The sequence below is a fragment of the Taudactylus pleione genome, unplaced genomic scaffold (genome assembly GCF_031769625.1).
Source record: "Taudactylus pleione unplaced genomic scaffold, aTauple2 ptg000518l, whole genome shotgun sequence".
Classification (NCBI taxonomy): Eukaryota; Metazoa; Chordata; class Amphibia; order Anura; family Myobatrachidae; genus Taudactylus; species Taudactylus pleione.
This window is the reverse complement of record NW_028284920.1, coordinates 10,944,425-11,016,513: the sequence shown is the minus strand read 5'-3', so window position 1 is coordinate 11,016,513 and position 72,089 is coordinate 10,944,425. Positions and strand designations below refer to the sequence as shown.

General features: G+C 42.4%; 2 protein-coding genes across 2 annotated transcripts in view; both read left to right on the top strand.

Annotated features, from left to right (window-relative positions):
* The window catches only part of LOC148501485 (olfactory receptor 5AR1-like), a 16,906-nt gene extending 7,598 nt beyond the window's left edge, over positions 1–9,308 (top strand). Inside the window, exons 2-3 of the mRNA XM_088450422.1 lie at positions 6,330–6,381; positions 8,306–9,308. Of these exons, the coding sequence (XP_088306548.1) occupies positions 6,330–6,381; positions 8,306–9,308 (1,055 nt within the window). The remainder of the gene's footprint in view (positions 1–6,329; positions 6,382–8,305) is intronic.
* A 17,814-nt stretch (positions 9,309–27,122) lies between these two features.
* Positions 27,123–44,994, top strand: LOC148501484 (olfactory receptor 5AR1-like). Its single transcript, XM_088450421.1, has 3 exons — positions 27,123–27,185; positions 40,113–40,290; positions 44,030–44,994. Exons 1-3 carry the CDS (start codon positions 27,123–27,125, stop codon positions 44,992–44,994), a joined length of 1,206 nt encoding a protein of 401 aa, XP_088306547.1.
* The last annotated feature ends 27,095 nt before the right edge of the window (positions 44,995–72,089 follow it).

The window sequence follows — 72,089 nt, the reverse complement described above, 5'->3', positions numbered from 1 at the left end:
GTATTACTGCATTTTAAACATGAAAAACAACAAACGCCAATTATAGACAAATAAATGTAGTGTCAAAAGGAGGTTTCAGACTTTTGGTTCAACAATAATAGAAACATAATGTAAAAGTACATCAACAATTGATAATGTCAAGTTGAAATGATTTAAAATGTATGAATACAATCAGCTACATTTCAATATATTTTTTCAACTAAGAGCAAGTAAAACACGATTCACAGTCATAAATTGTATTAATTAGATGCAGATCTGGGGAGTACTAAAGTGATTACTGTATTACTCAAAAAAATAACAGCTATGGTTATTGTAATGAATGATGTGAGACAGCTTACATTGTCATACTCAGGAGGAAAATATCTTATTTCTTCATTTTTGGCACATTATTTTACTTAAAACAGATTTTAGTTTTATTGTTATGTTATTAGGATTTAATTATTGGACACTGTGGGAGTAAATATCGTTTAATAGGGTAGGAGTTAATAAAAGTGCAGATTTTTTGGCAATTTTCCAATGAGATTGAAATCAGAAATTATTTTAAAAGGCAAATCCAACATTCTTTTGCCTTTAGAAATGTTGTTGCTTTTAAATCCAGCAGAAAATTGTCATAACATCTGTACATTTATAAACTCTTAGGGGGTTATGTAATAAGTGCCATGATGAAGGAACTGGCATCATTTCAGTGAGTTCACCACTAATTTTAAAGCAATCTCTAGCCTGTCCCTAATCATTGATGCTGCTCCTCAGCAACTTCTTTTGTCAATGTGACACTTCCGGCGCACCCCTCACCCACAATTCTCTGTCTCACTCCTCCATGGCATGCCTATATTCTGTCTGCAACTGCGGGTGTATCTGCGTGCAAAATGCTACATTATAGTGTCAGCGGCTGTGATGGGGGAACAAAGTTATAACTTGCCTCCGGGCACCTGGAATGAATTTACGCCACTGATTTCCCTTATAACTGATTCCCACTTTGAATTTAGCAGTGGATACTCCGAAATCACTCTGGTTACTTCCTCTCGAAACCTATTACAAGACCCCCTTACTCTATTACATTCCCCTTTGTATGTTACTCATGTCACAAGTATAAATTAGAGGCATAGAGCCGTATTCAATTTGAGCCGAGCCGCGATACTTTTCGCGTCCCGGACTTTTCGCCTACTTCGCCTGTTTTGTAGGCAGAAAAGTATCGCGCGCGTGCCCGCTGTACAACGTATTCAATTTGAAAGTACGCGAAAACAGGACACAGCAAAACTTAAACAGGCGGAAAGTACTGTCAGATTTGGGGAAGTCAGCCTGACACCCCCCAAATGATGCTCTGACATGGAGGTTAGCTATGGTTACCCCCAATTTGGCTTGCTGAAGGTATTTGGTGTTTTTAAACGGGCTCAATAGCTGCTAAATAGCGTTTTTCTATACGTGGTGCAGAATAGTATTCAGGAGTATTTTTTCCAGAAAATAAGTTATCCCAGCAAATTTGGGGTACTTGGAAATGGGGGTCAGCATATTTAAAAGTTGCTAAAGTGAAGTTGAAAATATCATGAAAAATCCACCTGTCACTACTTGGGGACCCCTCCAGAGTCAAGTTCGCTAGTTTTTAACATTGTTCCCCAACATTTTTTTCTTTTTCGCCCCCAAAATCAAGGTCATTTTTTGGGTGATCTTAAGTGTTTTTTTATTTTTTTTTTACACAGTTTACATTTGGGGGACGGTTTGAAGGCTGAGCGGGTGTTCCCGCAATGTTGCACCCGAAAACCCCAATTCTGCACTTTTTTCTGCCTCCCATTCATAGGCAAAACTTTTCCACCTATTACATTGCATTGACTTTCTGCCAAGGCGGAAGGTCTTTCAAATTGAATTCGGAGTAAAATCAAAACAGGCGAAAATTATGTCATTGGTGAAAAGTTTCCGCCAAAAACACGCGGAAATGGCTTTTCGCCTCAAATTGAATATGGCCCATAGCTTTTAATAGCAGATAAGAAGAACCACTAAGACTATTTACTTGTTTTCCATAAAGACTTAGGGCTGGATTCAATTAGAGGCGAAAAGCTACAATCGGCGAAAAGCATTCGCCGATGCAATGTTTTTGACACATTCCACATATCGCCCTATTCAATTCCAGGATGTTTTCACATGTAAAAAAAGTCCATAGGCTAAAACTGGCGTAAAAGTTTCTCCACTCAGAGGCAAATGAAAATTTGTGTAAAATCTCTATTTTGGGCTAAAAATGTGGGGTCTTGGTTCAGAACCCTTTGGACACCCCCCCCCCCCTCCCTAATGACTAATTGTGCAAAAACTTAATTCCACCTAGAAAAGGCATGTCATTTTAGGATTGCAGGAGGCTGCAGCAGGTGTTTTTTTGTTAAAGTTTTTTCAAAAGGCACTTTACAGCCCCTAATATTTACTAGTACTTATTTAAATGTGCCATCAATTAACTACAACAACTCTTTTTCACAAAAGGAATTGCTTTAGGTAATTTTTCCACACTTATGCAAATATGCATATAACAGCTCTTTGACTCAATTTAAACACCCCAAATACTTTTATTAGGGCTATTAATACACTTCTATAATGATTTATTGGGTAAGTTAGGCTTTTAATGTGGTACAGACTGATTTACCCAAAATGACCTGTCCTTTTCGCTAGTTTCGCCATTCATTGCATTTTTCACATCTGCGTTTTCGCCTGTTTTGGAATTGAATAGGGCGAAAAGTGGGAGCGCACATAGGGCCTGATTCAGACCCACTCGCGAGCGGCTGTCCGCTCGCAAGTGGGTCGATGTTATGGACTGAGCATGCGCACGACGGAGGGAGCTCCGTCGTGCGCATGTGCCAGACGCGACGAGCGAAGGAAAGTCCTTCGCTCGTTGTGTCTGATCAAAGGGGGCGTGCTGTCGATGTTGATTGACAGCACGCCCCCTTTGGTAGGCGTGCCGGGGGCGTGCCTCCCTGACGGGGGCGTTCCCACGGGAACGCCTCCCGTCAGAAGCCGGCCCACTGACATCACTAGTGATGTCAGTGGGAGTGATTTTGGCTCTGATAGAGCCAAAATCACTCCGGAGCTTGCGGTTGAAAACCTCAACCGCAGGCTCCGGCTCGCAATTTCGATGGTCGCGATGGTCTCGACCATCACGGCCATCAAAATGCACGCTCGTATAGCCTGTGGGTGGTGACCCACAGCTATACGAGCGTCCAGAAGGACGCTCCATTTTCATGGAGGCCGGCCCTCATTCAGAGCGTGCGCTCTGTTCAGAGCGTACGGCTCTGAATGAGGGCCTTAGTGAAAGTACGCAATAACTTCACCACCAATAGGTGAATTAGGCGAAAAGATTGCAGTGGCGAATTCTTTTGTCGGCCGCGACTTTTCGCCTCTAATTGAATTAGGCCCTTAGAATTTATCTGATACTTAGCTTGTGCAGAGATTTAATGTAAACTTGTTTCTATCTCAAGCAGGTTTAAATTGCCCCATCTGTTTGAAAATTTTTCAACCTATTTACTTTTCTTTCAGTAAAGTAATTTCTCCTCAACCTTCCCCTAAACCCGTTTCCTACAGTAAGTATAATACATCTGTTGCTCTTCAGAATGCTTTCCTTTTGTACCTTGTTAACACAATTCATATATTTGGAAACTTCTATCATATACTGTGAATCTGTACTTTTCACCTGTCATCCTTGCATGAATTGCACATATTGTATTGCCGGTTTTGCAATAGGATTGCACGATAAATGATAGCGCGCATACATGTGATAAGCGGCAAATTTGTGCGATATGTCAGAAAAGTTTTTTCCGGAGAAAATGTATCATTATCGAGGCTAATTGGATACCCTCGTTAGCTTTAAGCAATAATTTAGATGGCAAAACTAAATACACGTTACTAGAGCCTGGCTGTGGACAAAGCAAGTGAAACATTTATTTTTCTTTTTTTTTTCTTTTTTATACCACATAAAGGATTGTATAATTACTGTGGCCTTGACAGTTAATAGAATACAATTATTTGGTAAGTTAGCCTTACCAGTCTCCTGCATAACATGGAACCTATTAATATTTTAAAAGTCCAGCTGTATAGGGAAAAATGCATCCTTTAAAATATTTTAGCACAAGATTTTGCCCATTTATGGAGACTTTAGGTGGTATATTTACTAAAGTGCGGGTTTATAGAAGTAGAGTTTTTGCCAATGGCAACCAATCAGATTCTACTTATCATTTATCTAGCACCTTCTAGAAAATAATAGCTAGAATCTGATTGGTTGCTATGGGCAAGACCAAACCCACACTTTAGTAAATATACCCCATAACCTTTGTTTGATGATATTACTAGTGGGATATTTAAGTAGTGTTTTGGATATTTACTTGCCTAGAACCTTTTATAGTAACAATAGTTTATCTTGCAGGCCATGAACTTGTACAGATATGCTCAGCTGTATTGTTGCCACTGGCGTGGTGAATCGTGTCACGCATAGCGCGAGATGCGTGCACGTGAGTGGATACGCACAGTGCGTACGCGACCGTTCCTTCTTAGGAATGCATAGTGCGAACACAGTGCACACCATAGTATAGCGTATGTAGGGGTGGATAATTGCATGGCGCGATGCATGCGCACATTTGTGGCGCGATCAGTCACAATGTAACTGGGCGCATCTGTATGTCAAGGACAACAGGATTGAACTTGCTAAGCATGGAGATATACTGTTTGTTTTAACCTCTGTGTGTCGGCACTATAACTTTAAACATCATGTTAAAGCATCATGGGCCTGTCAGACCCGGACCCTAAGTTGCGCGCGTGCGCTCTGAGCGATGGTCGGCTGTCTGCGCATGCGTATAAGTCACAGTGCGCGTGCGTAAACTAGTACAAGCAATCAGTGAAAACACTGCCCAGTGGAATGAGTGACAGATAGCGCCGTTTGTGGGTGGTAATAGGGGAAGGTGCTTGTGAACGGGGGAGTGGTGCTGCGAATGCAGGCATGTCTGACCGTCAGAACGGAGTTTGATGGGTGTGCATAATTAGCTAAGATACGTCATTGTACACGTCGCTTGGTTGTTTTTTACCCTGAACTGCTCGCAGTGCTTGCGGGAGGGTAAGATCTACCTCAAGCGCTGCGAGCAGCTCCGATGGCTCTTGATGTTACGGATTAATCCTTTAAATACCGGAGATGATGTGTGTTGCGAGTGGCAAGGGAACGTCTTTATACATTTGCGAGCGCTTATTGCCGGGGCTCGCTAAGACATAGAGGGCGTCCTTACGAGATGCAGTGCAAGCGCTTAATTTAAATATCCGGCCCCTTTTTGCCAGCGAGCGGCCGCAATTTGCGAGTGGGTCTGAATCAGGCCCCATGTTTAAACTAAAGTTATAATGCTGACCCGGTTACACTACTTTAACTTAATTTGCACAGTGTCGGCATACTGTGCTCAAAATCATGCTGTCAACAAAGTGGTTGTCGACATTGTGAATGTTAAATTAATAACTACCTCCATGGTAGATAAGAGAACACTAAGGGCCTGATTCAGAGACGTACGTTCATCCAATGATGAACGTACATCTCCTATGTTCCCGGGTCTGTGTCTGCGCATGTGCAGAACGGGTCCTGCGATTATGCTCTCATAACCCACCCACCCCCAAGCAGCGGCATGATTGGAGCAGTGCCGTGGATAGTCACCATTACCAGAAACGCGGGTGCATTGCCCCATTTTCTGGGAGGGATGTGGGTAGTGTCTGCGTGGGCGAATGCAGATTCCTGGCCTTTCCACTGACCAGCACCCGGTCAGTCTGCGAAAGCTTCAGCTTCAGTCATGATGGTTGCGATGGTGCTTGCAAATGCTGCAAGGATGTGTCTGACACCTTCTTCTGCATTTGCATTACAATGGATGGAATTGCAAAGCTGCTTGTGTGCATCTGTGCAATTCTATCCATCTCGGAATTAGGACCTATGTGTATTACATCCTGGTTTTGTAAGATCAGTGTTTTCTTTTATTTTTCACATCAGAGAAAATAGTATACAGTATACCTTGCACTTGGGATTTTACTAATGTAAATGGGTGGACATACGAGAACATGGATCTGACAAGCTGCCAAAATATAAACCAGGAGAAAAGGAAAAAAGGACTCTTTGTGGGGGAGCACATATGAAATATGAAATTCTTTACATCTCAGATCACAAATGTTCTTTCTTTGTGATAACTGTCATATCCCATGCTTGTATAGTCACTCACTTACCCTCCTCTCTCTCCATGAGTCTCATATATACTGAATGTGTCACTGTTAGTACTCTGGAGTCACCATTTAAAAAACATTCCTCTTTTTGAACATACTAATGTTCTCTGATTCCACAGATAAAGGGTTTTTCAAACCACAAAACGGCCAGGTTGAATCTTGTGCTGCTGGGTAACAAAAATGTCCCCAGTTCATATTATGCCACATTGCACTGCCTCCAGTTCACATTATGCCACATTGAACTGCCTCCAGTTCATATTATGCCACATTGTACTGCCTCCAGTTCATATTATGCCACATTGCACTGCCTCCCATTCATATTATGCCACATTGTACTGCCTCCAGTTCATATTATGCCACATTGTACTGCCTCCAGTTCATATTATGCCACATTGCACTGCCTCCAGTTCATATTATGCCACATTGTACTGCCTCCAGTTCATATTATGCCACATTGTACTGCCTCCAGTTCATATTATGCCACATTGTTCACTACATCCCCAGCTCACTTTAATGGGCTATAATCAAGGAGAAGCCTATTGTCTGACAGTTGCGAGCTCACTGATTAGCTCAGCTGTGCCTGTGAGAGGTGAAGCGAGAGCTTGAGAGAAGGATCATATCTGTGTGGAGTTTTACTAAGAGTGAGAGAGAGACAGAGACTGCCACCTATATAAGCACTGGCGAGTCCCCCTTTTCAGGCTGTGCAATGGACCAGACATAATTGCTTAGTAGGCATTTTCGGGAACTTGGTAAACAACTATATGACCTGGGTCTGCGGCCCTCAAAGCCTCTGGGTCCCATAGCAATAGCACCCATTGCACACACTATAGCTATGCCCATGTCTATGGCTCTTAATACCTGCCTCTTGGACAACTACATCTCTGGATCCTTAGATATTCACTGTAAGTTTTCTTATTTGAGACCTCACGCTCTTCTTATATATTTAAAGGTAAATGTAAAGGCATTTATCACCTTCATAATGTTAGGAATACACTGTTTTCTATTGACATGACTCTTAAATATGAAATTGGACTAATACTATCTACACACACTAGCAGCACCTTAATGGTCCTTTGTCTATCTCCAGTCCACTGTGGAATTTATGCAAGAATTAAATATCAGTAATTAATAATTCCAGAATTGTGCTGTTACCTTGTTTTTTTATTTTTCATTTGATAACAATTCCATTTCTGATATGTATCTCTATAAACAGGCACCTTATCAAGAGCAGTAATTCATTCTGGTAGCAAATATATTAATTCCAGGGTTTATGGCAACATGTACTGTATATATCATGGCACATGTACAGATGTGTCCCCATACAATAAGCCTCAATAAGCCATGCTGCACGAGATAACTGGCCTGAGTGAGCCGCCAGGTGCTGTGTGGCTTGTGCAGAGCATCTTTTCCCATCCTTTTCACCCAAAAATGCATCTTAGTCACAACTGATGTCATAAACCGCTTTATGAGACTGCAGAGTCGCACATGACCAGGTGCATGGAGATGGGCAGTTTGGCGTGATTGCAGCAACAGTGTATGATGACATATCTGTATTTATAAATCACAGATGACAAAGAAGAATGTTTATTACTACTATAAAGAGCATTCAGTACATAAACCAGTCACTGTTGATTAGCAAAACATTCTAGTACTCTAGAATTTCTCTCGCTCCGGGTCTCACTACAAAAGGGGCGGCAGTTGATGGTGATCGACAGCTCGCCACGTTTTGTAGGTGTGGTGGGGGGGCTTTCACAAATGGAGGCGTTCCCATGCGAACACCTGCCATTTGTGGGCTCTCTGGGGCTTGTGGTAGAGGAGACCCTACCGCAAGGGTCTCCTCGCAAGCCCCGATGGTCGCGATGGTCTTCACCATCGCGACCATAAACCTGACCGCTCGCTAAAGCTGTGGGTGGTAACCCACAGCCTAGCGAGCGGCCAGGAGGCCGGCACTCAAAATGGATGCGGCCACCCTCACTCAGAGCAAGCGTTCGCATTTTGCGAGCGGCTCTGAATGAGGTCCAATGTTTATAGCAAGCTTGTGGTATGTTGTGTTTACCTTTATTGGTTATAATAACAATGTTTCTCTTACTTCTAGATCATTTTGTGGAAATTCCATGTTGGTAATGAAGTTGGAAAGCAAATTCAATGCAACTAGTTTCTTTATCAAAGGCCTGTCAGACATCCCAGAGCTCCAAATTCCCATATTCATCATATGTTTGTTTATTTACTCTAGTATTATATTTGGGAATATAACAATTTTTATCATTATTTTAGGAAATTCACACCTACACATTCCCATGTATATATTTTTAATGAACCTTTCAGCAGTAGACATCATTTATGCTTCAAATATTTTGCCTAATCTCTTGAATATCCTCCTCACACAGCACAATGCAATTTCATTCTATGGGTGTATGACACAGATGTACTTCTACATATCTCTGACTTCTACAGAAATGCTCCTGTTAGAGTTTATGGCATATGATCGCTATTTGGCTATCTGTCATCCGCTTCAATATTTTCTATTAATGCGCTTAACACGCTGCGCTGGGCTTACAATTACCGCATGGACCATTAGTTTCCTAATCACAATTGGTAATACTGTGGTTGTGTCAAAACTATCCTTTTGTGACTCACATATCGTTGACCATTTTTATTGTGACATCGCACCTGTATTGAAATTGACCTGCAGTGATATATACAATGTAGAAATTATTAACTATATTGAAGGAGTACTTGTGGCGTACAATGCATTTATCTTTACAATAATTTCTTACATGTTTATTATCGCTACTATTTTGAAGATAAAATCTGCAGAAGGTCGACTTAAAGCATTTTCTACCTGCTCTTCCCACCTAACCTGTGTAATTATTTTTTATGGAACTTTAATCTGTATGTACATGAGACCCACATCAAGTTATTCACCAGAACGGGACAAGTTTTTTGCTCTTTTATCTGGTGTGTTAATTCCAATATTGAATCCTGTTATTTATAGCTTGAAAAATCATGAATTTAAAGTTGGTTTAAAGAAACTTATGAACAAGAAAAATTTAATTTCTAATTATTATCTTAGGAGTTTTATAATTCAGACTGTGTAAAATATAATTTGACATTTTCTTAAAACCCATGAAATGTTGACAGCAAAGAGGCATAATATCATTGCAGACAGCCTAGTGCCAAAGTAATGAGTGTTGCTGACTCACAACATTGAAGTCATGGGCTCTATTTCAACCTGGTCACCATCTGTATAAAATGTGTATGTTCTTCACGTGTTTGCATGAGGTTCCTCCCATAGACCAAATACAAACTGGTTATTTAACATTATTGTGTGTTGAGAAGGTTAGACCAGTGGTTCTAATCTCCAATCTTTTAAGTACCGGTAGCAGTTCATGTTTTGTGGATATCTTTAATCAAATGCACAGGTTAAATATTTTTCTGGGCCATTAAATATCCCACCTGTATCTACAGACAGAAATCCTCAAAACATGAGCTGTTTTGGGCACTTGTTGGTAGGAGCTGAGAACCACTGGTTTAGACTATAAACTCCATTAGAGCAGGAACAGTTATGAATGATAAAACCATCTTTGTAAAGTGCTGCACTATAAATAATATGTGTGCTAAATAAATTACTTTTAATATTATTTTTAATAATAATAATAATACGAGTTAAAAACTTATGTTAAAAAGTAATGTACAGTAATTTACTAATATAGATCATGTGTTCTATTTGGGATCGGTATGGGATCGTCAAATCCCGATACCGGAAGACCGCCAGCAGTGAAGATCCCGACAATGTAAGTAACTAACTATCCCTAACCTCCCCTCCCCAACCCTAACCCACCTTTAGGGGTGCCTAACGCTAACCTCCCCCCTAGTGCCTAACCCTAACCCCCCCATAAGTGCCTAAACCTAACCCCTCCTTCCCTGCAGCCTAAACCTAACACTCCCGGGGGTTGTCTAACAATAACCTCCCCCTGGGGGTGCCTAACCCTAACCCCCCTTCCCCTAGCCTAACACTAACCCTCCAGGGGGGTGCCTAATCCTAAACCCCCCTGGGAGCCCCTAACCTAACCCCCCCTGCAGCTGTCTGCGCCCGCCGCCCGGCTTACCTTTGTTTGGTATGGCGGGCGTCGGGCTCCCGGCATAGGGATAATGATAGGCGTCGGGATTTCGACGCCCATCATTAGTCCCCTGTCGGGATTGCACAGTTTGGAAGCTGGCGGTCAGCATTTCGACCATCGGCTTCCTGACTGCATCCCATTCTATTTATCTAGTGTAACAAAGGCATAGTGGTGAGACAATTCATGCACAGGATTTGCAGTATCACTTTGCTGATCATTTTTTGTGGGTTGTCAGACTGGCCAAAAGACATTATGGTATGCAGAATAAAGTAGACTTTACAGCAATTTAAAGGCCCCACTAACCTGTCACTATATATGATACTGTTTAACTACCTAGTGACTGACCAACTAGTTCAGTGCCGTTCACGCCATCCACAACAAACAGAACAAATGATGTGTTTAGGATGTTTAAACCTGTCTACAGTAAGGCTGCAGACTCCCTGAAAGCTCATCAGCCTCTCTATTAGAGATGAGATGTGGTTCCAAATTGAATCAAGTCCTGTATTTGGTTACTTTTTGGGGTTTTGAGCAGAACCCAGTCCTGGCTTTGGTCACGTTGGGGGTTTTGAGCAGAACCAAGTCCTGGCTTTGGTTATTTTGTGGGTTACTAGTAGAACCAAGTCTCGGTCCGGGTCACTTTGGGGTTTTTGAGTAATACCGAGTCCTGACTTGGATCCTCACGCAAGTTGGATCTCAGACCTATAAAACAGATCTTGCATGTTTTTGATGCATGTAAGCCCCTCCCTCATGATTTTGGGTGCCAAAATTGGACAATATTGACTGGAAATGGCTGGAAATAAATGTTATTGATGTTAATAATACTATAGGAACTAAAACAATTTTTTTAAAGAAATCCAAAACCAAAACTGAACCAAATCACTTGATGGTGGTTTTAACAAAACCAAAATGCAACTATGATTTAGAACTAAAACCAAAACACTGGTGTCTGCGCACATCTCTACTCTCAATTATTCATCCACCTTTGTGCAACTGCTCTGTGGGTATCCAGATTAAAGATTGACAGTGTCTAGAATAGAAACTCAGTAGGTCAACACCAGTATTCAAAGCCTGCAGTTCTACTCCAGCTGGCTACTACATTCACCAATTCCACTCCAGCCCACACCTTCAGTTTCACTCTGGCTAGCTGCTCCTCTCACCGGTTCTTCTCTGATCCAAGCCTGAGGTTCCACTAAGACTGGCTGCTTCTCTCCCCATTTTCACTGTGGTTAAAATCTGCAGTTCCACCTCTGCTGGCTGCTACCCTCACCGGTTCCACTCAGCTCCATGCCACTCTGGTTAGTTACTTCTCTCACTGGTCCCATTCCAGTTCAAGCTTCTGGTTCCACTCTGGCTACTCTGCTGTTACCTCCAGTTCCATTCTGGTTCAAGCCTCTGGTTCCACTCCGACTACTATGCAGCTACCTCCATTTCCTTTCCAGCAAGCCTATGATTCCACTCTGGCTGGCTGCTACCCTTACTGGTCCCATTATAGTTCAAGTCTCTGGTTCCATTCTGGTTCCAGATCTGCAAAGTCTGGTTCTTATCTGGTTCATCTACAGTCCAAGGACCAAATGTAATAGGGTGAGAGTTTAGAAAATGTGAGAGTTTAGCAGTAAGGTGGAGTTTTATCTTTAAAATAGGAAAACATCTGGATGACAGTTTAAATGGTAAGATTTTTTTTAGTATAAAAACATGCAAGTTTGCATGTTCTCGGACTCTATTACATTGGCTGAGCTTAAAAAGTGTGAGAGTTTACTGCTAAATTCTCACATTTTCTAAACTCTCACCCTATTACATTTGGCACCAAGTATCTAGTTATTCAGTGGTTACAGCCTGCTTGTATACTGAAGATTCTCCTAGTGCTTCCAGTGCCAAGTCTTCAGCCACAGTGACCTCATCACTCCTGCTCATTGCAGGTACAAGTGGACTTTATCATCACTGCACCTCAGTTCACTTCCACCCTGCATTATATTGCTTATACTCAGCATTGTAGATACTGAACTACTTTTGGACTCACTACTCAGTATACCATCAGTACCACTATCGAAAGTGGCAGTTGCTCTGCGGGTCCTCTCCTAGAGTGTTGAGGTTAATGCTAGGTTTCTGATTCAGAATTCATTCTGGTTTTTGGGGACCTAGACTCCTCCTTAAAGATTTAGGCTCCAGTGGCCCAGCTCTGGTAATTGGTCTGTGGTATATATTAGCAGTATCCGGACGGGCTTATGATTACCTGAATTACTCACTACTCTGTTTCCTGAGTTCTCAAAAACTGCTTCTGGTCCTTACCCCTATATTTAGGGTAAGAGGTTGAGTTCCACTCAATTGATTCCAGGGGCAGTCTATGAGCCTTGCAGGTGTCACTGACCTCTTTAAAGGCACTATGCATTACCACATGAGTCTCGCCCCATGTGTAGACCTCTGATATCACCACATCTGTTCTGCTACATCCCATCAGCCCAGTCCATGAGTCCTGACTCAGATCTAAAAAATACAAAACATAGTAAGTACTTCCAGATCTGATTTTTGGTAGTGTGATAAAGTTTCACATCAGCTGAAAACAGTCTATGTGGGAGAAAATAGGGCAGTAAAAATTGTTGAGGGACATATCAGTGTATATACTGGCTGGTGAAAGCTGACAAGAATTTCAGAGTGCACATATTAATGATGTATTCGACAGTGAATTAGGATAATCTGTGAGCCAGACCTAACCATATCTGTGAGTTGTAAATCACCTCACACACAGGTTGTAATGTATGAAAACATAATTTTGTTTGCATGAAGAAAGTAGGAAAAATTGATTAATTAGTTTGTACCACCAAAATGCTCTTATTATTTCAAATATTACAAATACTTCTGTAAAGGTGAGAAGCATTCTGACTGACTTATTTATTGTGTTGTTAAATGTGGTAATGTGGGATAGGTCATCATGGATGTGTCTGTATTAACATACTGGTCATGTGTCCATACTCTTTGGTATCTCAAAATGGTTGTATGATTGTGATGAATTATATTTTAGGAAGGTAATGTGTCCATTTGACCTGACTTGCTTTTACCAATCTAATCCTTGGTAACTTTCCATTCGAGGTAATTTTCATCAAAAAAGTCAATAAATCTACTGCACTGTTTATTTTTATCTCTAATAAGTAGAAGTAGTAATTGACATAAGTACATCAATCTAGGGAAAGAAAGCATGTAGGATAGAAAGAGGTGAGCCTCCTCCAAGTCCCTGAATGCCATAGTTATATTTAGTTAGTCAAGTATTAAGTGCTTTTTGACAGTTGTATGTCTATAGTGTAGGTAATTTTTTTTCACCCATTGTTGAGGGATGGACAAACTCAAGGCTGACCCACAATTTGTTTGTCTAAAATTGCTATCAATGTAAATTAAGACTTTATCAACAAAGTCCAAGTGTTACGAATGTCGGGGATCCAACACCCAGAAATCCCTGTGGGAGAGAGGAACAGACAAGGTGGAAAGAAATGTTAAATATTGTCCCGGACAACTGGCTGAACGCCACATAACACATGGCTAACTGCTGGCAGAAACGGCTGAGTAACTGAGCAGAGCGGCTTGAGGCCAATGTAGCGGCTACTGAGCCGATGTTGTGGCTGAGGCTGATGTTGCAGCTGTGTCCGATGTTGTGGCGTAAGGTTGATATTGTGGCTGAGGCCGATCTTGTGACTCATGAGTCGATGGTGCGGCAAGTTGCCGGAGATATAGCTGAGTAGCTGCGTGGAGCGGCCTGAGGCCGATGTAGTGGCTACTGAGCCAATGGTGTGACTTGTGAGTTGATGGTGCAGCAAGTTACCAGAGATTTGGCTGAGTAGCTGAGCGGAGCAGCTTGAGGCCGATAAAGCGGCTACTGAGCCGATGATGCAGGCTGTGGGTAATGGCTGCTGGAATGGCTTGGAAGCCGGTAATGCAGGCTGTGGAGGAACAACTGCTGGATTGGCTTGAAAGCTGGGAGTGCAGGATGCAGAATAAGGGCTGCTGGAGTCCGGGAAGCAGTCCACGGTAAAATACCTGGGAGGCTGGATAATAGCTGACCATGCAGCAGAGCCGATGCTGAAATAAACGCTATAGCCAGCGAGGCAGAAAAAGTCCAATGTGTTTAAATAGAGGACTCATCAGGTGACATGGGAGCAACCCAGCCCAGGTCTCAGACATACGGATCTCCTGAGGGCAGGTCCAGTGGGAACAGGATCAGGATGAGGAGAATCTTGAGCCATGTACAAGTCCTGAACTGGACTTGTAACAGTACCCCCCATTGATGCTGGGTTGAAGAACCCCTAGAGCCTGGTTTAAATGGGGTCCCAGAATAATGCCATCTTCAGCCAGCTAGCATGTAAGGCATCTTCTGCCACCCATGATGGCTCTTCAGGTCCATAACCCTTCCAGTGCACAAGAAACTGGAGGTGACCCCTAGAAACTCTAAAATCAAGGATTCTTTCAACAATAAATTTTTGTTGGCCTCGAACCTCCACTGGTATGGGTCTGGATACCCGAGGACACCCAAACTTGGTAGAGGTGGCAACAGGCTTGAGAAGGGAGCAGTGGAAGGAGTTGTTAATCCTCAGGAAAGCTGGTAACTGGTCTGAAAGTCACCAGGTTGACCTGTGTGATGATCCGAAAAGGACCAATGAACTTGGGGCCGAGCTTCTTAGTAGGTTGACGAAGTCTGATGTCCCTGGTAGAAACCTAGACCAGATCTCCTCTCTGAAAGGTACATGGCCTTCTATGTTTGTCCACGATCCTCTTGGCCCGGGCTGAGGCTTTGATCAAATTCGCATGGCCCTTACACCAAATGTGTCATAATTTGGAGACCATAGGAGGGTCCGTGGATGAAGAGAAGCTAACATCAAATGAATTAGCCCTATGGTGTTGACCTATAACTCAGAAGAATGGTGACACCGTGAAGCAGAATGGCAGGAGTTGTTATAGGCAAATTCAGCTAAAGGCAAATGTGACACCGACTCATTCTGGCACTTGGAGATGTGGCACAGCAGATATTGCTCTAGGGTCTGATTGGCTCTCTCTGTTTGCCCGTTGGATTGTGGGTGATATCCAGACGACAGGCTAAGATGTATCTCCAGGGCAGAAAAGAAATGTTTCCAGAAAACTGCAATGAATTGCGATCTATGAATACCCCTAAATCGTTATACCCAAATGTCGCTATTTAGCGCTACATGTCGCATAAGAAATAATTGTTTTCCAGACTTTGATTGTGGTTACAAAGCACAAAAAAGTTCTTATTGCAATAAAAACTAAGGTACACGCTTTGATCTATTACAATTAGCACAAAAGACATTTAAATACAAAGGTACAGCCGATACATATGCTAGCGCTCTGGATCCAGATTCCCGGCATCAAACGTGAAGCCTCCATCAAGAAAGAAAGAAGATGACTGACTATAGGACAGAGAGCACTAACATATATATTCTACAGAGAGTGAACAACACAATAGGAATGAGCTGGCATAATTCCATTGGTTCTTGCTCTTGGTTCTTTTGGTACGATGCAGGTCATAGGTCAGTTTGTCCAGTGATAGTTCAGCCCTCCAACAGCTCTTTGAGTATCTTTTTCCGCTGAAGAACAAGTTCAAACTAGTTCAGACACTACATTACAGAGTATACATTCTAATCCATATCTCTCTATATTCCATAATGTGTAGACACATGGGGCCTGATTCAGACCTGGACGCAAGTGGCCGGACGCACGTACGGCGTATGAGCCTAAAAATGCAAACACAAGCGCTCGCTCGTAATTTCGTACGCAGCTATTCTTCCACCCCATAGTCTACCAACCCCTCCTCTAGCTAACGAGCGAGCCAAATTGCGACCGTACATCTCCAATTGTGCATGCAGGGAACGCTCGCACCAGTCCAAACCGGAAGTGGGCCTGTCAGTTTTCGATTACCTGCTCGTTCATTCTGCATACATCCTTTAATCGTATCATGCCAATCAACAGATCAATTAGCTTAATTGCTCTTCACCTTTTTTTTTCATTTTTTTTTTTCAGGTTCAATAAACTTTACTCTTGTCCGTGTTTGTTTTTTCACGCAGAATACGTACGGTTTAAACAATGGTTTCCTTTATCCAAAATACATGTTTTGGGCTTTTTTCATATTGTTTTCTGTGTTTTGTCTTATGCATATTTTACTTGTTTCATTTTTTGGTTTAAATTAGCTAACGCATGTCACTGCATTAAGCCAATCATAACTCTCATTATATTTTTTAGCCTGTCGAACACATGACTCATACATTAACCAATAGAATGTTTCCTGTTAATTTTCCAAATACATTAGCCAATCCAAATTAGTATCTTGTCTTTATTAAAACTGTTTTTTCATAAATCCTCCATTGACATCATGAGAGCCTCTGCGTCCACCAGGCGGGAGCTTCTCATCCTGACGGAAGTAATGGACCGGCGGATAACCAGCCTGCCTCCCCCCATCAGCAACAGAGAAAAGCGATCTGCCTATGTGGAGGTTCGCCGCCGCCTGCGCTCCTTCGGCTCTCGCCGACAGATTGGCCAGCTGGAGTGCAGGTGGTCTGATCTCCAACGACGGACGCCACGCTTGCTGGCATGTTTTCGCCAGCGTATAGCAGAAAGTAAGTTTTTTTTATTTCGCTTTCCATTTTTATTTTGCGGCCCTATCTGCGTGTGCATGTTTTCATTCTTGCCCTGTTTGTTTATTTACTACATATCTGCATGTGCATGTTTTCATTCTTGCCCTGTTTGTTTATTTACTACATATCTGCATGTGCATGTTTTCATTCTTGCCCTGTTTGTTTAATTACTACATATCTGCGTGTGCATGTTTTCATTCTTGCCCTGTTTATTTACTACATATCTGCGTGTGCATGTTTTTTTTTTTTAATAAATTAATTTATGCGGATGTTTTCAGGGTAAAAAATTAATCATAACTTAAATTGTTATCCATCATTTAGGGGCAGAGCGCAGTCTACGCCGGCATCGGCAGCGACACCGTCGGCCTCGTCCCCTATCCCCAACTCCCAGCCAATCCTCCTCTCCCCACCCTACCCCTAATTCACCCTCAAACCCAACCGGGCCAGACCCGGGCGCCCATCCCTCTCCGATACTTCCCATCCCTCAAAATTCACCCTCCCCTCAACCCCCCTCTCTCTTTTCATCACCCGCCCCTCCAACCACCCCTCTCTTTTACACCCCCTCCCCCCCTTCAGAAATCACCCCTCCTCCAACCGACCTGCATTTGCCGACCTCTGAGGAGGACGATGGTGGTGCTACAGGTCCAGGCGTCATTGGCAACGGTATGTTTCCCTTTTTTTTTTTTTTTGGGGGGGGGGATGTTATCCTTTGACTGTGCATTTTTCAAATTTGACTTATTTATAATGTTTGTTCTATATATCTTGATCTTAAAATGTCTATGATGTTTGGCCCTTACACATATCACACATGTCCAAACACTCATACTACATCTCTTGTTTACGGTACCCACAAAAGTAGTTTTTCAGCGTACTTCTCATTTATTCCTTTTTTTTTTTTGCTGAGTCATTATTTGGAATGTACTTTGGCCAAGAATGTTGGCTTTGAATTGTAATGTTTTGCAAAATTGGCACTTTTTCTAAAGTTGGATTTCCTTTGGAAGTTGTTGGTCAAACCAAATTTCGGGTTTTTGGTATTAAGCACCTCAATTTTTAAACCCACAGAGGATCAGAGGCGGCTGACGGAGGCAGCAGCATGTGTGCAGAGGCTGAGGGGCCATGTTATAGGCATGCTGGTGGTCCTCGATCACATGGCGGAGATCCTACGTCCTTAATTTTTTTGTTTTTGCCAAATTTGGCCATGTTTTCTAAAAAATGAAAAAAAAATTTCGTTTAAAGGCTCATTCCTTCTCTGTAAATATTATATTGTTTAACCTTACATAAGTCGACTAGTGCAGAAAGTATTTTAAAGTAATGTAACTTAGATTCTAGAAAGCTGAATTATGTAAGCTGGCACATTCAACACCTAACCATACTAATAGGTTTGTCGTTTTTTAAAAAAATGTTTGGGGGGGTAAGGTAAATCTTAAATGAAACCTGTTTAGGCCGAGATTAGAAAACATACTGATTCCACATAATACCTTTGGGTGTTTGTTTTGAGCCACTAAGCATGGTAAAATACTGCAAAATTAAAAACTTTACAGGATTAGCCCTTAAGCAAGTTTCCCTTTTTTGAACATGGTTACACTTGCATGTAATTTAGAAAGGAATTTTTATTTTAACATAACCAACATTTATTTACTCAAAATTAAGAAACACAAAGTGATTAAGGACAATAAATACAAACAGTGAAAACACTCATCAAAAATCAGCCGACACACAAAATATACCAAAACAAAACAATCAAGAACTGTTTGACGAAGTAGCATGCCAACATGATTCCACAAATGAGTTGACGACAATTTTGGTCCAGAAGTTAAATCCAATGTGTCCACATGAATTCATTTTTGATGATCAGGTAGTAGTCATGGTTTTCCCGAAAGATTTTATGGAATAAAACACACAAACAAAACAAAATGTCAATTTGTTATTTACATTATTACATGTCTACATTGTGTCATCTCACTTCATTTTGGTCAATAATTACCTGAAAAAACGTGCCACAACATCATCACATATGGCCCCCCCACATACAGACCTCCGACCAACCTCGGGGGGGCCATCCTCAGGCAAGGCATCCTCTGACTGCATTTGGACACCACTCCTTATGGTGATGTTGTGAAATATCCCACACAGGACCACAATTTTCGAAACCATATCCGGCAAATACATGAGCTCGCCACCAGAGCGGTGGAGGCATCTGAATCGGCCTTTTAAAAGGCCGATACAGTGCTCCACCACTTGCCTGGTGGCTGTAAGTGTGGAATTATACTCACTTTGTGGCCCTGGTGTGGCAGCCAAATAAGGAGTGAGCAGCCAGGGCATGCAAGGGTAGCTACTGTCTCCTGTGAACAAGAAATTACAACATCAGGATCACTGTGTATCAAGCTTTGCATTGCTTTCTAAAAAAGGTCTACACTTACCCAGATGCCACGCATCACCAGCTTGTAGGTTGTTTAATTTATGCCAAATCCCTGATTGACGGATGACGAATGAGTCATGTGCACTCCCGGGTAATTTTGCATTCAGGGACAGGATCTGGAGGGAGGCATCACATACCACCATTACATTCAGTGAGTGATAGTGTTTCCTGTTTCGAAAAATGGCCTCCAGCCATGCTGGAGGCTGAAGTGGTATGTGAGTAACATCCACAACCCCTATGATGTTTGGGAAGCCAGCAATTTGGTAAAAATTTGCCTTCGCCACACTAAGGGAACTCATATCCAAAGGCATTTGAATAAAATGATGGAGGTGCTTGAAAAGGGCCTCCATCACTGCCCTCAGGATCCTTGAAAAGGAGGATTGGGAGATTCCCGCAACTATTCCCACCGTGGTTTGAAAGGATCCTGAGGCACAGAAATGTAACACCGCCATAAATTTCGTAAGTGGTGGTATTGCTGTCGGACTGTCAATTTGCCGCTCAAGATCACTCTCTATTAATGAGAGAGTGTCTATGATGATTTTGGGCGGAAGACGGTAGCGCCTTAACACCTCATCATCAGGCATTCCAAAAAGGGTGACACATATTCTATATATCTGGGGCCGAGCACACCTACGATGCCTACGCCTGGGACGAGATTGAGGTTGGTCGGCTTCCGGCAGCATGGCCACAATAATACGCCCAACATCAACCTGAAATGGTAAGAATTGTAGTTAAGGTATTTTGCCCACCCAAAAAACCAAAAAATACTTATCTTTACGATACAATCCAAATATGCTTACATGCCGGGGTATTGTCATGATTTCCAATACCTACATTTCAAAAGACCATAATAAGTTTAGATTTTGTGGTGGCTATTTTGTATTCTTTTTTTTTGGAAAATGCACAACAAAAAAGGGGGTAAACACACATTTCGAAAAATAGGAACCCGAGATTGAGAGAACTTCCACAAGTTGCCCGAAAAAAAAAAAGCCATAATTTTAACGCAAAATGGTTTGCATTTTTACAAGGGGAATCAAGCCTACAAAGTGCGCAAAATGGTTCGCATTTTTACCAACCCCCAAAAAAAAAAAAAACGTAAAGACCGCAAAATATGCGAAGAACAAGACATGAACATTTTACAAACAAGTTAAAATCTAAACTTACCAATACATGATAAAGAAGTCACAGAACAAAAAGGTCGTTGGGGCACAGCCAAAAGAAACCTACAAAAATCAAAAAATCAAAATAAAATTTTTAGGCAAAGCCAAAAAAAAAGGAGAACCATATTTTACAAAAGGATGAGGGGAAAAACTTACACAGAAAAAAGCCCCCCCCACAAAAAACCACACCAAAAAATGCGAACGGAAAGTAAAGCAAAAAAAACGCCTCTAACACAATCCAAAAATCCACAAAACACAACTCCCTCCAACAAACCACTCCGTACAACGTAACCTCCAACAAACAACAACCGCCACCTCGACTCGAGGCGCCAAAAGCCATAAATAGTGTTTCTTTTCCCACTCAAATTAAGGACGGATCATAGGAACGCACAATCAATGATGCGGTCGAATAATAAGGACGCATGTATAAATACGTCACGGAAAAAAACAAACGGTCTGGTGTAGTTCTTGGTTTGGCATGAAAAATGGCTACAGACCAGCCAAACAATGGGCAAGAGGCGGCCGGTAAGTATTTCTCACATTTCTAATCAAGGCTGATTTGGAAACAGAATATAGTGAAAGATTGACATCTAAATTCAAATTAATTTAATGTAAATAGGTGTTGAGGATGACATGGAAGAGGCTGCTGGGTCCAGTATTCCGGCCAAAGCTGGCAAAAAGAAAAGGCAGCCACAATTCACAAGAAAGGAGATGGAGGTTTTGGTTCAGAAGTGTGTGGACATCCTGCCACAGGCAGACAGGAATATGGGTGTAAGCCAGAAGTGGAGAATGTGGGAGGAGATAGCCAGTGCTGTCAATAGGGTGGGTGATTATGTCCGTCTAGCCCGGGATGTCAAACGCCGGTAAGTAAAAACTTAAATTAGAAAATAAAAACAGGGTAAAATAATGCAGGAATAATGCCTACTTTTTCACCCACAAATGGCAAGACTTCAAATATCGCCTGAAGCAAAAACTGGTTGACAGGGCTAGGCATGCAAGGGGGACAGGTGGGGGTCCCACCCCTGTGTCATTGGAGCTGAATGATTTGGAAGAGCTGGCACAGGGGTGTGTGCAGGATGTGGAGGTGTTTGGCATGTCCAACATGGATACGGAGATGCCAGACTTTGCAGCTCCTCATGTTGTCCCAGGTAAATGTTGTGATGTAACCAACTCTGAAATGTTATTGTGACAATATGTAGTTTCTAATGTGACTCTTTTCTCTTTTTTCACACAGAGACACAGGCGGATGAGTCTGCTCCAGAGGGGAGCCTTGGCCGCAGAATTTCGGCTGGCTCTGCAGGGGAGGAACCAGTACATCCGGCTGAGGACCCAGCAGAAGCCAGTCCAGGGCAATCCCCCTCGCAGGCAGTGGCACTCCTCACAGAACTCAATTTTAAATCGGATTACCATACGGAGATTCTGCAGAGGATGGACGCCAGTCTGCTACGGGTGGCTGAGGCCCTGGAGCAAAATGCTGCGGCCAACGTGACCATTGGTCAGGCCCTGGCTGAAAATACCAGGGCCAACATCAGAATCGCCAATGCCCTGGAGCAGCTCGTTCGCCAGCACATGGTGGAGCGGACCTCCCTTCCTGCCGGAACATCAGGATCCTCCACCTCTGGCACAACAACAGCCATTCCTCCAAATGTGCCTAGCCCTGTGCCTAGCTACAACATCTGCCTCTGGACAGGCCAGCCAGTGCACATCCCAGACCCGGTCTGGCGCCCACCCTACCCCAGCCAAACGGGGAAAAAAACGATGACAGCACTGGCTAATTTTCCCACACTCCTTCTGTGCTTGCCCCATATTCCTTTCTGGACAAAACTTCCCTCTCCTTTCTTGTGAATTGTTTTTAATTAGTTTGTTTAAGTTGCCCAAACCTTTTAATATGTTTGTCCTAATTATTTGTTATTTGTGTCTAACACTGGCCAAAAAGTGTTTTGGCAAAATGGCCCCGAAAACGTTTAAAATGTGTGTGTAAAATTAAAAATATGAAAAATGAGCTACATTGTATTGTGACATTATTTTATAAATGGTTTACAGTTAATCCTGGCCCACAAGCCAAAAACGTCCTCCAAAAAAAAAAAGGGTTTTAAAAAAAGGGCTCTTTAAGGAACACTTTAAAATTTAAAAAAGGACGCAAATTCTCCTGGCCAAAGCAAAATGGTAAAATACACACAAACATGATGACATTATTGTTACAATAGCACAAAACAAAAATTAAAATAAAAAAAACATATCTACAAATGTACGCTAATTGATTGTGTAATCCTGAAATTAGCAGCTGTGATTTCCACGTGCGTACGGTTTTGTGCTAAACAAAAAAACTGTTTTCAAAACACATTACAAGCTGGTTTGCAATTCAAAGTTGATTGTTTTTCTGACAAGCCGTGATTAATCGATGAAACATCGTGGAGGCCCGGACCGGAGGAGAAGGCCATCGCCATTGTGGTCGAGTAATCCACACCCCAAGCTGTGCGAGCAGTTTGAACGGAAAGAGGATCAGCCAGTGACGTATGACTTGGTACGAACACATTTGATGTTCGCATCTGAAAATTTATGTACGCCCAAAAAACGCCTCGCCACGCCTGCGTTTTTCCATCTCCACCCCCGTCAACGCCCAAAAACAGCCTGTTCTGTCAATCACATTTCACATGTCACTTCCTGTATGCAATTTGACGAATGAGACAAAAAAAGCTCGCAATCTGCCTTACGCACATGCGCAATGGAACACCGGCGCATGCGTGGTTTCCTAAAATCGGAACACAACGAGCGTACTGATGCTAATGAACAGCTCTGAATGAGGGCCTTGATCCAATCTCCTTGCCGATAGAACCAGAGATCTGCAAATAAACAGTGATTTAGAATGGTACCAAACATGGTCTGTCTATTATGTACTAAACCTTAGATATCAAATACATTCATTTCACAACATAATTGGTAGCGAATAAAACCTCTAATATTAACCTTAATGCTAGGAAACCTTTTAATTGGAGTATGCATGTGTAAGTGTGGGGATATTGAGTAAAGTCGCTAGTATGCATTGTGCGTCTACATGTTTGTGGTGTACAACATGAAACGTGCTTTATGGGATTGTTCATATTATATGTATTAATAAATGTACGTATTGTATTTTGAAGACTTTTAACATTGTGCAGTGGCAGACGCACAACACTAATAATCATAACATAGCACCATACCCGAAGGTATCGTGTAGACGACGCAATATGGCAGCGTGCAGACAACGCAAAATGGCATTGTGCAGATATCAATTTTACAACTTAGGTCTCAGCCAACCATCCGGCTTCGACAGACCCTCAGTCGGAAACCACATCGACTGGTAACCCGTGCAATCGGAAGACATGTTGTATGAACAGTTCTTTAGCAGATGGAAGTTTGACAGTGGAATACAATGAACCGTCTTGCTGAACCTGTCCACCACTGTCCAAATCACGGAACAAAGTGCTGAAATGGGAAGATTCACAATAAAGTCCATGGCAGTGTGGGACCAAGGCCTTTTGAGAACAGATAGTGGCAGCAGAAAGCCCGGAGGAGCAGTGCAAGGAGTCTTAATACAGGCACAGGTCTCACAAACGAGGACAAATTCATGGGTATCGGCAGGAAGGGTAGGCCACCACATGGACCAGGACAGTAATTCCGTGGTTTTGAGGATACCTGGGTGTTCAAAGGCTCATCGGGCATGAAAGTCCAGAAGAACCTGTCGCCTGAGTCTCTCGGGCACAAAGAGCAGGTGTGGAGGTTTGTCAGCAGGTGATTCAACTTGATGAGCATGGATGATTTCTGCTAAACCTTGGGTAAGTGCCAAGTGAAGACAGGAGTTGGGCACAATAGGTTCAAGATGACCCTCATCCTGCTGTACGGGGGAGAAACTCCTGGAGAGAGCATCCACTTTAAAAATTTTGGACCCAGGTCTAAAGGAGATTGTAAAGTTAAAATGAGTGAAGAATAGTGCCCAATGAGCTTGTCTGGCATTAAGTCTCTTGGCTGCCAAGATGTACGCCAGATTCTTGTGATCAGTAAAGATGGAGATCTGGTGCTTAGCCCCCTCCAGCCAATGTCTCCAATCTTCAAAGGCCCGCTTGATAGCCAATAGTTCACGGTTCCCCATGTCGTAGTTTCTCTCAGCTGAGGAGAATTTTCATGAGAATAAGGTGCATGGATGAACCTTGCTGTCACCAGGATCCTTTTGGGACAAAACTGCTCCTGTTCCGACCTCAGAAGTATCTACCTCAACCAAGAAAGGGAGGTCTGGATCTGGATGATGAAGTACTGGAGCACTGATGAAAGCATTCTTAAGAGTGGGCTGCTTTGTCTGACCAGTGAGCGGTGTCCGCACCTTTCTTAGTGAGCTCGACGATGGGAGCCACTATGGCGGAGAAGGACCCAATGAATCTCCTGTAATAATTGGCAAATCTGAGGAAACGCTGAATGGCCTTCAATGTGGTTCTCTGGACCCAGTCTAGGATGGCCTTAACCTTCTCTGGTTCCATAGCAAACCCGTGGGGGGAAATAATGTACCCAAGAAACGTGACTTGTCGCACGTGGAATTCACACTTCTCGGCCTTGGCAAACATGGTTTTCTCTAAGTCTCTGGAGTACCTGATGTTCACTCATGGATGATGAGAAGATGAGGATATCATCTAGATATACCACAACAAACTTGCCAAGAAAATCCCGGAAAACATAATTGATGAAATCCTGGAAGACTGCGGGAGCATTTGCCAAGCCGAATGGCATCACTAAGTACTCATAGTGCCCAGTGTGAGTACTGAATGCCGCCTTACACTCATCTCCGGCTTTGATCCGGACGAGGCTATAAGCTCCCCAGAGATCAATCTTCGAAAAGATGGAGGCCTGTCGGAGCTGGTCGAAGAGTACGGAGATGAGGGGAAATAGGTATGAATTTTTTACCATGATTTTGTTTAAGTCCCGATAGTCAATGCAGGGTCTATGAGATCTGTCCTTCTTCTGCACAAAAAAGAACCCTGTGCCTACTGGGAACTTGGATGCATGAAGCCATTGGCCAGAGACTCTTTGATGTAGTCCTCCATAGCCTGGGTCTCTGGTACGGAGAGAGAATACAATCGACTTTTGGGAAGTATTGCTCCGGAGATAAGCTGGATGGAGCAATCGTAGGGTCAGTGCGGAGGCAGAGAGCTGGCTTTCTGTTTGGAGAAGACATCCCAAAACTCTTGGTAGAAAGCTGGCAAAGAATTGGCTGTATCAGAGGACTTGGCCCGTATAGTCCTGATGTGTATGGAGAGACAGCAAGACTGACAAGCAGACCCCCACTGTGTGATATCCCCTGTGCTCCAATCTACCCGAGGGTTATGAGTCTCTAACCATGGCAGTCCATGAACCATGGTGAGTCAACGTTCATCGAAGAAGCATGATTTAAATAGTCTCTGTATGTAATGAGCCCACTGAGAGTCGGATGAGGGGTGTCCGACTTCTGATGGTGCAGCTGGAGATACGATTCCCATCTAGGCTGCAAATGGGTATCTTTTCCTCCAGTGCAACAGTGGGTAGCCCAGATTGATGGAAAAAGGTAAACTCCATAAAGTTTCCTACGGCTCCGCTGTCCAGGAGGGATGACACTGAAAGGGAAGCCTGAGGAAAATTAATCGTAGTCGGCAGCAGGATCAAGTTGTTGGAGGAGATGGACGCGAGACCTAGGTGCAACTCCTCCTGACCACCTAGGCTCTGCCTTTTCCCGACTTAAGGGTAAAAGTGTTGATACTATGTACCTTGCTGCTGTAATACAAGCAGAGGCCCTGGGCTCGACTACAGCGTCTCCCCTGTGGTGGAAGGTGGAAGGCACCTATCTGCATTGGCTCCTCCATGTCCTGACTTGAGGGCCATGCAGCCGAAGTTTGGGGAGGCCATACAGGATGATTCTGCTTGCGTCTTCTCTCCCTTAGGCTATGATCAATCTGGATGGCTGTACTAATTTGATCATCTAACAAGCTTGGAGTAGGATGCTGAACCAAGATGTCCTTGATCTCCTCCAAGAGGCCCAGATGGTACTGGCTTTGCAGTGCAGGATCATTCCACCCAGAATCCACAGCCCACCTGCGAAACTCAGAGAAATAGTCTTCAGCTATCTGGTGACCCTGGGACAGGGATCGGAGTTTAGACTCAGCTATTGATCTTTTTTCTGGATCGTCATATAACATGCCAAGTGCCACGAAGAATGCCTCCACAGTCTGTAGGGCAGCATGGCCCAGAGGAAGACTTAAAGCCCAGGTCTGTGGGTCTCCTTGGAGAAGTGAGATAACTATCCCGACTCGCTGGGTTTCTGACCCAGAAGAGAGAGGCCGCAGTTGGAAATAAAGCTGGCAGCCTTCCCTAAAATTGAGAAACTGGTCCCGATTCCTGGAGAATCGTTCCGGGAGGTTGATCTTAGGTTCCTGGGTGGTAGAAGGAAGAGCTGCTGTCTGAACCTCCTCAACCTTAATGGAAAGTTCCTGGACCTTCTGGGTCAGGGCAGAAATTTGTGCAGTAAGCATCTGCGCCATATTCTGTGATTGTTCCATATCTTGTCCGTAGGGTCTCTACCGAGATGGCTGGTTATAATGTTACGAATGTCGGGGATCCAACACCCAGAAATCCCTGTGGGATAGAGGTACAGACAAGGTGGAAAGAAATGTTAAATATTGCCCCGGAAAACTGGCTAACACCACATAACACACGGCTAACTGCTGGCAGAAACGGCTGAGTAACTGAGCGGAGCGGCTTGAGGCCGATGTAGCGGATGCTGTGCCGATGTTGTGGCTGAGGCCGATGTTGCAGCTGTGGCCGATGTTGCGGCATAAGGTTGTTGTTGTGGCTGAGGCCAATGTTGCGATTCGTGTGTTGTGGATGGAGAGCAAGGGCGGGCTCCATCCATTAGGCTCATTGTGGGTCTTCAGGCCCTCAGCCTGAGAACATGCTAATTAGTACTTGCACCTATAAGAGGCTGATAAAGGTGTATCAGGTTTATTTCTCAGTGTCTCACTACCTGGGGATAGCAGGCTTGTTAAGAGATATCGTGATTTTCTGACTGTAAGGACTGTGCATATGCCTATGTTTGTGGTAGGGGCATTAGGTCCTATCAGTTTTGAGAGAGGGAATCTGTTTGTTTAGTTAGAGCCCAGTTGGGTTACGATCTTGTTTTATATTTTCTTTTACTTCACAATAAGCTAGCTTTGGCTAATAGATGGTTGTCTTTGCCTGTTCACCCTCTCAGCTCTGGTTGATATCTGAAGCGGATGTGAGCTGTTACGATAGCTCATAACAATGGTACAGCATATTGGTACATTAAAAAGTAACATAAATTGAACCAAAACTAAATGGTGGACATCACAAAAGCAAGGGTCCTGGCACTCACCCCTCAGGCAAAGTGATAGGGGAATTATTCAGAAGAATAACGGTCTCATACCACATAGGGCCGTATTCAATTTGAGGTGTTAAGTCCGGATTTGCGGTAATTTACAGCCAATGACGTCATTATCGCCTATTTTAGTTTTACACGTATTCAATTTTAAAGACTTTCCGCCTAGGCGTTAAGTCAGTGCAATGTAATAGGCGGTAAAGTATCGCCTATGAATGGCAGGCGTTAAAAAGTGCTCATTTGGGGTTTTGGGGTGCAACATTTTGGGAACACCAGTGCAGTCTTCAGACAGTCCCCCAAAGGTAATCTGTGTCAAAAAAATGAAAAAAAAAATTAAGGACACCCCAAAAATTTACTTTGAAAAAGGGGGCAAAAAAAAAAATGTTGGTGTGCAAACTTAAAAAATAGCGAACTTGACTCTGGGGGGGTCCCCAAGTATGCCCCAGGTGTTTTTTTGATTGCAGGTGTTTGTGGCTGGTGGGTTTTTCATGATTTTTTAAAGTCACTTTAGCAACTTTAAAATATGCTGAACCCCATTTTCAAGTACCCCAAATTTGATGGCCATAGTTGTTTTGCTCTAAAAAACTTCTAAATGCTCTTCTGCATCACCTTATTCAAAGCCACATTTATGCACCTGCTGCGGCTATTAGAAACCCTGACTTCCTTCAGGAGTTAAAAATGGGGGTACCCTTTGTCCTCCCCTATGTCTACACTTCTTTAGGGGGGTCCCTAGAATATTTCCCGAAAATGCCTGTTTTGTTTAACCTGTAAAAAAACGGTGTAAAAATGTACAAAAAAAATGACATAAGGCCCTCCCCCCCAAAAGCCAAACCAGCCCCAGGCTTGCCAGCCAGTGGTGGTTTCTAAAAATATGGGGAACAAAAAGTGTAGGGTTCCACCATATTTTAGAAACCAACCCAAGGCTGCATGGACCAGTACTGGTTTTAAATATAGGGGTAAAAAAAAACATGGGGATCCCCGTATATTTAAGACCAGCACCAGACCCAACTGACCGGGTTGTAATGCCACAGCCCAGAGACCCAATCACCGGAGCTCCAGGTCCAAAGCATTAGCACCCCAAATTGGTCAGCACAAGCTGGTGATCTTGATGGAGTCAGGGACCCCCCAAAGAAGGGTCCCCCCCTCCCAAGCACCACAGGCTTACGCTGAAGCCCGGAGCTCTTCCCCATATCCCTGGCTTGGTGGGTATGGAGGTAATGGGGGGCCAAATAATGTAAAACTATTGTGTTTTACAGTGGAACTACAAGTGCCAGCATGCCTGCCATTTTGTACTTGTGGAACAACAAGCGCCAGCAGACATGCGGCACCTGTAACTTCACTGTAATATAATTAGTTAAAAAAAGACAAAACACACACACCATGACAGTATAACTTTATAGCTATCAGTATGTGTGGCAACACACATACTGATAGCTAGTGCGTGGATTGGGAAAACCCATTTTTTTGTTTTGCAAAGTCCCGGGGATGCTGCAGAGACCAGCGCCAGGATATAGGTGAGTATGAATTCTTCTTTGCAGTGCCATGTTTTAAGGATATTCTACTGGAGAAGGGGACAGATTCATCTGGTATAGGTAAGTATGTGTGAATGGGTAGGTGTGTGTAATAAAGTTATACTGTCACGGTGTGTGTGTTTTGTCTTTTTTTTAACTATTTATTTTACAGTGAAGTTACAGGTGCCACATGTCTGCTGGTACTTGTTGTTCCACAAGTGCAAAATGGTAGGCATGCTGGCACTTGTAGTTCCACTGTAAAACACAATAGTTTTACATTATTTGGCCCCTTCATTACCTCCATACCCACCAAGCCAGGGGTATGGAGAAGAGCCCTGGGCTTCAGCGTAAGCCTGTGGTGCTCGGGAGGGGGGGACCCTTCTTTGGGGGGTCCCTGATTCCCCCGAGATCACCGGCTTGTGCTGACCGATTTGGGGTGCTAATGCTTTGGACCTGGAGCCCTGGTGATTGGGTCTCCGGGCTGTGGCATTACACCCCAGTCGGTTGGGTCTGGTGCTGGTCTTAAATATAAGGGGATCCCCACATTTTTTTTACCCCTATATTTAAAACCAGAACTGGTCCCTGCAGCCTTGGGTTAGTTTCTAAAATACGGTGGAACCCTACACTTTTTGTTCCCCATATTTTTAGAAACCACCACTGGCTGGTTTGGCTTTTGGGGGGGACCTTATGTAATTTTTTTTGTAAATTTTTATTTCTCTTTTTTACAGGTACAACACAATGTGAATTTTCGGAAAATATTCTAGGGACCCCCCTAAAGATGTGTAGATATGGGGGATCACTATGGGTACCCCCATTTTTAACTACTGAAGGAAGTCGGAGTTTCAAATAGCCGTGGCAGGTGCATTTTTGCAGAATTTAAAAAAAATGCGTTTTGGGACTTAAAAATACACTATTACCCATTTTCATGTACCCCAAATTTGATGGGACCAATTTTAAAAATGAAAAAAATAAGCTAAATGCTCTTCTGCATCACTTCTTCAAAGTCAGGAAAAAAAACACCTGCCGCGGCTATTTAAAAACCCAACTTTCTTTTGCAGCCAAAAACGGGGGTACCCATAGTGATCCCCCATGTCTAGACATCTTTAGGGGGGTCCTAGGATTACTTCCCGAAAATTCCTGTTTTTTACCTCCGATCCAAGTATCGCCGGGTCCCGTTTTCGCCTACTTTCAAATTGAATACGGGGATACGCGGGCACACGCGCGATACTTTAACGCCTGGAAAACAGGCGAAGACGGCGTTAAGTCCGGGCCGCGTTAAGTTAATGCGGCTCGGCTCAAATTGAATACAGGCCATAGTCAGGCATATTCTATTGTGGATCTGGGATTGAGTAGAAATGGGTAAAGTGGGAATGTAGCTTTCCCACATGTCAAAAAATTATAAATATTGTCTCTTCCTAGTCCATTCAGAATATATAATAAAGTTTCTCCCTGCATAACCAAAATTTATAAATATTGTCTCCTCCAAGTCCATTCAGAATATATAATAAACTTTATACCTGCATAACCAAAAATTTACAGGAGTAGGATGTACTGTACTGTATGCATTTTTGTAAAATAGTTTTCTTTGCTGTCGTACTCAATCAAAATAATAGTTTCTGGCAATTTTTTTTAAAAAGGATCATGACACTATTTCTTTTCTTAAAAATCTTTTTATTGAAGCAAGACACAAAGATACAATTAAAATAGAAAAATCATATAATAAATTGAACATTGAAATATAGTTGGTAATACAAGTAAATTACATGCATATGATATTACACAGAGAAAACCATAATGCATCCTAGTAGTACAAATAAAGGTAACAAATGTAGCAAGTTATAATTAGAGTGTGCTAGTGTTAATAACCAGAAACACATTGTTGCCAATAAAGTACAACTATGCCTCATCTGCTTTTCTCAATTTTCCTATCCAATGATCGGGACTATCTCTGGAGTGGATATCAGAGAAGGTCAGACATATTATGAACAAACAATGTAGAGACAAATCAAACATAAAGTTGCCAATTCAAAATATGGTCAAAAGGAGATGGGTATGGGATGCCAACGCTCGGGATCCCGGCAGTTAGAATTCTGATGTTGTCAACCCAACAGGGTTCCCTCCCCACAGCCTAAACCTTACCTTCTCCCTGCAGCCTAACCCTAACCTATCCCCCCCCCTGCAGCCAACCCTAACCTTTCTCCTAACCCCAATACTTACCATCAGAATCCCAGTGGTTGGGATGCTGGTGCTGGAATTTTGGCTAGGGTAAGGATTCTGGCACCGGCAATCCGACATCCAGGATTTAAACTACATCCCATCAAAAGAGATAGCACAAAACATTACATTGAAGGAGATACAATAACCCATATAGAATATTGGAAATAATGATGGAAATAAAGAAAAACAATATGGAAGCAGAAAAACAGGAGGAAAAGGAAGAATAACAGAGTGAGAGAGGGAAAATCAAATGAATAATAAAGTAACATTAAAGTTCTAAACAAAGAAAAAAGAACAAAAAAAACATTGTTGGTGTCATTTAACATACTGTAGCTAGAAACAAAGTGCTATAGGCAATCAAAGTATAAGTTATCCATAGGAAGGGCAACCCTAACTACAACTATAGAAGTAGAAAATGTAAGAAGTAATGAGTTTCCTATGAACATGAGGCAATAAAATATCACACGCCTAATAGCAGTAAAACCTGATATGCCTAAAGTTAGGAGCTGAAAATGATCTTGGTTGACCGCAGTGGTAACAAAACAGAATTTAACCATTGTTAAAAATTGGAGTTTTAAATGGATGAACAAGGGCAAACCTACAAGGGTTCTCGGATACAAAGCTGGTATGGGAAGTCTGTAACCAAGAGCTAGTTTTAAAGAAAACCATGGAGATGTTATTGTTGTCCAAATTATCCAAAAATAAAATCACTGTCTCAGGCACAACACACTAGGGGAGATAACTGCACATCACAACCAGGCAGCAGCAGACTGACTGGGAGTCCACAGCCGGGTGAATAAGGAACAGCAATAGTGTCCATGGTGCACCTGAGACCAGACATGGTTCTGTCAGGCGCATAGTCCAAGGATGTGGAGGAAAAATGGCTCACTGACCACCCAGGAGTAACACACAATCACCACCAGCCGGGGAGGAGCCACAGACAGTGTAACCAAAAAAATGTCTTCACCAGAGCAGAGTGGTAAATTCTCACTAGACCATGCAAGGAGAAGGTAGAGTGTGGTGGAAGGGCAGTGCCTCAGCAGGGTCAGATGTATTGCACAAATCAGCCTGGCAGTGATCAGCAGTGGATAATAATGGAGACTGGGGGTTCAGCCAAGCTCTCTGACAGCACTGGAGGATTGAGGCTGTGAGTACAGGAATTACCGCAGCCCCAGATGATGGCATGTGGAGTGGCCACAAGGTAGGTCCAGCAACTCTGATGTCACAGAGGAACACAGCAACACAGCAATGATGTCTATTCTACAAGGGAGAAAATAGAGTTTTCACAATGAGAGAGGCTCGAAATCACTCCCAGTATTCATGCCCAAAGATGGCAGAGAGTGGTCATGAATGCCTAACACTTTGTAGGTTCGACAAGGTGCCTCCCTAAAGCATTAATACAGCTGCAGTTTAGGGGTAATTTGTAGGGTGAAGGTCCAATTTTAAAGAAGTTTAAGTAGTTGAGGTATGTAGCCCATGTAAAAAGTGACACTCTAGGTGCTCCACCCATCGGAGATCCCTCATGACCTTTTTGAATTTATGGGGGAGTTAACACCACCATTATCCCATGAAACCACTTTGAAGTGTATTGAGTAGCAGGAGGCAGTGTTTGTGGTCATGTGTTTTTGTATGGTCAAAGAACAAAACCAAGGATCAAAAACCACACAAACCAGCAAAGGGTCATAACGGGAATCATTCCTGTCTGGTCCCCATTCACCCCTTAATATGGAAGGGAAAATACATAAAATGGTAATAACAACACACATAAAGCTGACCATAAACCTGCTTCAAACTATAGTTTCTATATTTAATCTATAAAAACAATGCTTGTATCCAGCTATGTGACTAGCAAACCCTGTCCTCCCCGGCGATGGGCCGACATATCAGGTGGCCAGTACACACTAGACAATGCGGTACCAAACTGCCTGATTTGTCTGCCTCTGTCTCATACTGCTGCATGGGATCAACAACCGTATCATCAGGTTGGCCTGCATGTAGGGCCGACCTGACAATGCTGCTGTTGACCCCACGTGACCGCACAATACACAACATAGTGGGTACTAGAGATGTGCGCTGACCCCCGTGTTTTGGTTTGGGTTTTGGATCTGTATCTCCCCTGGTTTTGGATCTGGATCTGGTTTTGGATCTTTTTCCTTGATGTTTTGTTTTTAGGTTTTGGTTTTGGATCTGTATTTTTTCCAAAAAATTATATAAACATCTAAAACCACATAATTTGGGTCTATTTTTGTTCCTTCAGTATTATTAACCTTAATAACAATCATTTTTAGGAATTTCCATGCATTTTTAACCACCTTACAGCTCAGAATATTGATTTCACTATTTTTCACCAATATAGGCCAAAGGCTGCAGCAAGCTGGCTGGCTAAAGTAAGCAACAGAGCAGCAGCACAAACGCACAGCAGTTTAAAAAAAGATAGACCATTTTATGAAACATTGCCACACAGCAGAGGCAGACAGGATGGCAGTTTAATAAACTATAATAATGCCAAATTGGGCAAAATATAACAAAAGAGGTGCAAGATGGAATTGAAGCTCCCACCCACTCTTATGTGGGATTTTAAAAAGGACATGCACAGTTTAACAAACCATGCACTTTAGCAACTAGGACTGACACCTTTGTGGGTCAACTCCTTGGTTTGATTGGGGCCCCACAAACCATTTTTGGAAAGGACTACCTTCAATTAGTGGTGGAGATTGCATGTGCTGGTCCAAACTGCTGGTAGCTGATACTGGACTGCTTGTTATTAATTTACAAATTATTATAATTTTGTTAAACAAATTGCATGAACTCGCTGCAAATGACGTAACAGGGTGGAGGTACTTAGATGGTTGACGTCCCTCACTCTGCTAACTTTGGCTTTACAAATGGAACAGATGCCTTCACAACTGTTGTCAGAATTTAGATTAAAATAATTCCACACCAAAGATGTGGCTTTTCTGGATTTCTTTTTATCATGATCAAGAACTGCTGCCACTGGTGGCTGATTTACACAGACCACATCCTCATCATCAACATCTTCATTAGCATCAGATAGACACAAATTTCCCCCTCATCCTCCTTTTCAACTTCCTCCACACTATCATCCTCATTTTTTGTTATTTCGCCATCTAATTCTAGCACATCCGTCATGGTGTCAGTGATCCGCTGTGAAACTGGGTGACAGCTTCCTATATGAAAGGACTGTTTAATAGTCAATTGTTTTTTTAAAATACTACTAGTAGTAGTCTTCTTGGTCCCTTTCTGGGATGAAGATCCACCCCCAGCAGCAGCAACAGGTGTAGCACTCAAGGATCCTTCGGAGGAATCATGGATAGGAGAGGAGTCAGTCAAGCTTATTAAATTGGATGCAGGACTACTTACAATAACTAATGAGAATGTTGATGATGATGCAGGTGTTAGTGGTGGAGATTGCAGGTGGTTCGATCCAGATAGATGGGAGCAGCTAGGTAACACTGGATTGATTGTTGTTCGATTTTTTGTCCCCAAAGTTTTAGAATTTGAAATACCCTTTCCAATTTGATGATTGTGCTGCAAGTGACGTAACAGGGAGGAGGTTCCAAGATGGTTAAGGTCCTTACCTCTACTTACTGTTACTTGGCAATGGTTACAAATGGCTTGGCAAAGATTTTTCCGGATTTGGGTGGCAATAATTCCACACAATGGAAGTGGATTTTTTGGTCCATGGGCAACAACTGTTGCCTGATTTACAGTTTTTACACAAACATCCTCGCCATCAACAGCCTCATCATCAACATCCTCATCATCCTTGTTGTTATCACCAACTAGATAAATATCCTCCTCATCCTCCTCGTGCAATTCCACAGAAGCATCCTCGTTTTCTACATCAGAAGGCACACAAATAGTGGAAGGAGGATCCTCTTCAAGTAAAGTATTAGAATGGTCAGGCTCACACATGGCAACCGCGGACACACTTGGACTCTCCTCTGGGATTTGTGATTTTTCTGAGCACACAGTTGGTTCTGGTGTCTTATTCTTCTTAACAATTTAAATTTTTTGTGTACCTCTCCTACAAGCAAAGGGGCTTAAATGACTGTATTATTAGAACCATCAGTCATAAATACAGGCCAATGCCTTATCCTTTCCTTGCCATTTTGTGTAGTGAATGGCATATTGCCAATTTTTTGTTTCTCTAAAGTTAACTTAGCTTTAGCTTTTTTTTTCTTTATCAGGGTAAAAGTAGATAGCTTTACATGGCCTGACTTAAGCCCTGGTGCATCAGTTTTCATAGAAGATGTTGACGGCCTTGCATCACTGGTATGTGGATCCTGCTCTCCTGTCATGTGACTGTCCTCCATACTCACTGCGGTCTTACAGCAGTGTCACCAAGCAATTATAGTGCAGCTCAGTTGTGGCTAATGCATACAACCAAAAAATTGTTTTTATTATATCACTGGTGGTGTGGCTAACATGCACACAAAAAATTGTTTTTATTTTTTCACTGGTGGTGTGGCAGGCTAACAGACATACACCAAAAAATTGATTGTTGTTTTCTCACTGGGGGTAAACCCCTGAAAGAGGCAGCAGCGCCTTGACAGACAGCAGCATAGCACCCTTGCACACCTACGCTGATGACAAGTGTGGCTAACACGCACACACATAAAATTGTTTTATTTTTTCACTGGTAGTGTGGCAGGCTAACATGCACACACCAAAAAATTGTTTGTTTTTTTCACACTGGGGGTGAACCCCTGAAAGAGGCAGCAGCCCTTTCACAGACAGCAGCACAGCAGCACAGCACACCTACGCTGATGACAAGTGTGGCTAACATGCACACACCAAAAAAATGTTTTATTTTCACACTGGTGGTGTACACACCAAAAAATAGTTTTTATTTCCACACTGGGGGTGAACCCCTGAAAGAGGCAGCAGCCCCTTGACAGACAGCAGCACAGCACTGCGTACCTAGGCTGATGACAAGTGTGGCTAACATGCACACACAAAAAATAGTTTTTATTTTCACACTGGTGGTGTACACACAAAATGTATTTTTTTTTTTTCACTGGTGGTGTGGCAGGCTAACACGCACACACCAAAAACTGTGTTTTTCTTCACACTGGGGGTGAACCCCTGAAAGAGGCAGCAGCCCCTTGACAGACAGCAGCACATCACCCCTGCACACCTACACTGATGACAGGTGTGGCTAACATGCACACAGTAATAATTGATTATTTTATTTTTCACACTGGGGATGGTTGAAGAGCACTCCTGAAGGACAGAGCACCCCCTGGACAACACAGCAGAACAGCCAGCCTCTATGGACAACAGCCAGCCAGCCCCTATGGACTACAGCCAGTCAGCCCCTTTGGACAGGACAACAGCCAGTCCCTATGGACAGGACAAGAGCCAGCCAGCTAGCCCCTATGGACAGGACAACAGCCAGCCCCCCTATAGACAACAGCCAGCCAGCCCTTATGGACAGGACAACAGCCAGCCAGCCCCTCTATAGACAACAGCCAGCAAGCCCTTATTGACAGGACAACAGCCAGCCCCTATAAGAACATTAAGCAGCCAGCCCCTGAGTGACAACAGTGGCCAGATCCTATGCACAACATCAGCAGCAGCAACAGCACAGCACAGGTCCCAGCTCCCTCCATCTTCACTCTCCACAGCTGGAATGAAAAATGGCGGTGATCATGGGCCCTTTATAGAATCCAAAACCCGCAAGAATCCGACATTGGGATGATGACATTTTGCCTCATTTTCAGATGCGAGTCAGACGGAAAAATCCAAGCCGACTCGGATCTGCCTCGGATCTCCGAAGTTCGGGTGGGTTCACTTCTCAGGTAACCGAACCCACTCATCCCTAGTGGGTACACACTAGACAATTTGGAGTTTTTGTCATTCCGATCAATCGGAATTGTGCAAATCACTCCAAAATTCATCTAGTGTGTACCCAGCTATAAGCAGGCACCATTTAGAATGAATGATGCACACTAAGGAAAAAGGGAAATTATACAGTATTTTTTAATAGCAGTAAGAAGTACTGTAAAATAGGAGATTAAACATACTTATAAAGGCAACCACATTTCAGACAATTTCATACATTTAAGAATTGTTGAATGATTTAAGAAATGGAGTCTGGAAATGGAAACGGTCAGTAAAAAATAAGTTTGACCTATTATCTGTGGCCCTTTAATTTGCTGGGTACATTTATACAAAAATTATACATGTTGTAAATTACAGACCTCTGGGAATTATTTGATATTTTGTTTGACTCTTACAGAAAAATCTTGGAATTTTGTAATTCTTCATTTATTAACTGACAGCTGAAGTGAGTTATGCTGCCAATATTGTTTTCCTTTGCCCTATACTCCAAGAACTTTGGGCCTGATTCAGAGCCGCTCGCTAGATGCGTTCGCTCGCTCCCAGCATTTGCAAATCCAGCACACACACACAGCAAGGCAGGCGATCGCACGGCAAGGCATTAGCATGCCCACGATGTCTTGGTGTGCGATCACTTTGTGTATGCAGACGCCCACCAGCCATTCAAAAGATGCCCACTTGCGCACGTCATCTCCTGGAAGTACATGAAAACATTGGTACATCGAGCACCATAGGATGTGCTCGCCATGCTTGAGGTTGACTATACCTTGCCGTAAGCACTGCAATCACTTCAGTGTAAAATTCAACTGGGTGACATGCACAATGATGCTGCCTGTTAATTATGCACGCTTCTGAAACGGCATTGAAACACTCAGGCACGCCTGCGTTGGTACCTACACTCCCCAGTTTCTTGTGGCCTGCCCCTTTAACCACCCACAAATGACTTCTCCTGTCAATCATTCAACTGGGCTGTCTATGCTGTGCGAGTGAGCGCTTCCCGATCTTTCACAGCGGTTCGCGCACGGTCATTTTGATGCTTACGCATGCACAGTTAGCAAATATCAGCCAACTACGAGTGAACACATCCTAGCGAGCAGGTCTGAATCAGGTCCTTAGTTATAACAGGGTAAGCCTTAGTCATGTCACAAGGCTCTCTCAAGGCCAATCCTGTACGCATGCTAAATTTGACAATATCCATTTCTACTGGATTCCCAGGGCTGTACAAATGGCAATGCTAAACTGCTTAGTTAATTGTGCCCCTTTAACAGAGCATGGCATTATATTAAATGGAGATTGTTTCTTCAATGGCAGTTTTCTCAATCATCCACCTTATCAACCAAAATGTATGAGTTCTGGTGTTGACAGCAATGGTTTGTAGGGAATGTATCTGATCATTGGTGTCACTTTGTTCAGTAGTGGTTATTCTAGAAGGTTGCTATCTGTTTGGTTTTGCAGTGATTATAAACACCAACAGGTGCTCCTTATACACCCTCTGCATAACAGTATGCAGGGACATCATTAATCCAAACATTCATTGCCAAGTTTTGTGCAATAATATAGCCTACAACCAGATACAGTAGGAAGTAAAGAATATCTACCTTATCCCAGATGGCATAAAAAGTCTTAGCAGTATGGCTTACATTTGGTCAAACATTATGGAAACACTTCAATGAGAAGAAGACTCTCCAATCAAACTGGTAATGCAAATCATTTACTTCTGTCCATAAACACCTTGATTCATGAAAGGAAATTAAGCAATCTCTAAACAGAATTGTTTGGAAACACCCACTGGTAATGGCTTTGGGAACTTTTTACCCCCACTAAAGATAACATATATTAGACCTATGAAACTATTGTTTAATGCAAAATTTTGCCAGTGGTTATTTGAATAGAAATATTTAATCATCTATTTGGGGAGAAATCTGATTTGGGGCAGCTTTGTAATTTTCTGTATGGCCTGATTCATATCTTAGCATATCTGGGTGACTATTTTTATTGGGGCTTCAAGTTGTTGTGGAGTAAGCATCTCATCATCCTCCAGATCTGCTCAAATTCCCTCAAGTACCAGAATGAATAAACAAAATCAAGGATCTGGTAACTGTAATCTTTCCAACCACCCATTGATATACCTTAAAAACACCAATACATTGGAAATCCAAATCATTGATCTGCCTATTATATCAACTCTATTAACAACACAAACTAAAGTACTGTTGAAAATCATATTGCCTCTAATTGATAAAAAAAGTTAAAACACTTCACTTTTGATTATGCCTTAGTCATTTGAATTATCTGTCAACATAAGCTGCCTGTCATGATAACACTGTCAATCATCCCTTTGAGCCAAACGTCTGTGATCAATGTGGTGTTGGTTGACCTGAGGAACTCTCCCAGCTCCAGAGCTAACTCTCAGTTACTGTTCTAAGCTGACAGTGTCCTCAGACAATTGAGTGGGCCCCAACCATTTTAATAATATGTGAGAAGCGCCTTATGCTAGGCGTTGACTCTTCATGGTTAAGGTGGTTTGTCTGCAGTGGTCTTGTAGACATTCTATGACTGATAATATTTTCCTGGTTATTTCACAAAGAATTTAGTGGATAGTGGGCCTTATCGAGATCTGTATTGCATTTTGATAGCAAATCACAGCAAATACATGGGGATCAGGAAAAAGTTCAATGAGTTTGAGAAAAGCAATTTTGGTAATGAGTTATTTATGCTAAACAGATCAATGATTACACAGGATGATGGTTTCATTGTACATTCAGGTCAGACACTGTCTATATTGTCCCAAGCGTCCTGGTGACTGAAATAGAACTGGGAATTACATTTTGAGAATCAACAGGCTTCCTAATCGCAGACACTATGTGCCACTCTTTTTGGAAGAGTATCTTGGAAAACTTGATTTGGTGCCGTGGTCCACATAACTATATCTGAAATACTAATCCCCTAGACTTGCAGTAAGGGAGGCAAAGATATTGTGTAATTATGGTAGGAGGAACATGGCAACTATAGCAATCAGTAAGATGACCAGCTAGCCCATGCATACAGTCAGGATCTCTATCGATGCACAGGTTCACAACTATGGCCCAGTTTGCCCTAAGTTAAAATATATCTTTTTTTATCTATTTCTTTTTTAAAACTGAATTAAGCAATGGATACATGTACTCTAGGCCTATGCCTGAATACAACAAGAATAACTTCAGTTTAAAACTAAAAATAAATTAGCTATAAAAAAAGCTCATTGTATTGTATCAATGCATTGATGTCACTAAAAAAAACTAATACTTGTTTAATCTATTTTTGTTCTTATGTTTGTGTTTTTTTCTGCTTTAGCAATTTGATTCTAACAACAAAAAGAAAACAGAAAAACAAATAAATATGCAAAACCAAATCGAAAAAATTCACATATGTCTTGACATTTATAGTCAACTGAATGCGGTGTATCTATTGAGTGGACAGCCATACACTGCAAAACTTTTAGGAATTAATATATGAAATACTGAATACAACTCTGTTCATCATAGATTTCTCTTGGGGACTCCATCTCCTTCACTATCTATATAAACTAGCTGAGTTGCTGCAGAGCATGTTAGGATGGCTTACTAGAGACAACACATTTGTCAGTATCATTAGCAGTTAAATAGGTAAGTTTTATGCTGAATTTACAGTATAAAGTTAGGAGACATTTCGTTGGCCAAAGGATTTGAGGATCAATTGAAAATGCATTTCTAACTGTACTAAATTAGCCATTAATAAATCATTTTCAGACACTTTATATGTTAAAATTATTTAGGTCTGTTGTTCTGAACAGAATTTAGCTGTGAATTATATAAAAAAAAAAATAAGTGATTTTACCTACATTATTGAGAGACTTATACATGTGTTAAAATACACATTTTTTCCAATGTCTACAGAAGCTGATTTTTTAAAACAAATTACAAAACTTGACACGTGCATAACAATACACACATGATGATGAGAAGCTTTCCCTGTACTATACATCACATATATTTTATCATAGAACAATGAATATACGATTAATCGATTGTTAGACACACAGCAGTTTTAGGTTATAACTTTTTTTTTACTTGATTTCAAACCCGTTTATTATATTGATACTAAAATACATTAAAAAAAATATCAATAACATATAGGATAATATATCCCTACTGTACATTATAAGTATACGGCAGTGCAGTCTAAGGTACAGGTCTAACTGAGAATGAATAAATTAATTAATTAAATGTTTAATTTGTGCCTAATTAAATACATACTCATAATAGTTATTACGTGGGCATGCAATTTACATCTGAATTAACTATAAATAAAAATAATCATGCGCATCATTAGAATCCGTACGCATGCGCAGATGTGCGAACATCGATCAGAACGAACGAGCGGCTGCTTACGAGCGGCTCTGAATCAGGGCCTCTGAGTGCTGTTGTGACATGTAGTACATCTCTTCATATTGGGACTTGGTAAATTAAATTTGATGCATATTTGCCATTATTTACATGTACAGGTTTTTAATCCCTTTTTTCCTATTAAATAAATTTTTTAAAAATACTGCTTAAACCATTGGAGTTTATATATATACAGTATATATATATATATATATATATATATATATATATATATATATATATATTAGAAAAATACAGTGGCACTCACGGGACTTGAATAATGAAGACTCATGACTCCAGTTGGTCTATGTTCAAAAATATATATATATGCCATTGCTGTGATGACCGCAATCCATTTGTAGCATTTTCGGATAAGCCTATTATATTAATTTTAAAAGTATACACATTATAAGTTACTATCACCATCCTGAGTTGTACACTAATGCCGTCACAGCTGGGAATTTGTACACAGCTGCTATTAGAAAATATGCAAATGTCACCGGGAAATGTATTGAGACGCCCACCTGCGGCATTGCAAATCAAAGCATCTCTGTAAGATGGCACAGTATCTGCGTACACAGACGCAGCATTGGGTACAGAACATTCGATTGTTTGCAGTCCTGGGTGAGTCTATGGGCACACAGCATGGCCATGGGAATTGAGACACCGGAGTCATAGTCCTTTTGCACAGGTTCACGTTTGCAGGGTGACGGTTGCAACAAGTCTGCGTCTTGTGTCGCCACTCCCTGTTACATCGCCCAAATGCTCCCAGCCTGTCAATCACACTGCGAATAAATAGCCACTGCGAGCGACTACAGTAATGGTCTGTGACATATGCGCATTGTGAGTTAGGTGCAAGTATGGTTTACTGGCAATCGCCAATCCTGCAAAAATGGGGCAGGTACTGTACAAAGGGAGAAAACTATAAAAGAGGAAATAATTATTATAAATACTAATATTGTTCTTTTCAAGTTGGCTACTTTTCCCAGCAAGCCTCCCAGAGCATGCTGGCACCGTATTCCACCTGTAAAAAATATTAAACTAGTCAGGGCATGTACACTGACTGTTTGAATAGCTTATTAAAGAAAGTCACTGCAACACCTTGTTTACCAATTTATAATTTACACATCCATGCTTTTTTGTCCAACATCCAACATAATCCTAATTTGAAGATGGATAGTCTATAAGAAAGACAATGAAGGCACTATTTTGTATTCTCATACAGGGGCAACACTTGTGTTGTAAGCTCTTGTGGCACTACACGTATGTGCTGGTGTTCCTGTGCACACTGGCTCTTGTAGTCCCACAAGAGCATAAACTATTTTTTGAGATTAATACCCTGCTATAAAATCAGGTCAGTAACAGTACTACTCAACAATGTGACAGTACTCTCTTGTGTGGGGACCTGATCGCTATTTCAGATAATCCCTATAGGATTGTGCCTGATGCTGCATAGTCGTCTCTATGAGAAAAGTTTAGGGATAAACAGGCTATGGCAAATATTACTTTAGAAAATTTCTCCATTAAGTTTTTTTCTAGCATGTACTTTCAATGCACAAAATCAGATCTGCAGCACTAAAAAAATTATTTAGTTTCACACAATCTATTTTACAAAGGCACGCAATGGATTGTGGGCATCTGGAATAATTTTTGCATTTTAAAATTAATTTATAGTGCAACAACTAATTACAGTTGCAGTTTTATGCTTACTTACAGTATTTAGACAAAATGACTGAATAACAAACCGCACTCCTTAATGTTTTAATCTTTGCAACTTCAAGAACTTCTGTCACTGCCCATGAGACCATGTCAAAAGTTACAACCTGCAAATCACAGCAACCTTTCATCTCCCAATCACACTACAATCACACTATGCTTGGATTCAGTCATGCTGATGTTATGAATCAGCATTACTGAATTTATTTGAATCTACCGTATCTTTTTTTTCCAGCTCTTCTATTTAACCTTCCTGCAACTTTCTTTCATTATATTTTTCTAAATATTTTTCGCCTCAATCTGTGCAGCTTAGTATTATGGAAAAAAAGTTAAGAAGTGTACAGTAAAATAAAAATTAATATTCATATATCTGTTTACTTTTTAGATATTCATATTTTCACAATGATACCAGAAGTTCAATGCAATGGGACGGAATTCTCCATTCAAGGCTTGTCGGAAATTACAGGACTCCAATTGCCAATTTTTGGAACTATTCTACTCCTCTACCTCCTCATTGTTTTTGGGAACATGACTATTTTTGTAGTTGTCTGGGGGAATCCTTATCTACACTCTCCTATGTATATTTTCTTGATGAACCTTTCCGTCATTGACATCGCTTACACATCAAATATTCTGCCCAACCTGTTAAACGTGCTCCTGACACAACATCGGACTATTTCTTTTGTTGGATGTATGATTCAGCTGTATTTCTTCATTTCCTTGGCTAGCATTGAGGTCATCTTACTTGCAGCGATGGCATATGACCGTTATGTGGCAATCTGTCAACCACTTCATTATGTTTCCTTCATGAGTTTGAGGCACTGTGCTGGACTTGCAGCATCTGCATGGGTCATTGGTCTTTTGGACCCAACAGGACATATTGTTATCATATCTAAGCTGTCATTCTGTGCATCCCATCATATTAACCATTTTTTCTGTGATGTCCCACCACTCCTTAAGATCTCTTGCAGTGACACATATGATGTAGAAATGATGAATTACATTGTAGGTTCACTCCTGACACTCACCACGTTCTTGCTTACAATGGTCTCCTATGTTATAATTATTTTCACAATATTAAAGATAAAATCTGCAGAAGGTAGATATAAAGCATTTTCTACCTGTACATCTCACCTTACCTGTATTAGTATATTTTATGGAACAATAATCTGTTTGTACATGAGACCAGCATCTAGTTATTATCCAGAGCAAGACAAGTTTTTCGCTCTTTTATATATAGTCTTGGTGCCTCTACTGAATCCTATAATTTACAGTTTAAAAAATCAGGATTTTAAAGATGCTGTAAAGAAACTGTTATGTACCGTGTCAGTGCTACCACTAGGTGGCTGAAAAAACTGAAAAAAAATCACTCAACTAAGACAACATCTGTGTTGTAAGCAGATCTGAATCAAGCCCACAATGCCACTATTTTGCTAATATTAATGTTCCAGCAGTGCTCACACGCTGAGTTCTTGTCAATTACATGGAGGACTAGCAAATTTCAGATTCTTAATTGGAAAGCAGCTGCTCCTGCATGTATGTGATTCACTGGCATTGTGGCTATGGGCCATTACAGCCCAGTATCGCACTACATCCCCCATCTCCTGCCTGAAAAAGAAGAAATGTCTATGGATGGGTTGCCCACAAGGTGACATAGCAGTATAGACTAAATAATGTTCAATTGTAAATCACTTCTGCATTTGAGATTTGAAAACTTTGTCCCTAGAGAATGAAACATTAGAGTAATTTGTTATATACAGTAATCAGGGCCGGCTCTAGGGGTGTTCGACCAGTGCGGTCGCACAGGGGCGCCACCCGTAGAGGGCGCACCCCTCCCCAGCATCTCAATTTCAGAGGGACACTACTGTCCCGCTGTTCCACTTGTGGGCCGAAGTGGCCCGTGGGTGGTCAAATCGGGAGGTTGGGGACCCCCAAAGCCACAGCTGTGTGGTGGTGCCGGACCCCCGGAGTGTGAATGGATGCCACGCGCCATTCACTGATGGGAGAGGGCTGGGGGAAGCCCAGCCAGTGACTGAGTAAAGGGCTTTACCCCCAGCCTGATGTTATTTGGAGGCATGCCATGCGGGCACGCCTCCAAATAACATCACATAGGGGGCATGGCCTATGGTAATTAGGCCACACACCCAAATTTCATGTATGGGTGCATTACTAAGGGCCGGCACAGGGTGCTCCAAGCCCTGGAGCCGGCCTTGACAGTAATGGTGCAGCATACATTTCAAGATTGCTTAATTTTTATTATGCTTGCATTCGTACTTTTGCAACTGATCATGTTATCAAGAGGGTACCAAGGTGGTATCGCTTTATAGCTATGATGTATGAAACATAGGTAATCTGAACCCAGCACAAAACAGTTTGTTTTAACATTTGTACAATAAATTTATATATCATCTTCATAGCACTTGGTTTTGTGTTTGTTTTAAGATGGTGATGTTTTCATGTCTGAACTAATAAAGTATATGCAATGTAAGGTAATCACCAATCACTGATTGCTAAGTGAATTCTAAATATATAGTAATAGTGGGAGTGGCTTCAAGACTGGACACCTACCAGTTTCTTGAACAAGTGTATACTAGTTAAAATGAAGCTGAGAGCTGCTATTTCACCTGCAGCCAAAAGCAATTACTTTGAACACCTGAGACCCATAGCATCTGGCCAAAACTCATAAAATATAGACCCCAGACCTTAAAATAAAATAGAGGCACCACTGAATGTAACAGCAAACCTCTTCTCCTGCACACTTAAGGATTTCATGACATAGTTCTTGTCTGGTTTACTTCCTACCATTTTTGAACTACTCCATTAGAGTTTCTGGCACATCCTCCTCTCCTCTATTGACGTCCCATAAAGTTTTGTTTTTGGCTCTCTGCTTATCACGCTATATACGTCTTCTCTAGATGATTTAATTTGCTCATATGTCCTCCACCTCTACAGAGAAAAACCAAAATGTACCTCTCCTCCCCAGATCTCTGACCTTTTGCATATAATCAACTGTGCCTCTGCAAGCCCAGCCTATAATATAGAGGTTAACATCTTCCATCCTTCCAGACATGCCCTTACTGTCAACACTCGGCAACAACATCCCAATTTCCTCTCCCCAAACTGCTGCCTTGTGTGACACTTGACTGCCCATTCATCTTCTCTCTCTTACCACACTTCTATCTAAACTCAACTTTCCTTTACTTATATTGCACTCATCCAATTTCATTTCCATTTCTGTCATCTCCACCTTTGAAATATCACCAGAATGAACCATTTACTTACACAATATATAACAAAAACTCTTATCCTTTCTCTAATAGTCTCCTTCTGTAACTACAGCAACTGGCTCTTATCTGGTATCCCTCCTTCACATCCATCCCTGTTTAAATGTCAAAGTAAGACTGATCTTCCATTCACACCTTACTAAAATCCCATATTGGCTCCCTTGTCTTCCAGAATTTGATTTAAATTGTTCGCCCTCACCAATGAGAGCCCTCATCAATACCATCTCTTCATATGTATTAAATGTCAATTAAAAATTTTCCCCATCACCTTTCCTCAGATTTTCTTCTAACCTGTGTCTTATCTCCCCCATGAAAATAATTTCCTACTCCCACCTGTAAGACTTCTCCCATGCCAATAGCAACTGTTTATTAGCATTTACAGTACTCCCATCTTACTACTCACACTGATACATCCTCACAACTGTCCCAATATTCACCCTTAGCTACTCTCACTCATCTTTCCTCAGTTTTGTATTTTTCTCCTTTTAGATTGAAAGCAATATACTATATTACTGTTATATGTATTCCAGTTTTTCCCTATGATCCAGAGATGTAAGCACTGTGTCATGTTACAAAGCAAAGATAATAATAATAATAATAATAATAATAATAATAATAATAATAATAATAATAATAATGATAATTAATTAATTTCATACAGTAGATTGAATTTCCATAGTATAAATATGTAGGTTAATAAAGCAGTTAATGACAGATAATTAAAAAATGGTGATTTAATGGATACAGGTAGGTTAAACATGATTTTGTTCCTAATGACTAGACACTACAGGGACACAAAGACAATACACTGATACAGATGAAGTATGATACTGTGCCAGGTCATGCTGCACAAACATTGACCAGGGTTGTCTTAACAGCAGTGTGGGCCCTTGGCAAAGCAATGCACTGGGGCCCCTACCAACCCATTCACAGGAAAAAATTTAAATGGTCAATAGAATTAAACCCTCCTGCATGCCCATCAGACCTCCCACACATGCTGAGAGACTCTGTCTGACTGGTCTGAAGCTGGCAGATGAAGTGAAACTGGGACTGAGGTGAGTACTTGTCACCAGGGAGGGGATGGGGTGGGGGAGGTTAGATCAGAATACAGTGCACCGGTGTCCGGCTTATAAAAATATCACAAATTTACCAACTGGCCGCTGCTTTAGGGGGGCAGTTTGGCAGGCCCCTACAAGCTTCGGGCCCTTGGGCATCTGCCCAACAAGCCCAATAGAAGAGATGGCCCTGCCATTGACCACTCCATACTGTAGATAAAGTACGGAAAGGTAGAGCGGCTAGTGATAAATAGCTTGATTGATGTGCTCTGTGACAGGTTCTCAGTCACACTATTCATCCCAAAATATTTAGATCATTCTGTATTGCGCATAAATATGCATGCATTGGGAATATAAATGCAAGTAATAGCCAGAAAGTTAATACCCTTGCCCATCATAAAAGGAACCACCTGTTTTTGGTAAAGGAAAAGGTTTTATATAATAAATGCATTTTCTGGGACATAGATTTTGAGCTACATAATCAAATTGAATGCAATGTAGCAAGAGTATTATTCAGTGGCTAGTGGGGAAAATCACTAAACAGTTGACCTTGCTTTTCTACCAGTGCACTGCACTGTAAAAGTGGATGTGACAAACCACATTGTCCAATACAGGTGTGGCTTATATTGTATAGCCATTAAAATATATGAAAGATTTTTATATCAAATGGCTTATTCTAGTGACTTCTATACAATACACAGAATATTCTATTTGCCTCTATACAATACACAGAGGTCTGTAATGGCCATTATACAATACAGATAGCATTTTTGTGAATGATATAATGTACAATACAGAGAGCATACTAGTAGTCAATACACATTACAGAGAGAATTCAAGTGAGCTCTATAAAATGCTGAAATAATTCTAGTGGCATACAGTATATACAATACAGACAGCATGCTAATGACTTATATACAATATACAAAACATTGAATTAACCTCTATACAATACAAAGACGCTTTCTATCAAAATCTGTACAATTCACAAGCATTCTAGTGACCGATTCTAGTATTATTTATACATTTAGTGACTGATTTACAATACATACTGTATGAGTGTTTTATTGACTGATTTAAAAAAAACATTGAGTATTCCAGTATGAAATGCTTTTAGTCAGCCTATATTGTGATCCTCAATAATCTATTAGGGAGATATTTGTATTAAAAAAAACACCAAAGACTTTGCATTCTTGAAAGAACTAAATGACACGTATTTTAATTTAATTCTGCAACAACACCTACCTGGTAGAAGACTTAGGGGGGAAATTCAATTTTATGTAAGCAGCGATTTAGCGATAAGTTTTCACATGTGCACATTTTTCGCACCTAAATGAGTATTGTGCTATCCTATTTCAGGAGTTATTGCACATGCAAAGACACCATAGACAAAAGCTGGCGAAAAGGTTTACCATCTCAAAGCAGGTGAAAAAAAAGTGCAAAATACCTATTTTTGGCTAAAAATCTGGGAACTTGGTTCAGAACCCTTTGGACACCCCCCCTAATGACTAATTAGGCAAAAATAATTTTTTAGTTAGCTTAAATCCCCCTAATGATGACATGTCATTTTTGGGGTGAAAATGTAAAAAGTGTTGGAAAATTGGTTTAAAGTAATGGGTCTGGCATTTTGGGGGGGCTTTATGGATGGGACAGGTGTTTTTAGGATTGCAGGTGGCTGCAGCAGGTGTATTTTAAATATTTTTTTTAAACTGCACTTTATAGACACAAAAATATACTAGCACCCATTTTAATGTACCCCCAATTTAATTGCATCAATTATTTTTTCCCAAAAATAATGCTTTTTATAATTTTTTAACTCTTATGCAAATATGGATATAACAGCCATTTGACACAATTTAAGAACCAAAAATACTTTTATTAGGGCTATTAATACATTTCTATATTGATTTCCTATGTCAAGATTTTTATGGGGTACAGATTGATTTCCCCAAAATGTGCTGTACTTTTCACTGGTTTCGCCAAGCACAGGTTTCGCACGAATGCGTTTTCACGTGTGTTGTGTAAGAAGATGGGGTGAAAATGGGACTGCTCATTGTGAAAATATCGTACCAAAACTGGCGAATAGTGCGAAAACTTCTCCAGTGTTGTTTTCTTTATATCGCGGCTAATTGAATGCGACCCATTAGGGGAAATTTATCCAAGTTTCTAAAGAGTGGAGAAGTGGACAAATGGAAAGAGACCCATATCTACCAATCAGCTTGTAGCTAGCACTTATCGCAAGTTCAATCTATAAAATGATAGGTACAGTAAAAGCTGATTAGTTGCTATGAGGAATTTCTCCAATTGCCCACATCTCCCCTTTTTAGAAGCTTTGATACATCTGCCTCTTACTTTCTGATGCAGTTGACACTGACACTGTAATGAGGATGATATTCATTTTGATCATTAGATGATAAGTACTCTCATACTATAGATATTAAAACTATTGTACCAAATTATTATGGATGGGATCTGAGAGAGAAAACATACATTATGGCAGAAAGCAGACTCCAGATTGTGGTGGTTTTATGATATATATCCCTTTCCCACCCTAATCTTTTCTTCCTCTACATCTCTTCTCTTGGTGAGCTTCTCAGCTACTTTGCTTTACAATATTGTCTGTATGCCAATGGCATTTAAAATGATCTCACCTCCTCTGACCTCTCCCCACCTGTCCTTTCAAATGTCACCTGCTGTCTGTCAGCCATGCCTCCTTGGATGTCCCACTGCTTCCTAAAACTCAACCTCTCCAAAACTGAAGTCAATGTCTTTTCCTTCACTCCCTCTCCATTGACAATACATTATTTTCCCCTGTTCCCTAAATCTGATGTCTAGGTGTCATTTTTAATTCTGATCTTTCTTTCTTCCCCTACATCCATTACTGCAATATTTCCAGGATCGTTCCATTACTCAATCAGGTTCATATTTAGGACATTACTTAATGTAAATAAATGTAAGGGTTATTAAAACCCATCATAATTGGATTAGGCTAGTGACTACTGTAGATTATACTCTCCCATCCAGACTCCATTACTTGTAAGGATATTTGTAGCCCCTGGGAAATACTGTAAGTCCATTTATTAAAATGGATCTGCACAAACTTCTTCTGTTAAGCTTTGCCGCAACACTTTAATTTGACCAGGTTCCTAAAATAGGATCCAAACTTCACTTTAAGGCTCCTAATAACTGATCAAGATAATCTTGATAACACAGAAAAGTACAGATTATTATTTCTTTATTCAACCTATAGAGCAAACATAAGTGTATATAGGATAATCGATAAGGAAATATATTTGCTTAAATACAGATGTGTCCTTTCTCATCTAGCCTCAATATGGAATGCAGCGCGATATGCCTGGCAGGAGTGAGCGGACAGATCCTGTGCAACTCTGCTAGCATCGGGTGTCTTTTTTGCCGAAAATGCATCTAAGCCAAGACTATGTAGGATACACCAGGAGACTGTGCTGATTAATTTTATATGTGACCCTTGTAGATCTGTGTGCACCTGAGACTGAAAATGGAACTTGGTGCAGCCGTTGCATGATAGCATTCCATATGCTGATTGAGACACTCAGTAGCACACAGATATACAAGTGTCACATATCAAATTAAATCATCAGTCTAGTCAAATCGCATAGCCCAGCACTAACAGAGTCTCAGGAGACCAGGTGCACCGAGAGGGGATGTTTGGCGCGACTGCAACAAAGACGAGTGAGGACACATTTGTAGTTGTTGATAAAGGCATTATTATGGTTTAATAGTAGTTTTACACCTATCTTCTAATGGGTCTTGGTCCGTACCTGCATCATCCCCGCCTCCATCCTCACCTCCATCCCCATTCCCATCTCTGCTCCCATGTCACTATACTTACCTTGTGCTGGGTTCTCTGCTCCTGCTTTGTCATGTCTCCATTGCTAGAAGTGGGAGCCACTGGGATGGGAAGTGCTCTTCACTCCTGAGGCATGCCTAGCTCCCACTATGCATGACATAAGACATGACAGGCATCCTGATTATTAAATAGATTTCTATGGTGAAAATCATATTTATGCAGTGCTGTACAGGGAATATAATCATTCTCAATGATAACTGGCCATGGATATTACATTCTGTATATGTTTAAGTAGTAAATACTGATACAATAAATATCGTTAAGCACCAATAGATTGTGACAATGGGTTTCCAGCAAAAATAAATAAGTACTCTTATAAAACTTATTATGAGCTGGAATTTATTGATATTTTTACTCTGAATTTCTCCATAAACTCACGTTTTCAGACATATGGAGCCCAGCAATTCTGTCCAGGCCCACCATCAGGGGAGGGACTGCCGGTACTATAGTCCTGGGCCCAGACAGAAAGGGGGCCCGGGTGGCAGTGGAGAGCATAAGCGCAACCAGCATTTTCAAGTTGGTACCGGCCGCAAGACAGTCATAGCTCATGGACCGGCAGCCAATGAGTAGCCGCCGCAGCGGTGGCTTCTGATTGGTTGCCGGTCCACGAGCTCCTATTGGCTCGTGCCCAGCGCATAATTCAAAATTCCACTGCCACCTAGGTGCCTCTCTCTGTCCAGGTGAGTGTGAGCGGCATGCCTGGAGCAGGAGCAGCAGTATGGCAACTGCCTGCCAGCGGGGGAGGCTGTGCTGGGAAGAGAGCAGCTAGGAAGGGAGGAAGCAGCAGTGGCAGGGGAGAAGCTACCTACAACCACTGCTGCATGAAGGGTGAAGAAGTACTGCTCGGATGGCAGGAGCAGGATAGGTTGTGGGAGATCACACTTTCCATACAGATATTCCTGTGGTGAGACATACCAGGTATAGAGACTCCTGCTCTCACACCCTCACTCTGCTCTCACACCCTCACTCTGCTCTCACCCCTTATTCTGCTCTCATATCCTCACTCTGCTCTCACTCCCTCACCCTGAGCTCTGACCCTGCACTCTTGCCCTGCTCTCACACCCACACCCTCACTCTGCTCTCACACCCTCACTCTGCTCTCACACCCTCACTCTGCTCTTATACTCTCACTCTGCTCTCACCCCTTACTCTGCACTCTCACTCCCTCACCCTGAGCTCTGACCTTGCACTCTTGCCCTGCTCTCACACCCACACCCTCACTCTGCTCTGATACCCTCACTCTGCTCTCATACCCTCACTCTGCTCTCACCCCTTAATCTGCACTCTCACTCCCTCACCCTGAGCTCTGACCCTGCACTCTTGCCCTGCTCTCACACCCACAGCCTCACCCTGCTCTCACCCCTTACTCTGCACTCTCACTCCCTCACCCTGAGCTCTGACCCCGCACTCTTGCCCTGCTCTCACACCCACACCCTCACCCTGCTCTCACCCCTTACTCTGCACTCTCACTCCCTCACCCTGAGCTCTGACCCTACACTCTTGCCCTGCTTTCACACCCACACCCTCACCCTGCTCTCACCCCTTACTCTGCACTCTCACTCCCTCACCCTGAGCTCTGACCCTACACTCTTGTCCTGCTCTCACACCCACACCCTCACTCTGCTCTCATACCCTCACTCTGCTCTCACCCCTTACTCTGCTCTCTCACTCCCTTACCCTGAGCTCTGAACCTGCACTCTTGCCCTGCTCTCACACCCACACCCTCACTCTGCTCTCATACCCTCACTCTGCTCTCACCCCTTACTCTGCACTCTCACTCCCTCACCCTGAGCTCTGACCCTGCACTCTTGCCCTGCTTTCACACCCACAACCTCACCCTGCTCTCACCCCTAACTCTGCACTCTCACTCCCTCACCCTAAGCTCTGACCCTACACTCTTGTCCTGCTCTCACACCCACATCCTCACTCTGCTCTCATACCCTCACTCTGCTCTCACCCCTTACTCTGCACTCTCACTCCCTCACCCTGAGCTCTGAACCTGGACTCTTGCCCTGCTCTCACACCCACACCCTGCTCTCACACCCACAACCTTACCCCGCTCTCACACCCAAAACCTCACCCCACTCTCACACCATCACACTACTCTCACACCCACACCCTCACCCTGCTCTCTTACTCTCTCCCCTTTATATAATAGATTGACATGTTATAGCACCCACCCACACAGCCCAAATGTTGACAATTTTATTTAAGTAGAAAACTTGGGTATGCACCAATTTATGCCCCGCTGTAGCTGTAGCTCCATCCACATTATCCACAGCAATGCCCACCTCTGACAAACTGCCCCCCCACCACTCAAGGGAATGGGCCCTGTCTGTTTTGTCAGTCCTGGGCCCCACAACTATCCGTTATTTTCTTTCTATGAAAATACTGGTGATACTGTAATAGCAGTACCAGCAATACCATAGCAAACAATCAACTATTTGCTTTGTTTACCTTGCACTAGATCCATAAAGCTAATTGCTGATGGGTTCCTATAGACTGCTGTGATTTTGATTCAACTAATTGCTGATGGTTTCCTATAGACTACTGTCATTTTGATTCAGTTTTCTACCTATATAGAGAATCTTCTAAGAGGCAGAAAACTGAAAACTGAAGCGGTGCATTGTGCAAAAGTATAAATGTGACATCACAGCCCACTCCTACAGCTTTAGTAACATTTTGTTCAATTAAACATTCCTATTTTTCTCCTAAAAACTGTTCATTTTAACATTTATGGCTTAAATAAATCACAAAAGTCAGCAGACATCTTTATTACTGTATATGTTACATCTTGCACATCTAGGGACACGCGCTGACGATGCCCACTGCAATGGGCAGCACAGCATGTAAAGAGGGCCCCAGTATTCTCATAGTGGGATGGCCCACCCCCACATGCTTGGCCATGCAGCCCAGTCTCCTGGCAGACTTTTTGGTGCCCTGTGCCAGGGAGAGAATTGGTGCCCCCCCTCCTCACATTTTTCAATGGGAGGAAGAGATAGGGAAGGCCAGGAGATGCTATTGATAAAAGAAGAGGAAGCTACAAGTAAGGATGATAATAAACAGGAAAATTGACAGGCCCAAACAGCGCCCCCTGCCCTGTGGTGCCCTGTGCCATGCCATAGGCCGCACTACCCTAGTTACGGCCCTGATAATAATAATAATAATAATAATAATAATTTTATTTATATAGTGCTTTTCTCTAGCAGGATTCAAAGTCGTTTTACAAGCATCAAAGGCATAGCAGAGTATTACAGGCAGAAAAAAATAAACTGAAAAACAATGAACATAGTGACCATAATGGGGACAATGAGCTTAATGCCGGGTCGATGCAGACATTTTGGGAAATAAATTCAACAGGTTACATAGCCCACCCTTGAAAGGTACCAGACGAGGAAGCCATTTTGGGCATGCTGCATAGGTAACCCTAAGTGGAAAAGGTAACACCTAGAAGAAATGGCACAAAATGGGTAAGTTGGAACCATCAGTTCCAAGTATTTTTTATCCCACCCATGGGTGTACCAGTTGCGGCAGCCATCTTGGGCACACTACAAAAGTTGCAATGTGTGAGATAAGCCTTACAAGAAACTAAAACATATACAGGTGACTGAGGCAGCCATCTTGGGTGCATTGTGTAGGTTACATCTGGCAGGGTGTGCCATTAGCAGAAGTATAGCATCTAGGTGGAGAGAAGAATAAAATAAAATGAAGACAAGCTGAATATGAAGACATTCAATGGCAGTATTAAAACAATGGTGACAGCAATATAAAAACTATTGTAAAGTTAACCAAAAGTAAAAATAATGGAGTAACCTACAACAAGCCCTGAGCGGTCTTGTCACAGCAGTTTGTTGAATTCAATTGGGATGCAGCACGAGACTGCCCCTGAACCCAGTCTCAGGGGAGAAACATAGATAGTGGAGCAGTAACATGCCTAAGCTGCAGTGTTTGAGAAATTATTTAATTTGGGGTCAGAGAGTAGGCCGTAGTCCAAATCCAGGTCAAACTCCAGTTCTAACTCCATGCTTCAGATGACATGATTAAGATGCAGGCTAAGATGACAGGCCAAGCCTATGTGTACAGGCTATGAGAACCCTCACTCCTCCCCTTACAGTGTGCAAAGTTTTACACTATACAAATGTTGGCATCTTTCTTCATAAATCTTTGCACTGTGGTAGAAGTCTATATGCACTTGCTCAAATTGGACTAAAGCTAATTCTGTGCTACACTTTTCCTGTTTAACTTCATTAATTACCACTGCTATGTGCATTGTATTTCTTCATTAGACTTACAAATCAGTTAGACCTCACTTATTTTTATTCCTAGTCACTAGCTCAAGTAGCTAGTAACTAGACAGCTAGGTTACAGGTAACAAGCCATAAAAACTACATACAGTATGTAGCTTCATGTACTATATAAATAAATACTTAAAAATGATAGGTGTATCTGAAATAAACAAACACATACAAATATACCTCACTTAATGCTATGTTAAGTACATTATGCACAATTTTGATAAAAGTCTTTCTTTCAATTATTTTAAAACAGGTTAACCGGCTGCTCTTTGAATATTGGATTGTCACACTTCCTCCTTAATACATAATACAGTATGGCAAATATTTAATTTACCACTGTGCATTATAACAGATCTCTGTCCTTTACTATCACGTTAATAATCACTTCCAAAACTTGGACAGACTATTTGATTAGTTACTTTTACTTAACTAATGTTATTATTAAATACATGCTAAACCTTGGCAAATACATTACTTAAAATAATTGTTTTCAACTATGTATCATTAGTGACCAGAATACAACAGGTTCATATGATTATATTTTTACAGGCACAATTAATTGGATGTTTACCTACTTTGTGAAAATTGACCATAGGGAATAAGCAGACACCGATGAGCTTTAATTTCTAAAACTTTAATTAGCCATTAAAACTTCTAGGAATAACAGTAATGTAATTTTCTGTAATTGTTTTGCAAGTGATTATCAGTGTTATACCCAGATGATTGCAAATCCTATGTGTTTAATTTCCTTGTTTACACTGATTTGTATCTTTTGCTACAGCAAGTTTAACTTTCTTAATAACTGGCTACTATTTCTATATTTTAGCAACACATAACTTTGTAACCCTAATTAACAATGGAACAATTATTTAACCTATTTTTCATTCTCATTTGAGTTTCTTAATTTATAAAATTTTCACAATTTCATGACTAAGTATATTTTTTTTATTATACAAGCATAAAGTCCATTGAAATAAAATAAAATAAAGTATTTAAAATAATTATTTTATTTTAAATTCTTATTTATTTTATACGAAAACATTTCATGGCAGATATAACTCCTATTTCTATACACCATATTTATTTTTTTTAGTATGTATAAATTAATTTGCATTTGATTTCCTGGCAAGTTTGCTACTCTTAGTAAAATTTAATTTTATAGAAATACATTTATTTTTCATAAAATTAAAATAAACAAATAGAAAAGTACAGTAAATGTCACATATGTAATTAGTTGGTGATATGGTCATAGATTTAGCTTCTAGGAGGCATATATTTTGCTGGTACTAAAGGAATGATTCAATCATTTTAATTTTTCAAATATTAATATAGCACCACCATATTATGCAGGGCAGTAGAGTGAATATTTTTCATTCACATCTGTCAATGCTGCACTGGAGCTCCCAGTCAAAAGTACATAGCTACTAGGGTCCAGTTAATTCAGCAGTCAATAACCAGTACCGGTATGTTTTTGGTGCAATGATGATGACTATCAGCAACATTATCTAGTCGCTGCTGATTATATGGTGGCCCCTTCAGCTGGCATAATTTAAATAATTTGCACTGTGGTTATATTATACCAAGCCCCCTGTTCACTTTAACTAATTGACATTTGTACTACTGCAAGAAATGTGATTTCCATTTTATATTTTAACATGTAAATAACAGATGTAAAGGTGTTTGTGTTCAATGAAATGCTATTTGGAAAATACAACCTTAGCATTCTTTTATTAAATATATTTTCTTATCAAAGCAGTACATTACAAAGATAAATAAAATAGTTACACAAAAATAAAAGCAAATGTAATTACAGCCACATAAAGGACCTCATTCAGAGTTGGTGGTTGCGGCCGCACGGTCGTAAGGGAAAAGGGGCCGGATATGCAAATTATGCACTCGCAAGTTGCGTCGTTAAGATGGGATCGTTAGCTGGACGACCAAGGGGAGGATGCGGCCATAAGACTAAAAATACTCCCCCTTCTCGTTCGCATTACATGTAATCTCTGGGCATATAAGGATTAATCGAGACCATCGGGAACCATCAGAGCTGGTCGTAGAGCTTAAGGTTGACCATACCCTCTCTTAAGCTCTACGACCAAGTCAGTGTAAAATCCTCCCATGTCACGTGTGCTATGACACTACTTTGTTAATTATGCACTTCCATAAAACGCCATTTGCATAGTCAGGCACGCCTGCGTTCGGATCTCCACTCCCCCATTAACAAGCACCTTCCCCTGTTACCACCCACAAACGCCTCATCCTGTCACTCAAACTAACGACCTGGCCAAGTTCAAGGAGAGAGATATTTCCGATCGTAACAGCTAGTTTGCGCATGCGCATTGCGAATTTTACGCATGCGCAGTTTAGCTAACATAGGTGGCGTATGACCATGCAGCCGCAATGACCGTCTCTGAATGAGGTCCTAAATCCCTGAAGCTGAGACATACAAAAATGAGTGACATTCAATACAGAAATGGAGGGGGTATAGGGAAGAGATGTGCAGTTTTCCTGAAATACGAACACACCCAGACTTAGGGGTTCTGAGCCGAATCAGGTCTCAATTTGAAAACACTGTGGAGTTCCGAGTGGTACCAAGTCCTCGTTCGGGCCTGCAGTCTGTACGGAACTCAGATTTAAAAAATGAACTTGCTTCTTTTGGATTGCATTCTAGCATGTCCCAGGGTTAATGGCTTGGCAAGTTTGGGATAAGCATGCATAGATCATAATGATCTGTGCATGCTTTTTAGTTTTTATTTTAAAGCAGTTAAATAATTCAAATTAAAAACATTCCATACCCAGCCCTGGACCCTTTAGCCTGGTCTGGTCATGAAAATTCAGGGGAAAAACCGGTGTGGTATTCCCCCCAATTTTCCATGTACCAGCACCAGCTTGAACCAGGCAGGGTGGTAATGCCAGAGCAAAAGGACCACTTCCAAAAATAATGGGTTCCCCCCTGCCGAACATTAATCAGCCCTGGGCTGAAAGTTCAGGGCACTTTCTTACATCTCTGGCTGGTGGATGCAGCATTAATGGGTTAATTGAAGTAATAATATTGTTCTTCACAAAGAACTACAGGTAATAGATAGCCTCAACCTGCACAATGGATCTGGCAGGCTGCGGAATCAGTACATGCGTACACAGGGCTGTAACTAGGGTTGTGCAACATGTGCCATGGCACAGGCATTGGACGGCAGGGGGCCTGTTTGGTGGCGCATGTAAATTTTCTATTTATAATCTTTCTCACTTGTAGCTTCCTCTTCTTTTATTCCAGCATCTCCTGGCCGCCTCTATCTCCTTTCTGGCCTACTCCACTTCCATCTGGCCACTTCTCTAAGCACCTTCAGTCACATCCTCCTTTATTTAACACTAACATTTAAAAATACTGCCATACCCGGGACTCGAACCCATCACCTCGGAAATTTTATTGTGTATCATCACCACAGCCATAGGATTCACACTTTATTTGGCAGTGACACCTGGATAACAGTGGTACAAATGGATTGGCACACCTTCATCATCGTATGGGACAAATCAAATTTGTCATGTCCCTTCCCCATGATGCCATGCCCATTTTTCATATGCATGTCTTATGTCCCTATTTGAAAACTGGGGTGGGGGCACCAATGCTCTTTCTGGCCCAGGGTAGCAAATAGTCTAGTTATGGCTCTGTGCGTACAAGCGGCGGTGAGACCGAGCATGCACAAAGCGCTGGTTTCTGCAGACTGCATCAACTAGGTAGGGCTGTCCAAAAAGCAGAGGTGGTTTCCCAAAGGAAGCATGCTCTCTGTTAATCGCAACCTGGACTTGCAGTTCCAGGGGTGAGTGAACACCTCCCGCTCAGACTGCCTGTCCAGTGAATGATTGGCAGGTATTGCCACCAATGGAATTAAATATCTAATATTTATTAATAGGTCCTCCATCATTACATTTCTGGGGTATGCAGTCTAAATGCCATCCGTCGGCATCCCGACTGTCTGATCCCGGCAAGGGTCTAATGACAGGCATCAAAATCCCGACGGCTGTCATTTTACCTATGCCGGGAGCCCGACGCCTGGCATCCAATCAAAGGTAAGCTGGGCACTCGGTGCGGACAGCCATGGGGGGGAGGGTTAGGTTAGGGGCGCCCGAGGGGGACTCAGGGTTAGGCGCCACCCCCAGGAGGGTTAGGGTTAGGCTAGGGGAAGGAGGGTTAGGGTTAGACACCCCTGGGGGGAGGTTAGGGTTAGGCATCCCCGCAGGAGGGTAAGGTTTGGGCAGCGGGGAAGGGGGGTTTAGGTTTAGACACTTAGAGGGAGGTTAGGATTAGGCACCCCTAAATGAGGATTAGGGTTAGGGGGGGTTAGATTAGTTAATACTTACCTTTAGTGCAGTCAGAATCTTCACCGGTGCCGGTCTCCCGGCGTTCGGATTTGAACCGCCAGATGCATGTGTCCGGTGGTAAATCATACCGATCCCATTACCGGCACCTAATTATATCAATGTCACACATGCACACTAAAGAAATCAGCAATATTCCCCACACTACAGCAATTGCCTTTACACTACAGCTGTAAGCAATAGAACCAAGTTATCTTAAAGTACATGTTTTGGTGATTAGGATTAATACTAAGTAATCTGGTTAGAGACCGCAAACAAATTACTGGCAAATATTCTAAAAATCTATAGTAAGCTCTATAATATTTTTCAAACTACCCCCTGGTGGCTGAATCAATACAGGAATTCCTAACTTAATGCTACCTAGCTAACAATAGGTCCGTTAGAGGTACTATATGCCTAGATTACAGAGAAAGATTTATTGGATATTACCAAAACATTAAAGGCTGATAAGGCCCCAGGTCCTGATGATTTTACAGTCTCCTACTATAAAACCTTTAGCACTGCCCTTGTACCTCACTTGACCTCCCTGTTTCATCAATATATTAAAGAGTAACCCCTTTTGTAAAAAAGAACTTGTTGCTTGCATAATTGTTATCCTGAAAGAGGGCAAAGACCCATCCAATTGCACTCATTACCACTTCAACTCACTATTGAACACAGGGCCTGATTCAGACCCGGTCGCAAGCACTGAGCGCTCGCAACTGGGTCGATGGTGGCCCACAGCGCATGCGCACGACGGAGCCAGCTTCGTCGTGCGCATGCGCGAGACCCGGCTAGCGACGGGCAATCCATCGCTCCGGGTCTCGCACTAAAGGGGGCAAGCTGTTGATGTTGAGTGACAGCTCACCCCCTTTGGTGGGTGGGCCAGGGGGGTGGCTGCCCAAATGGAGGCATTCCCATGAGAACACCTACCGTTTGGGGACGGCTCCACTGACATCACGAGTGATGTCAGTGGAGAGATTCCGGCTCTGTTAGAGCCAAATCTCTCTTGGGCTTGCGGCCACGAGACCCTACCACAAGGGTTTCGTCAGAAGCCCGATGGTCGCGATGGTCTTGACATTCGCGGCCATCATCATGGCCGCTCGCAATAGCTGTGGGTGGTCACCCACAGCTATGCAAGCGGCCAGGAGGCCGTTCTAAAACAAAAAAAAAACGGGCCCTGATTCAGAGCGAGCACTCTGTCAGAGCAACCGGGTCTGAATTAGGCCCACAGATCTTGCAACATACATGAAAATTCTAGTGGAATGCTTGTACCTAGTGCTACCCAGGCCCTTACATTGTGATCAGATATGTTTTACCACAACAGGCAAGCCCACAACAGTAATAGGAGGGTTGTCAGTTTCATCCATACCATGAAATCTCATAAATTCCCCTCACTAGTCCTTTCCTATGATGCAGATAATGTATTGATAGAATTAGTTGACACTTTATACTTTACAATCTACACTAGTTTGGGTTGGGGAGAAACTACAGATGTGTCCTCATAAACCTATTGTTTGTATGCCATGTAGCATGGCAGGTTTGCTACATCTAATACTATGCATCTGGATGCATCATGGTGTATTACAGATGTGTCCTGTTACATCTTTGCTCATAGCGTGCCATACAGGCTTCTAAGTTGCGGCATGAGAATAGCGTGATGTGGTACGGTAAGGTACAGTGAGGCTTGACAATATCCATGGCATGCAATACACAGCTTCACCGCTGGGTGTCCAGTCCTCCACTGATTAAATCTACAGTAGTAAATAATACAGCAGTGGATGGATATGGCACTACAGAATACAATAGTACAGAAATTAATAGTGGGGTTTTAGCAACAGTGTATAAAACCATCACCGAACTACAAGTCTCAGCCCAGAGAGAGCTGTCATTGGATTAAAAACTTCTGTAGCACACTTGCTACAATGTTGGCACTGCTGTGCTGCTAGTGGTTTGTACAACATTCCGCTAATCAGTACACATCAGTAAGTGCCGGTCACTATGGCACTGTAGAAAGTGGTGTGTAGCACTCACACAGTAGTGACATGCCTTAGAAATGAGTAGTGGGACACGAGCAGTGGTGTATGAAACCATGCTTGAACTACAAGTCTCAGCCAAGATAGAGGTATCTTTGAATTACAAACTGACTGTGCATTTTATGCAGCACACTTGCAGCAATGTCGACACTGCTGTGCCGCTAAAAGTTTGTACAACATGTCGCTAATGTGCACTTCAGTAAGTGCCAGTCATTGTGGCACTTCAATAAGTGTCAGTCACTGTGGCACAGTGATGGTTAACAGTGGGGTTTGAAGGGCACTCAATAAAATCAACCCAGAACTACAAGTCTCGGTTGAGAAAAAGGTGTCTTTAGATTACAAACCGAATGTGAATAATCTGCAGCACACTTGCAGCAAGTGCCTGTGTTGTGACTTGTGGTATGGGTGAGACTACAGTATGTGTCAATGATCAGTGTGTGCGCAGCTTGCTCTATATTGTTTTATAAGGTTTGATTGTAAGGGGACACATACAGTACATAATATTAGAGTTTTTTTTCCAATTTATCATTTAGTGCTAGCTGCAAATCCTGACAGGAAACACACCAAAGTAAAAAATATATATTTTTTTATTATACAGTAGTTTTATTTAAGAATGAATGGCAGTGGTTGTTGGGGGCAGGCTACTGTTTGAAATCTTTGGAGCGGGTGGTGTGATCACATTACAAACTTGGTGTTCCCTCTAGGTCCTTCCTCCCAAAGCAAGCATGAGGCTTTCATTAACATGATAAAGGATGTTTTGTTAACAATTTAAGCAGTTAGCTCAAGGTCTACCCCTGCAATTACAGTACTTGTGCCATGAAAAGTGAGGAATGGTGACCATTGGTAGGACACTATCCCCCAGCCACTAGGAGAACTGCTGTTCCGCTAGGAGTTTCTACAACATGTTGCTAATTGGTACACATCAGTAAGTGCCGGTCACTGTTGTACTGTAGAAAGTGGTGTGCAGTGCTCACACAGTGATGGCATGACTTAGGAATTAATAGTGGGATCTGAGCAGTGGTGTAAAAAACCATCATTAAACAACAAGTCTCTGCCCAGAATGAGGTATCTTTGAATAACAAACTGACTGTGCATTTTATGCAGCACACTTGGGGCAATGTCATTATTGCTGTGCCACTAGGAGTTTGTACAACATGTTGCTTATTGGTACATGTTATGCTTCCAGGATGGAATTGACTGAGTTAATGCAGAGCCAAGTGATGACAGCCTTGAGGGCTGGAATGCATTTGCTAGTCGTGGCCAAGGGTCAAGGATATGATTGCAGTTTTTGGGTTGTTGAGGCCGCCTGCTGCTAATTTGCTTTGACTAGTTGTGGCTGAGGGTAAGAGATGTGATGCAGCCTGTGAGCTGTAGGAGCAGCCTTGAGGGCTGATGATGGCCTTTATAGTCATGGCCAAGGGACTAAGGATGTGTAGCAGCCTTTGGCTGTTGGAGCAGCCTTAAGGGCTGATGATGGCATTTATAGTCATGGCCAAGGGACTGATGAAGTGATGCAGCCTTTGGGCTGTTGCAGCAGCCTTGGGGGCTGATAGTGACCTGGGGCCCCAGGACCGGTGCAGTCTCAGGTGAGATATAAGAACGTGGAGCTGCTACCAGTGCCGCGGGATGACATTGGCGACAGTGTGCTAAATTGCGAACCTGGAATGCAGAGTTTCGACCAGCGCCGCCTGGATGACACTGGCGACGATGTGCTAAACTGCGCACCTGGAATGCAGAGTTGCTACCAGCGTCGCCTGGATGACACTGGCAATTATGTGCTAAATTGCGCACCTGGAACGCAGAGTTGCTACCAGCGCCGCCGAGATGACACTGGCGGTGGTGCACTGAGCTGCGTACCATGAGTGCCAATTTGCAACCAGTGCTGCCGGGTTGACACAAGGCACTGGATGGTGATGGATGCTTCAGAGGCTGGAAGCGCACCGTGCTGCCCAGATGGAACAAGCAGCACGAGTGGACAGTATACAGGTAGAACCACCTGGATGGAACAACGGCAATGAAACACAGCTAGTCTGGCTCAGAAACTCGACTGACGAACAGGAGACTGGGAACCGGAAGTATGAGAAACTCTATTACCGGCATGGAGTGATGGGCTGGCTGGATTTTAAAAGGAACAAGGCCCAACCACAGAGCAAGTGTCCCTTAATGATAGACTAGTGTGCAGCTGTGCACAGACAGGAGAATTAATTAGCATGCACCTGACACTGCACAAAGACAGGCAGTAATTAATGCAGTGCTTTAGGCTGGAAGCTGCAGATCCTGACAGTACACATCAGTAAGTGACAGTCATTGTGGCACTGTAGAAAGTGGTGTGTGGTGTTCACACAGTGAAGACATGTCTTAGAAATTAGTAGTGGGGTCTGAGCAGTGGTGTATATAACCATCACTGAACCACATATTTCAACCCAGAAAAAGGCGTCTTTTGATTACATGCTAAATGTGCGTTTTCTGCAGCACACTTGCAGCAATGTCGGCACTGCTGTGTATGAAATCATCACTCAACTACAAGTCTCTGCTAATATTGAAAGGATTTTTTTATTATATATCAGTGTTCTTTAAAGATGAATGGTGGTGTTTAAAGGCGGGCTACAGTACTGTATGAAATCTTTGGAGTGGGCAGCATGGAGGGCCGTAACTAGGGGTGTACAAGCAGTGCTCTGTGGGCGACACCACTGCTCACCCACGGCTCCCTCATCTGACTAGCATGGTGCCTAGAATGGCAACCTGAAGACAGAATCTATGCAGCAGTGCCACCTTAGGATGCTTCTGATGGTCACACCGCTGCCCTTACAGCTCCCCAGAGCATCCTGAAGATGCTCTGGGCATTGTTGTAATCAGCGGCGATTGTGGCTTTGCCCGCTCCATGTGACATCATGCAGAGGGGGCGTGGCCTGCAACAGGTGGCGGGAGCACTAGTTATGGTGCTACCTGTGTGATCACACTATAAACTTGGTGTGCCCTCTAGGTCCCTTCACCCAAGAAAGCATGAGCCTTTCATTAACATAATAAAGGACATGTTTTGTTAGCCATGAAAAAAAGTGGAATATAGTGAGCAATGTGAGGACACCATCCTCCATCCTTCATTTAAATGCAGTGTACAAATCTCACAGGGTTTTAAACATTCATAGTGCAGAGAAAAGCCGTGATTGCATATAAATCTTTATATCTATTTTAATAAAATGAACAATAAACAATAAAGTTAGTGTTTTTCATTAAATTACCCTCACCCCAGCACCATTTACAGTAGTTGCACTTTTCTTTTGGTCTTTATCAGATTTGTATGGGCTTGTTTTTCACTCATCTTTTGCATGTTTTTCATTTCAGAGTTGGCAACACTGGTCTAAATATGGTTCTCTTTACTGTAACTCATGAATGTATAACATGGAAGCTTCTTTAGACAATGTACATTAGACAGCTCAGGTGAATTTGTTTAGATCCACTTTCTTTTAATTTCATTTGCAAAGTGAGTGGGAGGTAGTAAGCGTTTGGGGAGGTAACAGGGGTAGTAGTGGGCGTCCCTATGCTCACGTAAGCTTTGGAAATATGAGCATGTTTTTGCATTAAGGTACATCTCTGATTCAGGTCCATTATGCCCTGCACTTTACCTCTTTACCATTATAGGCAGATTGTATAAATGTTTATATGTATTTTAATACCATTAACACTAAACAATAGTTTGTGGTTTCCAGTAAATGAAAAAGCATATCCGTCCATCACCTAACCATGTCACCACGTAATCTACCTCACCCCTTTGCACTCTCCAATTCTCTCACTCCTGCTTTATGGCCTTAGCTCCCCTTACACTGGCTCACTCATTATGTATTCTGTTTGTCTCCCCCTTACAGTTAGACTGTAAGCACCATGAGCAGGGCCTTCCTCCCTCCTGTTCTCATCACTTAAGCCTATTGCACACCTGATACACATCCTCCTTGGGCTCCTTGCCCCTGAACTCTAATCATCTGTTCTTGTTTTTTCAGACATACTAGACCCATCATTTGCACACATGCTAACAGCTAGTGCTTTCTCTACTGTACACTTTTAAATTGAAAAATACAAAACAGGGTGTACAATAACAAATTTTTATTAAATAAAGAAAATAAATTAAATAAAATAAAAAATAAAATAAAATAAAAAGCGATCAACCAAAATATGTACAATTAACAAAAGAGGGCTATCACCCACTGGTCTGTTGGGAAAAAAGAAAAAGGTACAGTATTACAACACTAATATACTGTCAAATAGTGACATCTACTATACTACTGTATGGAATGGGTATGAAATACCCGACACCGACAGCCCAATGAGAGAAGATCCCGACAGGGTAGGTAAGTACCCTATTCCTACCCCTGTCCCCCCTGACCCTAACCCTCCCTTGGTGGTGCCTAACCCTATCCTCCCCCCTAGTGCCTAACCCTAACTCCCCCCCCGGGGGTGCTCAACCCTAACCCTCCCTTATTGCACATTAAACCTAACCTTCCCGGGGTGTGCCTAACCCTAACCTACCAAGAGGGGTGCCTAACCTAACCTTAACCTTGTTACACTCCCTAAACCTACCCCCACCCCTTGGCTAAGTGCTGCCCGGAATTACCTCGATCGGTCCGGCATCCTCTGTATTCTGGTGTTGGGATTGAGATAGGCATCGGTAATGTGTAGGGGGCACTAATATTGTGTGGAGTAATGTGTTATATGGGGCACTACTGCTATGTGGCATAATGTGTAAAGGGAATTACTGTGTGGAATAATGTGTAAGGGGTATTACTGTGTGGTGTAAGGGGCATTACTGTGTGGCATAGTGTATAAGGGACACTACTACTGCATGGAATAATGTGTATAAGGGGTACTACTGTGTGGCATAATGTGAATGGGCTCTGTGTGGAGGAAAATGAATGGGGTTTTTTTTACCTCTGGGAGGGCACTTTTAAGATCTTGCTATGTGGCCCAAAAAGTTCTAGTTATGCCCATGCATGCAAACACAGAGGGCTGACTACTATATATTGTCACTTAAAAAATTACTTACTCTGGATTTAATATGAACTTGCATGAGTCATAAATTTTGCTCAGACTGTGAGGTTAAAAGGATACTTTTGTAGCTTTCACACATGTTTTTGTCAGACTGCCAACTTCCACTGGAGCCAGCCCCGGAACCTGTGTATTTTAAGAGTATCCCCATTTTTATGGATTGTTAGACAGTGTGTGGCCGTGATGAAGTTCAAACATAGGCAAATCTTAAACCTGTTCAAACTAAAATACCATTCCAAATTTGGTGGAGCTAAGGGCCTGATTCAGACCCGCTCGCGAGTGCTGAGCACTCGCAAGCGGGTCGATGGTGCCCTAGTGCGCATGCGCATGACGGAGGGAGCTTCGTCGTGTGCATGCGCGAGACCCGCATAGCGATGGCCAAGCCCTCGTTATGGGTCTCGCACCAAAGGGGGCGTGCTGTCGATGGTGAATGACAGCACGCCCCCTTTGGTGGGCGTGCCGGGGGCGTGGCTGCCCAGACGGAGCCAAAAGCACTCCAGGGGTTGCAGCAACGAGACCCTACCACAAGGGTCTCGTCGCAAGCTCGATGGTCGCGATGGTCATCATCATGGATGCTCGCATAAGCTGTGGGTGGTAACCCACAGCTATGCGAGCGTCCAAGAGGCCACTTCTCAAAAAAAAGAAACGCCCTGATTCAGAGCGAGCGCTCGTTCAGAGCGTCCGGGTCTGAATCAGGCCCTAAGTCCAAAACTCTGGCCATGCATAAAGTTCAAACAGACAGACTTCAGGCTTATTATATAGATTATAAAATTGATAATAATAATAATAGTAATAATAATAATAGTTTATATTTATTTTCTTATTCAGTATACAGTGGCCAAATATCGTGCATTTGTGACAATTTCTGGTTGAGTGACCATTCCTCTTGGAATAAGAGAGCAATAAAGGGGTAAAAAAGAGGTGTCTGGGAAAGTCTTTATTTAATAAAATATTTTTTTCTACAATGTGTGTGTCCTGTAATTTATCTAATCATTTTTTTACAGGTGGACTAGAGGTGGCAGAGGGCCCTTGATGCCTGGGCATGCTGGTATTTGTGGTTCAACAGACAGGCTTGCTGGGAGCAGTAGTTCACCTGTAAAAACAATATTATTATTTAAAAAATAACATTACCTCCATACCCACTGCCACTGGGGGTATGGAGAAAAGCTCTAGTGCTATTGGCATTGTTATTGGGGGGAACCAGCCCTGGTACCAATTAGCTAGAGCTGGTGTAAAGATGGTGGGAGGACCCCCACATTGCGGATCTCCACTATATATTTCCACTAGCCTTGACCGGTCAAGCCTAGTGCTGGTAAAGGAAAAATCAGGGGGACAACAACGCAAATTTCCCCCCTGATATTTCCCATAATAGTTTAGGCACAAGCACTAGGCCTGCCCAGCCATAGAGTAGCTGACTTTAGAGTGGCATCTGATTGGCTCCGGCTACTGACAGTTCCCACGTGACAGTTCCCACCTGACAGTTCCCACGTGGGAACTGTCAGTAGCTGGAGCCAATCAGTGGCCGCTTTAAAGTCAGAGCGGCCGCTGATTGGCTGTCGGGATGTGCCAGCCCCGTGCAGTCCCGTCAGCTGGCATTCGGGAGGGATCTGTAAGTGTGGTAACACACATACAGATCCTGGGTACGTGGATCATGAACTCGTTTTTTTGTTCTGCCAAGATCATGGATTACTGCGGAGACCAGTGCCAGGATATAGGTGAGTATGTTTTTTTTTTTTGCAGGGCCAGTCATTAAGGATTTTCTACTGGACAAGGGGACAGAAACATCTGGTATAGGTAAGTATGTGTGAATGGGTAGGTGTGTGTAATAAAGTTATACTAATAACGGTGTGTGTGTTTTGTCTTTTTTTAACTATTTATTTTACAGTGAACTTACAGGTGCCGCATGTCTGCTGGCACTTTTTGTTCCACAAGTGCAAAATGGCAGGCATGCTGGCACTTGTAGTTCCACTGTAAAATACAAAAGTTTTACATTATTTGGCCCCCCATTACCCCCCACCGCTCCAGGGGTATGGGGTAGAGCCCCGTGCTTCAGTGTAAGCCTGTGGTGCTTGGGAGGGGGGGACCCTTCTTTGGGGGGTCCTCGACTCCCCCAAGATCACCAGCTTGTGCTGATCAACTCGGGGTGCTAATGCTTTGGACCTGGAGCCCCGGTGATTGGGTCTCCAGGCTGTGGCATTACACCCCAGTCAGTTGGGACTGGTGCTGGTCTTAAATATAGGGGGATCCCATGTCTTTTTTTCCCCCTATATTTAAAACCAGGACTGGTCCCTGCAGCCTGGAGTTGGTGGAACCCTACACATTTTGTTCCCCATATTTTTAGAAACCAGGACTGGCTAGCAAGCCTGGGGCTGGTTTGGCTTTTTGGGGGGGACCCTATGTCACTTTTTAAAAAAACTTTTTACCCGTTTTTTTACAGGTTAAACACAACGGGAATTTTCAGGAAATAATCCAGGGACCCCCCCCTAAACATGTGTACACATAGGGGATGACAAAGGGTACCCCCATTTTTATCTCCTGAAGGAAGTCGGGGTTTCTAATAGCCGCAGCTGGTGCATAAATGCGGCTTTGAATAAGGTGATGCAGAAGACCATTTAGAAGTTTTTTAGGGAAAAATAACTATGCCCAGCAAATTTGGGGTACTGTATTTTAAAGCTGCTAAAGTGAGTTGAAAAATATTGTGAAAAAACCACCTTCCGCAAGCAGCTGCAATGAAAAAACACCTGGGGCATACTTGGGGACCCCCCAGAGTCAAGTTTTTAACTCTGTCCCCCCACTTATTTATTTTTTGCCCCTAAATTCAAAGTGATTTTTTAGGGTGTCCTTAAGTTTTTTTTTTTTTTTTGACACAGTTTACCTTTGGGGGACTGTCTGAAGGCTGCATGGGGGCTCTCGCAACGTTGCATCCCTAAACCCCAATTCTGCACTTTTTTCCGCCTGCTATTCATAGGCGGTACTTTTTCGCCTATTACATTGCATTGACTTTCCGCCTAGGCAGAAAGTCTTCCAAATTGAATACGGGGTAAAAGCCAAACAGGCGAAAATTACATCATCGGTGAAAAGTTGTCGCCGAAAACAGGCGAAAATGGACTTTTTGCCTCAAATTGAATACGGCCCTAAGTTTGGCCGCATTTGAAATGGCAGTTGGTGTGGTTCCCCTATTTGAATTTTGGATGGCGCTGCAGCCCCACCTCTGGAGCCGTCACTGGTTAGGACCATTTTCTGGGCGAGCCTCTGCAAATTCGTGTGCAGCGAGTGAGGCCCTGGAGTCTTAGGTGAGATGTTCATTCTGAGACAGCATGTTCATTCTGAGACAGCATAGACTTGCTCAGAGTTTTGATGTGTGACCGATGTTTTTGCTTTTGTTTGTAAGAGGTGGATGTGAAATGACAGAGCGTCTCTATGTTCATAACTGCAGCTTAGGCATTAAAATATTTACACAGCATATGGCTCGCAGCTGCGATGAGCAATGCATGCATCTCTGAATCTGGCCCAATGTCATTTGGGCTACTGAAGCAATCGGGAATTGAGTAAGAAATTAATCTGAACTGAGACACAGCTGCCAAGTGGACCAAGATGTGTCCATTTAGGAGCAGTTTATATCTGCCAGTCAAATAAACCAAAAGTAACCAATCAGAAACTCTGGCTATACTGTAGGTTGAGCGTTAATAAGTTTTGATATGGTAGCCATTCTAACAGATTGTAAATGTAATACACATGATGCTGTGAAACAGAATACAATCTTGGGTGCGGTATACAGAAGGTACTGTAGAAAGTTATGGTACATTCAGGGGCAGTCCCTGAATAGCAAATAAATACAAATCTTGTAAGCAGTGTCCTGTGCTGTAGCAAAAGTATTAATACATCTACCAGTGGCTAAATTAGTAACAGCTAGAGCTGGATTCTATTAATTGATAAAAGTCTTACCAGCAGTGTTTGAATTGAAGCTCGAACAATAATACACTGGTCTGCAGTAGAATAATACCCCTTTTACACCGAAGCTAAAACCAGGGTTATTGCAGGGTTAACCCAGGTAGCTCCTTGGTGTAAAAGGGGAGAGGGTAACTTGCAGGGTTTAACACGGGAGTAACCCATGAAACCCTGCAGTGTGAACGGCGTGCTCCGAGTTACGATGACCTGGAGCGCGCTGCATGCCGGTCGATTGGTCCGGCTTCAGTGGAGCTTGGAGATGACGTCATCTCCAAGCATCCACTTCAAGCCGGAAAAGCCGAGTCTATGCAGACCCGACTCCGATGTGAACGGCGCCGACTCGGGAATGTCCTGGGTCGGCACCGGCTAAATTCTGGCTAAAACCCTGTTCAAACTCTGGGTCAGACCCGAAATTTAGGTGTAAAAGTGGTATAAATAACAGCCAGTGCTGAAGTTAGTGAACTTATAAAAGTGTCACCAGACGTGTGTGAGCTGAAGTTTTTAATATGAAAATATATAGGCATTGAAAATGAATGGAATTACAA

What these genes read in the sequence shown, in the direction of transcription:
- LOC148501484 (XM_088450421.1), top strand. Translation starts at nt 27,123, where the DNA reads ATGGCTGGTTATAATGTTACGAATGTCGGGGATCCAACACCCAGAAAT. An exon ending in GAAATCCCTGTGGGATAGAG is followed by an intron (nt 27,186 to 40,112) that starts GTACAGACAAGG and finishes TATTTCACAAAG; the next exon opens with AATTTAGTGGATAGTGGGCC. An exon ending in TGGTTTCATTGTACATTCAG is followed by an intron (nt 40,291 to 44,029) that starts GTCAGACACTGT and finishes TTTACTTTTTAG; the next exon opens with ATATTCATATTTTCACAATG.